Below are 55309 nucleotides of genomic sequence, written 5' to 3'. Positions count from 1 at the left end.
AATTAAATCAAACCCTAGCTATTCCATTTAATTTAGGTTATTAGTTTGCTATTATATACAATTTTCCATATATATATATATATATATATATGAATTTTATACCCAATATTTGAAGCTACCATGGATTCGCTATTCGTTAGCGCGTTAAGTTTTTGTTATGGGTCAACACATTTTAAAAGATAAAAACTCCCAAATTTTGTGCTACGAAGAATGATAGTTCCAAGTTAGCCCATTCCACATATGGGAGTAAAGTAAGGACGGCCCAATTACTAGTAATTGGGCTTTCAAGTATGGCCTCTTGATTTTCATGTTCTATTTCGTGTCCACCTTTTAACTTTTGTCTCTTAGTAATAAATAAAGACGATAAATTATATAATTAAACATATTTTACTATCATATATAGTATTATTTATACATTTAAATATGGGAAAATTGTATATATAATAGCAAACTAATAACCTAAATTAAATGGAATAGCTAGGGTTTGATTTAATTGTGCTCCATAGCAAACGTTAGCTAAAATTTTACCAGTGTCTCTCTCCCAGAAATCTCGCTCGCCACTCTCCATTCTCGCTCGCCTCTCTCGCTTTATACACAGAAGTGTATAATTTTGTTTCTGTTTTGTATAAAGCGAGAGAAAATTGTATATACACATGCAAAAATATATATCTTCGTCTTATACACTTAATTATACAATTTACAAACATTTTACTTCAAATATTGCAGAGAAAAAGGCCAACGAATAATACAATTGCGAATTATACAATTGCAGTGAAATACAATTTTCTCTAGCTTTATACAACAGAAGTGTATATATTGTGTTTCTGTTTTTGTATAAAGCGAGAAAAACATATATCTTCTTGCTATACACTTATAATTATGCAATATACATACATTTTAATTCGATTCAACTGTATGCAAAACAAATTATACAATTGCAACGAAATAGGCCAGCGAATTATACAATTTAGGCCAGCGAATTATACAATTTAGGCCAGCGAATTATACAATTGTATATGTATAGCAAATTATACAGTTTTATGTTTGCTATGGAGCGCAATTATGCAAAGTTTGCTATAACATACAAATATGAAATTTTTTGTTTGCTATATGTGAAAGTTGCCCTTTAAATATTATGAATTTTACAACTAATGAAGAGTTTTTTTTTATCACATATTGAGGAAGATACCTTGTATACATGTATTTTTGCAACTAGATACACTAAAAATATGGAGACGGATGAGCGAGATAGTCATGCATCCTAGTTACATATGAATCTTAATAAACACATACTAGATACATGTATCTAGGGTGATTTACATGTGTCGGGAATACCAGATACATATAAGAGTGGCAAGAGAGATATGAGGGAGACGAGCGACATTTGTTATGTATCTCATATACATGCAATCCACTTAGACATTGTGTATCTAGAACAAATCATATCCAATTTGACCTCGTATTTATCGTAATTCATGTATTTGAACATATTTGCACACACGAAAATCTGGTAAAATGATATCACAATGTTACAACAATAAATGTTAAGCAACTCTTTTGCGAGGCATGATTATATACATTTTCATATCATAATTGTTCCATGAGTTATGTTTTCGTGACCTCTTTTGCTAAATGATAAACGACATTGATTTTTTTAAAATTTTGTTGTTGCGTGTTCTATCTGTGATTCTCTTTATATTTTAAAAATTATTTTGGTGAGTGTTTTGCCAAATAAAAGTAGAATGACGTGAAAACACTATGCAATATTGTACTTCAATTAGCTCAACAACTTAACGTTTTAATTATTTTTCATAAAGAAAAGCTTCCTCACCCACTCTCTCCCCACAATAATAAATAAAATTATATACTTTATCGAGATAACTTAAAGACATTTTTAGAAAATAAAATCATGGTCTAAAACTTGATAATAGTCAAAAAAGTATCAGTTCAAACGTAGTGGTTATATGTCATGTTTGATAATTACGAGGGACCATATAATTAAATTTTGACCAGCAAATAAAAAATATTCAACAATTTGATGTAATGATATACTGTTTTTACAATAAGATAGGTACCTAAATATTTTAGAAAAAAAAAATACTCGTCATGTCGAAAGACCTTTAAGTGGATTAATTAATAAATCTTCGACATTATTTAGACATAATAGTGAACTTTTAATTTGATATCATAGAATTTAAAGGTGATGCAACATTAGACTAGAAAAATTGAAAAAAACAATAGATAAGATCATTATGTTGTCTATCAAACACCATATATAATAGGAATGATTGGTGTTTAATTAATTATGTGAATTATTAAATTTATATTTTAATTAATTATACTAAATATATGGAAGAAGCTTGTCTATAAAACATCTTTTGGGTTAGGTATTTGTTCACTGGTTGGAGGCAAATAATTTTGTGGTTTAAAGTGATGAAAAATATATATGGATAAAGTTACTAATTAATTTTTTTTTTAAAAAAAAACAAAAGCAAAATTGAGAAAGATGGGACATTTTATATTTTTATATAATAAACCATCACATGATATACAAGAATAAAATCTATACTCCTTATGTCTCAATTTAGTTGTCTTCTTTCTTTCTTTCTTTAATGATTTATAATTATTGATTGATTTTAATAACTAATAAGAATGATTAGTACAGTTTAAATAAGAGATGGTCTTTGGGTATATATAATAGGACCAAAGAGCAAAGGCAGCCAACTATCTTTGACTTTAATTAACACTTTTAACAGGTGATATACGATTCAATATATTTAATCTTTAATTTTTTTTTACGTAGAAAATTATATTATCATCAAACATGTAGCAGTAGTACAAATTAGCATAATGCATGAAAAATTAAGTGACGTATCACTAGATAATTGAGGTAAATTTGGAACTATTCACAAGTAAATTGATCAAAAATACATAATTAAATTAATTAAAAATCTAATGTATTTAATCAACACTCCTTAGCAACTAGTTTCACAAGTAAATTGATCAAAAATACATAATTAAATTAATTAAAAATCTAATGTATTTAATCAAGACTCCTTGGCAACTAGCAACTTAATCAAATCAGATATCACTAAACGAGAGACCAAAACGTATCAATATTACAAATATAACAAACTATTAGTACTTCATTTGAAAACTCAAAAATAACTCATGAGATTACTTTGAACTTTCCCCACAAAGTTTTGTCTAACATTTGTCATATGTTTCACTTCATGGAAAATAAAAATATCATTACTTTTGTTGAATTTAGAACGTTTAGGTATTTTGTGCCCACATCTAATACTTTATTTTACCTGATTCAATTAATAAGTACCAAAAATAAAACAAAACAATAATAAAATAAAAAAATTTAATCAAGTACCAAACAGTAGTTTTTTTCCGGGTAAATCACATAAATATGATATATTATAAAAATATTTACCATTTATGTCAATATAATTTTTCTAACTAAACATAACATTTTTTTTGGAATTAAGAAAATTGTACGATCTTCGCCTCTTTCTCAATTCTTTTTCTTCTTCTTCTTTTCATTCTTTTGCTTCTTCGATTCGTTCTTTTTTTCTTTTTACTCTTCATTTTTTGTCTCTTTCTTCTTCTTCTTTTTACTCTTTTACTTTTTGTCTCTTTTTCTGGTGTTATTTATCTTCCTCCACTTTTTTTTTTATTTCTTGTTCTTTTCTTTAAACTTTTCATATAAATAACTATATTCCTTAAATCAGTTTTTGTCCATGTCACTATTTTTATTCAAAAACAGATGAAAAGAAGAACAATAAGACCGCAAATTTGTATAAAATCACATTTTTAAGCAGAAATTTTAAAATTTTAAAATTACCTAAGCAAGAGTTCACCATTGATGGTCATTATAAAGCTTCAAATTTTGAATTCATTATTTTGAATTTTAAGAATTTATAATAAATTTTAATAGGTAATTCCTACAAATAATTAAAAATGTCGTTTGGAATCTATATATCTCAATTTTAAGAGGATTTGATTAAATTTATAATTGATTTTAATTAATCCTTTTTTCTCTCTCTCTTTAATTTGGCCCAAGTAATAAAGACAAGTAGGTCATGCATGCACAGTGTGTAAATGAAAATGGGAGCCATAGAAAAAATATATAACAAAAATAATTGATCAAAATATTTAAGGTGAAATTGAAGGAAACATTATTGTTTTTTTTTTATAATATAATCATTTTGTCTGCTTAGCGCTTCTCCTTTTATTTGCTTTAGAAACAATTTTAATAGACAAAATAGTAACTTCTTGTGTTAATCATCTATTGCTTGTAATACTGACTAATGCTCCTAGTGATAATCTCTTTTGTAATTATTGTATTAGTAAATCATAATAAAGATATTTTACACTGCATAGCAGTATAACAAAAACCAAAATAACAAAAATAGTTCTATAAATAACAAAAATTAGCTAGTATAATCAGTGTATACGTCAAGAATAATTATTGTGTATGTATATACTACAAGAGATTTAGTGGAAATAATTTTTCATAGTGGTAATATTTACTGATCGCAAAATATTTAGCGGTAATTGAGTTAATGTTATTGCTTAAAGATATTTTATCTAGAATATTGATTATAAATATTCGATCTATTATTAACGCTAATATAGCAGTAATAATATTATTACCGCCAAATAATTTGCCGCAAAATTCTTTATTTTTTATAATAATAATATATTGAGTACTCCCTCCGGTATTATTTGTCATGGTTTCTATTTTTAGAGTCAAACTATAAAAACTTTGACTAACATCTTAAGATGCATTTTTTCATCATATTAATATGCAAAAAATTGTAATTAATAATACTTTTCATATAGTTTTAGAATATCTAATTTTTTTGTTTAAAATATCGAATTAATGTAATCTAATTTATCTTTAAAAAATTAATCGAATTGACTTTCGATAAGCGCAATATGACAAACATTTTCGGACGAAGGGAGTATTAACTTATATACATGGAGTATATACTAACAATGATTAATTTAAGAATTGTGTACCTCTAAGCAAGAACATATTTGCACAAACAAAAATGTTGGTGAAAAAAAAAATGTGCATCTTTTTGAGCACTCAAATAATAGTGAGAATTTATTTTTCTCCATGCTTCATAAGTATGCAGCATGAAAATTTGTAGTAATGTGTGTTTATTTTCTACTTTCTTTTCCATTTTTTCCTATTATGAGTTGATTACATGCTGACCTCTTTATCGTTCAATTTGTATATTGAGTAATATTTGAGGACTTGCTCAAAGGTGTCAAATCATGACAATGCAATCATAATGCTTTTTATAATGGCTGGTTACACCAAAATACTCCTAGAACTTGATATTATCTAATGCACCTACCAACTATATGCTTTAAAAATTAAAAACAAAGTTGCAATCTTGGATTTTATACAATAAAAATATGTCTAATGCATGCACTTCTTCGAATTTAGGCTAACTTACATAAATCTCATTAGTTTAATAACTAATTATTTAGATATATTTTAGTTTGTAATATTACGTAATTTATCAGATTTTGATACCTTTAGATATGTCCAAATACATGTATCTCGAATACATAAAGTTAAAATTAAGTGTAATTTATTCTATATACATTGTATCCAAATATACTCACTTGTATCTGGGATACATAATAACTCTCGCTCATTACTTTTCATGTATCAAGTATTCTAGATACATGCAAATCACACTAGATAGATACAAATACATGTATCTGATGTGTATCTAGTGTGATTCACTTGTATTTGGGATACATATAAATCTCCCTCGTCTCTCATTCTAATTTTGTGTATCGAATAACAAAAATATATGTATCTAAAGATATTTATAGTAGAAAACTCTTAATTAATAATAAAATACATAATATTTTATAAGATGAGATAATAAATACAGAATATTTTAACAGTATTTTATGCGTAATATTTAATTATGTAGTTTTTCTTCAAACTTATGTTGTTTCATTTTAGTTTCTGAAACTAATTTCTTATTAATTATTTTGAACTTATATTGTTGTTTTTTTATTTCTCACCCAGTGTTAAAAGTTACGACTAAATTTGAATATGCACTGCAGGACGGTCAGCACCTATTTGGGCAAAGGCGGAGTCAGGATTTTCAATAAGGGGGTTCAAAACTTGTAGAAATAAATAGTCGAAGGGGGTTCAACATCTACTATATATACATATAAACTTATTTTAACCATATATAAATAATATAGTTTTCGGTCGAAGCGGGTTCGCATAAACCCCCTTCATTAAGGGTAGCTCCGCTCCTGCACCAACATAATTTTCTCTATATCCTGATTTCTTTTTAGTTTAAACCATTTTCTTATTAATTAGTTGGTGATCAATATTTCTCCTTAAGAAATAATGAATGAAATGATAGCTTAGTAATATCAATTTTTGAAGAAATAATAAATGTAGTGATTTGAAAAATAATTGTAGCCAATAATAAGAATAAATAATAAATGGTGATAGGTCTTTCTAAACTTATTAAATAAAAGCGGACATCGAAGAGAGAAATAAATTACATTGATAGCATCATTTTTCATACAAATCAATATATATAAATTAAAGACTCCTGCAAAATTTGGATTTCTTTATATGTTCTCTATGATTTTTCATTCGGAACACACACACATATATATAATAATAATAATAATAAAAACAAAATTTTCAACAAATAAATAAATAAGTTAACCTCACTGAGTTAAAATTCTAAGAGTCATTTGACCATTAATTAATAATTTTAACTTTTATTTTATTGGACATAGAATAATTCTAGTTTTTTCTGATCAGTTAAAAAAAGAAATCCAATTTGTGTTTACCTTCAAAATATAACTCCAATTTTTAAACTATCATTTGCAATTTATATATATATATATTTTACGATTTTTATATTCAAACGCCTATCAAACTTTTCGATCTGTTGTATGGAATTCTATTCATTATACACTTTCATTCTAACAAATTAAAAGCTAGAATAATTCCAAAGCTCTAGCTAAGGGTCTAAAATATGGAATTCAGTAATTTGTTCTAATCCAAGGTGCATTATTAATTTATGTTCCAAAAATAAAGAAGACAAATATTGCATCCCTGTAAAGTTGAAAAATCTATAATTATCATGGATTATATACTATTATTAATTTTCTTTCGTAATTTTGTCAATCTCCCATTTTGTCTCGTTTTCTTTTTGCTTATATCATTTTTAGATAAATGCCAAAAGCTGGAGAGTAGGCTTATCCTATATACATATATATTTTTAGTCAGCAGTTGTCTTTTTTTTTAAAAAAAAACTCTGGTATTTTTTGCTGTAAAAAGTTTTAGATTCCATGATTCTCCAAAAAACCAAATTTGCCAAAAAGGATAAAAGAAAATACAACCACAAGCAACAAAAAATACAATAATCCCTTGAAATCATAATTCATCCACCTTATATATATTATTACTTTGTTGGACAATGTACACAAATTCTACTAGTTTATAAGCCAATTATTTTGATACGTTCAAATATATAGAGGCAAAATTAAGCGTAATTTGCTCTAGATTACACTATATCTAAGTGAATTTCCATGTATTTAAGAAACATAGACGAATCGCGCTTTCCTCCCTCCTCATAAATCGCAACTCTCTATCTTAGTGTGTCTGATAGCAAGAATACATATATTTAAATACATAATTATTTAAAATACATAAAGACTTGCTCAGCCTTGCCCAATACCAATCTTTTCTTATAAAAAAATAAATTAAATAGTTGTCCACTCACTGTACTTAAAAATAAAAAATCAGTATAAAATGCGTATATAACCGTATATACTTAACGAATATATATTGTATGCATATCGGTAGGAAAGACATAATGAAAAGCAAATTTAAGTTCTATATACTAATATAATGTTAAATTAATTCACATACAATAATAGATACATATATACATCGTTATAAGTCATATGATCTAAGTCTCAACGATTGAATTTAGCTACCAACCCTAGTCATTAAGCTTAAAAGCTACCTATTTTCTCCTTTCTCTTATGCTTTCCGTTGATGAACAACCAATTAATTCTATAATTCTATACTTTTTCACTACTCGTACATACTAATTCTATAATTCTATACTTTTTCACTACTCGTACATGTTTAATGTTCTTTTCCTTTAATTTTCTTTCTCTCACTCTTAGTTGTTGCCCCATCCTAAGTCGTCATATACTATATAATTTAATTAATTGATTTAGACAACTGTATTTCTTTTTGAAAACTAATTTGTAAGTACATGGGTTGTCATCGCAATTTGGATCTTATGAAGACGATAGAATATTAATAATTTGTACTTAATTGTTGTGATGTTGCCAATATAGTTTGGTTTGGATTTGATTTGCCACCACATGAAAGTTTCCACAATTTATTATATGATTTAAAATACATTAGGTTAAATCTAAAGGGTCCCAGAGTTAAGTCACCTCTTACCCAATTTCACGTGATTTTGCCATTCATAAATATTTATTAACTATAGTAATTTGATGTGATTTATTTCTGGTAATTCTCCAACTCAAAAGGATAATATAGTATATAATTTGAGTTTGTTTCAAAATATTAAACACAGAGAATATTTATTTTCTTACACGTATTAAAGTGTAAATTTGAATAATGTAAAAAAGAAAAGATTTTTTTTGTTTGATTAAGATAATACTTAGAGGTCCCAAAAGGGCACCACAAAGTAATCATTCACAAAGCATTGGTAGTAAGCAAAAAAGGGACTATTTGTGTTACAAAAGAAGAGAAAGGCTATTTGAGATTGGGACAATACAAATATTTTAGTAAAAGGAACTAGTTGAGTTACCACAACAATTAGTAGTGAAATTCAACTTTTCTTATACTAAAAAGTGAGTGACAAAAAGAAGAAGAAGAAAATAGAGTGTCTTTTCCTCCCCTTTGGGATTTGGAGTTATAATATTATGCTTTATAGTAGTAACATTTGATTAGATACGAAATTTATGAATAAAAAAATATATTTTTTAATTTGAAAAAAGCTTCCACAAGTGTGTCAAGTAAATTGTGACGGAGTGCGTAAAAGATATTGGTGTAGGTGTGGGGTTGAAGCATAAGATGAGAATGATGAATATGGGGTGAGGAACAAACTCAAATGGGTTGGTGACACAACTTTGCCTTTTTAGAATCTTTACACTATTCAACTTCTCTACTTTTTTGTTTTTCCCCTTCAAAATATGTATATTTTTATTATTTGAGTAGGGTTTTTGATCTTGCCTCAAAGTTTGTAAAAGGAAACATATATCATGGGGTCCCAAAGAGATCTCATTTAGTGATCCCTCCCAATCTTATAGGATTTTTGATGAGCTAGCATTCATTCTTGTTTTCTATTTTGCTTCTTTTTGAGAGTTTAATAATCTAACAAAAGATCACCTCATAATTAAATCCATCAATTGCTAAAAACCTTTCACACTTTTCTTTTCATATTCGATATTCGTATTGAAGCCTTGATTAATGATCGAATATACATTGAAAGGAAAGCACTATTTAATATGATTTATTCACATTCAAAATTTGAATTTAAGAACTCCCTAATTAAGCATAAAGAAATCTATTCATCCCAGCGTAATCATTCTCTATCCGAAGGTTCTTATATACTTTAGTCCTTTAATTTCTTTAAAGCACATCAACTAGACCAAAAACCTGGGTAAAACTTATTCGTAATGGGTATTTACATCAAGTCAATACATTCATGTCACGTGTTTAAATTTATAATTCATTTTACTTCATTAAATCACGTAATAATAGAAATTGCATTGATTTCGTATAAACACTCGGTATGGATAAGTTTTTCGTAAAAATCTCTAATAATTTTCGTCTAAATTATTAATTTTTATTTACACACCTCATTAAAATTATTAAGATAAACTAATCATTATCGATGTGTTGAAGCTTATAAAGTTCTTCGATATTATAAAATATGACTTATATTATGATTTATTTATGTAATTTTCCAACATGCCTCATGCAAAATTAAATTCGAAATTGGGGCAACTAAACGAAGTAAATATTTCCGACATGCCTCATGAATATAGAGCAAAACAGCACATTGGACGTTTAATTTGGGCACATGAATAAAAAAGAAGATATTAATAAAAAGGCTTCTTCCTCGTCAAAGTAAAGAGAGAGTTCCATTTAGTACACTTGCTATTTTGAGTGATAATAGGTGAAATTCTTTTTTGTATATTAAATAACTTTTTACATAAATATAGAAAGGTAACTGCAACAATTAAGCTTGTGAGATACTGTATAGTTTATACTATAGCATTACTTTACGTATCATTCTTTAGGGAATTTAATTTCTCGTCCGAAAACTACGATGCATCAAGAAATATATTTGTGACTTCTGTTTGACTATAGATTTTAAAGTTGAAATTTAATTTTTTTATTATTTTTGAAGTTGTATTTGAACGTATATCTTACTTTAAAATAAATAATTTTTATTTTGTGGAAGTCTAGAAATCCAAACAAATATTTAAGATAATTTTTCAATATATACCTTTGAAATCTATGGTTAAACGCTATGGAGTTGTATTAGGAACGTGCAATACACTGACATGGATTTAACTTTACTCTCTTGTGTCTGTTTGAATTGGCCTATTATAATACTTTTAAATCAAAATAAACTTTTAATCAGTTTTGTAATATTTCGATAAAATATAAAGATACTTATAAAGTACTCCAATAGTCAAAAGTCAAAAGTCCTTTTCAATTTCATTAAATGTGGTAATCCTATATAGTTAACAAATCAGTTGACAGAGATTTTAATGGGATTTGAATATAATCTCTACCAAAATAATACGTTAAAATGGATATTTTGGATACAAAATAATGCATATTACTTTTGGATATTTGACTAGAAAATGTACTATTTTTTGGATGCAATAAACTCTCGATGGTCTTTGAACATTAGAGTCTATTTGAAGTGATGATGTGAAGCGTCATTAAGACATAGGCTTTACCAGATTGGCTATACTATAGCAAGAATATCAAATATAGCAGCACTTTTATGTTTACATAAAAAAATATAGTATTTTCGTTCATTTTTACTTGTCAATTATATTATTTTAAAATATTTAATAATAATTGTTTAATTTATAAAAAAAAATTAGTAAAAAATAATTTATTATTTTATGTCTATATTTCCCTTGCCATTAAATACTATTTGATGAAATTATTCTTATTATTTATTACTTTTTAATCTCTATATCAAATAAATAGCCTAACAACTATTATTGGACAAAGTATATAATAGTATTAGAGCAAATTTTTCATATAAATATTACTGCGACAAGAAATATTATTGCTTACTGTAGGTAATTAGCCTTTTTGCTATTTAGTGTACTCTTTACAAGTCATGCGTGAATTAATGAGGTATCGTCATAATACATGCTGCTATGTAATAAAAGAATTTTTTTTATAAAAGACATGATATTTTAGAAATTATAGTTGGTTCCATGACATTAAAGAAAATGATCATGACAGTTAATAATGAGAACATTCCACCCAATATTACATATTATCATTAATAATCACCAATTTCCCTTAGCTACCAAGCATAGTAAGAATTATTGTTAGCACTTTTACCCTTCATCACTATTTGCTATACTATTACATCACTCAAATAATTTGTACCCCCTATCAAATATATCTTACCCCATCTCCCCACCTATCGAAGGGTGGAATTATATCCAATATATATTATTTTAAAATTTAAATTCTGAATCTGATATATCGATAAAGGGACTGATAGTAGAAGTACTATTTGAAAGAGGAAAGTCAAAATTATGCTATACTACAAGCCAATGAAAGAAATGATGGTACGTAAATAATGAACTTTCATTATCAATTGATGTCGAAGTCCAAACAAATCAAGATGATAATACGGATATTATATCATGTGTGCATTTTTTGGACTTTTATATCACTATACGACATATTGATAGAAGAAACATCTTAATTAAATAAAGTTATTGGTCATTTAATTAATATAGATTCACATCATTTTAATAATATGAAATTGTAAAAGTGATTTTATATATTGTACTTAAATACGAAATTTCTAATTAGATATATGGTGAAGGAGGTGGGGTTTTTTCTTTTAGCATGGAGCGGGTCGGGTTCATTTTATGTAACTGTGAAAATGTAGAGGAAAATTAAAATAAACAATCCACATGGAAGAGATCATTGTGTGAATATATTTAATTAGAGAGATTTAAGCATTTGGGTATAATTTTTCTTCAGTGATTTAATATATTTTAATAAAAAGATTAACTTGGACCACATAGCTTTACCCTATTGATCACACGATTACATAAAATTTGTGAAGATTAAGAGACATGGAAATAGGTTAGTACTGATTAATGATGATTGTTTAAAGTAATTAAGACGCACTAATTATTTAATGCCCCGTAAAATGTAAGTAATTAACATTGCAAATTAAATCCTAGGTGCGTAGTAAATCTTAATACATCATTAGTCAGATCAACCACTGGTGGTTATTTTGGAGGGATCATTTGGTTAGGACAAGTTATCTCGAAATTAGATTTTAAACATAAAAATCAAACAAAATATAATTTTTTTATCCCATCACTATTATTTTATCTATCACTACTTGTTTTAATACCTCACTCCAAATATAAGTAGTATTACATGAAACTAATTTCAAATGAGAGAGACTTGGGTGTTCACTGTTCAGTATAAAAGAAAAATATTTTTTTTTTTGAAAAATATTTAAAACAAAAAATAAGTGATGCTTTTTTTTTTGCGCGTTTGTTTGTTATACAAGTAAAAAATATCATCGTGAAAATATATGTATATAATTAGAGGCGGAGCCAATTTTTTTGATAAGGGGATTCAAAATTGAAAGAAATGGACACATGAAGTAGCTGAAGGGGATTCAACATCTAATATATATATCTAAAAACTTATTTTAACCATATAAAATAATATAATTTTTCATCAAAGGGGTTCAAATAAACCCCCTAAATATATAGTGGCTCCGCCACTCTATATAATATAAATAAATATTACGAGAGGTATAAGTTAGAGGCGTGGAGTAAGATGAGCTGTGTTGAAAGTTGGAAAACATAAATATTTTGAAATTTGATTTTTGAATTAGGAGAATCATTTTCCTTGTAAAATTTATTTTTTAAAAACAATAATATGTTTTTCAAAATTTTTTAATCATAATTGAAAAATATTTTTCGCCGCATCAAAATTGACGATACTTGCTAATTGTTGTTATGTAGCATGAGTTATTTTCAAATGATTGAAGATCCTGTCCCACCTACCTCATATTTTGTCCTCCTCAATCATTCGTTTTCTCCTACTTAGATTTCACTTCCTTAATTACTTAAACTAATTTTACAAATTACGAATATGTTTAATTGATTAATTTTAAACATAAAGAGTAGTTTGAATTACAAATAAAATTGTTTATTTTTGTCTATGAAAAGTAAAAAGTATATCCATACATATGAGTTTTGGGTGCGTAAAAGTAATAATTTATGTATGAAGAAAACAAAAACAGTTTTGAAAAAAGTGTTTATTATAAAGTATTGCCTGGTATATTATAATGAGAAGGAAAAACAGACAACAAGCATGCTAATAAAAATCACGTTATATTAAGTTAGACAATTATTATTGGCAAAATTCAGTATGGCGTTTATTACTTATTATTTATTTAAGGGAAAATAGTCTGATTTACCCCTCAACTTTGTCATTTAGAGCTGATATACCCCTTGTTATGAAAGTGGCTCATATATACCCCTACTTGTAAACAAATGACTCACATATACCCTTTTCCTCTAACAGAAATGAAAAAAATAATAATTTTAATCTAAATTTTTATTATTTTTTTCTAAAAACTATAATCCCATATGAGTAAATTTAATCATCGTCAAACATATTTTTTTTGACTTTTTTTTTTGTTTCAATGACTAATTTATAATTATTATTTTAATAATCAAATTTATTTATGTTTCACTAATATTCTTGTAAAACTTATTGTAGATGACCAAATTTTTTCTTCGAATACGAAATTAAATTACAATACACAAAAAAAATAGTTTAATTTTTTAGTCTTTAAACTAAGGAATGAAAGAAAAAAATAAAATAAGAATAAGAAATTCAAATAATTATAATAAAAGAAGTCAGAAAATAATTTATGTATGAAAAAAATTAAAATATACCTTGAACTTTGATAGAAGAATCATATATACCCCTAAATAATATTTTTAAAAAAATTAGAAGTAATAAATATAAATTTAAAACTAATTTTTTAACTTCCGTTAAATGAAGGGTATATGTGAGCCATTTTGTAACGGCAGGGGTATATGTGAGCCGTTTGTATAACGGTAAGGGCATATATGAGCCACTTTTGTAACGAGGGGTATATCAGCTCCAAATGACAAAGTTGAGCGGTATATCAGACCCTTTTCCCTTTATTTAATAATTTTCCTTTATGGCAAAACTATTTCAATTAATAGACTGTTAATTAACTGGTAAAATATTTATTAACAGGAAATAACATAATCGTTGTCATTTTCTGCGTCTTATATTCGCGGTTCACTTTAACTTTTGGATAGTATAAATAAAAAAATTATTTGCTTATTAGAAATTAGGGGAAAGGCTTTGAAAGATATCTAAACTTTGAGCAAAATTGTTATGACGATAACAAATTTTGAAAATAACTTTTTACCTCTGCACAATTTAATAGTATATTGTAAAGGTATATGTGTGCCCACGTGGACGTATTATAATTTATAATGATTCATATTTATCATGTTCATGTGGACACATATATACCTTTAAAATATATTATGAAATACTACACAAGTAAAAGATCTTTTCCAAAATTTATTATAATTACAACAATTCCGATCAAATTTCAAATACTTCTTTTTTCCGTAGAAATTATGTTTGGACGAATTTAAAATAGCCATATATGGCTACAAGCTAGAGGAATCTTGTTTGAATTCAAAAAAAAAAATTTGCAATGACCAAAAAATGGGAAATGCCCCTAAATTTATTGAGAAAAGGTAAATTTTGGGAAGACATAATTTAATGTTGTATTTCCCCTTCCATTTTATTTGATCCCCGCATTAAAAATAAATTACTATTAGGTTTTTTTTTAGCAATTCTACTGATTTTCTTTAACCAAAAAAATAAAAAAATTCTACTGATTTTCTTTTTATAAAATAACTAAGAAAAATAGATTAAATAATAATATATAAATTAAAATTTTAAAATATTTTAATAAAATTAATTTAATAAAATTTATCGGACCAAAGTAATATAAAATGGATGGAGTATTTGACATTTTGACTACTTTGGTAACTATGAACACTCTTTTTACTGCTTCTTTTTTGTCTCCTTGTCTTTGTTAAATCCTAGGACGGTGAATCTTTGCGAGTTGAACAAATCGAGATTTTATTTTCACAAAAAAAGTTGTCGAATAAAAAAAAAACTATTATTATCCAAATGCAACTTGTTCGAGTTTACAATTTTTATTGGGACTAAATTACTTGTTGACTTTCTTTTTTGTTTTAGTCATTTCTAATCAGTTGTTTATTTTGATAAATAAAAATAAATAATTTTTTTAATTATTGTATTCTCAATTAATTATTTTGAAATATGTAAAAAAAAATTTAAATTTTAAATTTTTAATTCATTAAATTTATAATTAATAAAATTAAATGATAAAGTTACAATTGATATATCAAATCAAAAGTGGACAAGTAATCAGAGCCAAAAAAATATGTGAAATCATATCCATTTGGCTGTTGATTATATATCATTTTTTTTCCACAGCTTATTCGAGTTATGTAAATATTAATAATATTAATATAAGTTATTTTACTTTTTTTAAAAAATAATTTTATACCTAAGGAACTCATTTTCTAACGACTAACTATCAAACATTATATATTTTATATAAAAATTAATATATAAGTAATTCTGTCAAACAATTCCCTTTGTTCTTTATTCTTACTGACAAATTGTTTTTTAATTTATTTATTTTTAATATAAGGAGCAGAGCAGTCTGTAGTTCAACGTTTTCTAGTGTATTCATACATATTGTATTAGTATTAATTTTCTAAAATTAGACATGTGCAGGTTACTTTGCAACAACTCAATTAAAAAAAATTAGAAGTTAGATCCAATTTTGAAAGATAAGGGGTCACAATGCGGCTTTCACAATAGAGTTATTTATATATTTATAAAATATAATTATGTATATAATATTTATATATATTATTTATCATCTTTTATTTTATATAAATAATAGATGTTTTTTTTTATAATTAAATATGTATTTGTATCAATTATGTATGTTATAAATTACAAATTAATTATCGTATCAATTATATATATAAATAACGTTATCCCCTAATTAACCTACTACTCTAGCTAACATATATATATATATATATATATATATATAATTTATTCATAATTAATATTTGAAAATATATCTGAAATTTTGAAATTTTGAGTGAGGAGATGTAGGATAATACTTGTATAAACATAGGTCAAAGTCAAACACATGAGATTTTACTGATATCATTTGCGATAGAGTATAATGATAATTTATTTGGAAATTTTGAATACGTTTAACTAATTATCATGAGATATATATGTCGTGATTTATACTCCTAATCACATCTGACATTTTCCTTTCAAATTTATATTTATAAATGAGAAAGTGCTAAATGGAGAGAAAATATAAAAATACATTACAAAGATATTAAAAATTTGAATCGATATTCCTATCATAAATACGTTACCTAATTAAAAACTGGACCCATACAACATGAAATTTCATGCTAATAAGTAGTGGTAATTTCACCATTAATTATTGTAGCACAAAATGAATTAATAAATTCTACATCTTTATTTCAAAAATGTTACACCTTTCTATCGATTTGGTCGATTTAAATTTTATCCTTTTTTTATCACATAAAATTACTTCAACTTCATTTTTAAAAAAAAGTTATAGATACAATTTTAATAATCAATATAGTATATGTTTAATACAAGTAACTGACAAATTAACAAACATATACCGTACTTAATAAATATATGACATTTTTTGTTACTCTAATAATAATTTTTCAATTATATACACGTTTTAATTCAACCAAAATTTTAATAATTAACCATAAAACATAATACAAACTTTAAAACGAAAACACGTAATTTAATTTTAAAATTATTTACAATACATCACTTAGAGTGCAAAAAATATAAGACTTTACCACGTAATCATAAGTTCAACCATGTTTCTTTCTAGAATTTTAATAATTTAGTTTAGTTGAATATATGAACTTTTTAATTTAATTTGATAAGATTCGATTTCTTACTTTCTAATTTCCTCTTTCAGTTCACCTCCCCCTCACCCTTAAATAAATAAATAAATGTATTTCAATAACACATGATAATAATAAGTAAACATTAATATTATATAGTATAAAAATGGTTGTGTTTCCCCTTAGATAAAACCCAGATTTTTATGCATTTTTTTTTGTACTCATGGAAACTATAACAAAAGGAAAAAAACACATAATCATTCCATATTCAAAAAAATATTTGAAACAAAAAAAAAAGGACAATATATGAAAATTAAAAAAAATAAAAATTCACTATAAATGTGTCTCTAAAAAAATAAGTTACTAAATACTAACATGTCTTAGTCAGCTTTTACTACTCCCTTTTCCCAAAAAGAAAATTGCAGTCTTTCTTCTTCTTCTTTGTTCTTTCTTGATCCTCTGAAAAACCAAAAAAAATGAAATCTTCAATTTCAATAATGTTTCTTCAAATCTTGGTTACCCTTTTTCTCCCAACTTTGATTTTCTCACTTAATCAAGAAGGTCTTTATTTACATAATGTGAAGCTTGGATTTGATGACCCTGATAATGTTCTTTCAAACTGGAATGAACATGATGATACACCATGTAACTGGTTTGGTGTTTCATGTGACCAATTTACTCGCTCTGTTACTTCATTGGACCTTTCTAATGCTAATGTTGCTGGTCCTTTTCCCACTCTGCTTTGTCGGTTGAAGAAGCTGCGTTACATTTCCTTGTATAACAACTCGCTTAACAGTACTCTTCTTGAAGATTTTTCTGGGTGTGAAGCAGTAGAGCATCTTGATTTGGCGCAGAATTTCTTGGTGGGTACACTTCCGGCGAGTTTATCTGAGCTCCCAAACTTGAAATATCTTGACTTGTCGGGTAATAACTTCACCGGAGATATTCCGGTGAGTTTTGGTTCTTTTCAGCAGCTTGAAGTTCTTGGGTTAGTTGGGAACTTGCTTGACGGGAGTATACCGGCGTTTCTCGGGAACGTTACGACGTTGAAGCAGCTGAATCTGTCGTACAACCCGTTTACTACGGGTCGGATCCCGCCGGAGCTGGGAAATCTGACGAATCTTGAGGTTTTGTGGCTTTCTGACTGTAATTTGATTGGGGAAGTTCCTGACACATTGGGGAGGTTGAAGAAGATTGTGGATTTGGACCTTGCTGTTAACTACTTGGATGGGCCGATTCCGAGTTGGCTCACTGAGCTGACTAGTGCTGAACAAATTGAGCTGTATAACAACTCGTTCACCGGCGAGTTTCCGGTGAATGGGTGGTCGAAAATGACGGCGTTGAGGCGAATCGACGTTTCGATGAACCGGTTAACTGGTACGATTCCGAGGGAGTTGTGTGAGCTGCCTCTTGAATCACTCAATCTTTATGAAAACCAGATGTTTGGTGAATTGCCACAAGACATTGCAAATTCACCAAACTTGTATGAGTTGCGCCTTTTCCACAACCGTTTTAATGGGAGTTTACCTCAACATCTTGGAAAAAATTCACCTTTGTTGTGGATTGATGTGTCGGAAAACAATTTTTCTGGTGAAATTCCGGAAAATTTGTGTGGTAAAGGGTTGTTGGAGGAGCTTTTGATGATAAATAACTTACTTTCTGGTGAAATTCCGGCCAGTTTGAGTGAATGCCGGAGCTTACTGCGAGTGAGATTGGCTCACAATCAGTTATCCGGTGATGTTCCGGAGGGGTTCTGGGGTCTGCCTCACCTTTCCCTGCTTGAGCTCATGGACAATTCACTCTCCGGAGATATCGCGAAAACTATAGCTAGTGCTTCAAATTTATCAGCTTTGATTTTGTCTAAGAACAAATTTTCAGGTTCCATTCCTGAGGAGATTGGTTCTCTGGAAAATCTTCTTGATTTTGTGGGCAATGATAACCAGTTTTCTGGGCCTTTACCTGCAAGTTTGGTGATTCTTGGACAATTGGGAAGGCTGGATCTTCACAACAATGAGTTAACTGGTAAGCTTCCGAGTGGGATTCATTCTTTGAAGAAATTGAATGAATTGAACTTGGCAAACAATGATTTTTCTGGAGATATCCCCATGGAGATTGGGAGCTTGTCTGTTTTGAATTATCTTGATCTATCAGGGAACCAGTTTTCAGGGAAGATCCCACTGGAGTTGCAGAATTTGAAGCTCAATCAGCTGAACTTGTCGAATAATGACCTTTCGGGTGATATCCCCCCTGTTTATGCAAAGGAAATGTATAAGAGTAGCTTTCTGGGTAATGCTGGTCTATGTGGAGACATTGAGGGTTTGTGTGAAGGAACAGCTGAAGGTAAAACTGCTGGTTATGTTTGGTTATTGAGGTTACTGTTCACCCTTGCTGGAATGGTGTTTGTTATTGGGGTTGCTTGGTTCTACTGGAAGTACAAGAATTTTAAGGAAGCTAAAAGGGCTATTGATAAGTCTAAATGGACTTTAATGTCGTTTCATAAATTGGGTTTCAACGAGTATGAAATCTTGGATGCTCTTGATGAGGACAACTTAATTGGCAGTGGCTCTTCTGGGAAGGTTTACAAGGTTGTTCTGAGCAAGGGTGACACTGTTGCGGTGAAGAAGATTTTGAGAAGTGTGAAAATAGTAGATGATTGTAGTGATATCGAGAAAGGTAGCATTCAAGAAGATGGATTTGAAGCGGAGGTTGAGACGTTGGGGAAGATTCGACACAAGAACATTGTTAAGCTATGGTGTTGTTGTACAACTAGGGATTGCAAACTTCTGGTCTACGAGTATATGCCTAATGGAAGTTTGGGTGATTTACTACACAGCAGCAAAAGTGGCCTTCTAGACTGGCCTATGAGATATAAGATAGCCATGGATGCAGCTGAGGGACTCTCCTACTTGCATCATGACTGTGCTCCACCTATCGTTCACAGAGATGTTAAGTCAAATAACATCTTGTTGGATGGTGAGTTCGGAGCTCGTGTTGCTGACTTCGGTGTTGCAAAGGCGGTCGATGCCAATGCTAAGGCAATCAAGTCCATGTCTGTTATTGCAGGGTCTTGTGGTTACATTGCTCCAGGTTAGTACAGATTAAACAATTTCAGTTTTTCAGCTTCAGTTTCATGATTTTGTGTTGGATTTGTTCATATTGAGTTTTACTTGCTAATTGTTATGCCTGTAAGTTTCTGGATTACTGTAGCCTTTCAAAAATGAGATCTAGTATTACTGTAGTTATGTGGCATCTATTGTGTAGAAGGCTAGATCTATGTACTACAATATTTCCTAGATATTCCGCATTTGTTAAGTACTCTAACTAACTTCTGATAGAAATTAGCTCATATCTGGAGTACCCCCTAATGCAGTAACAGTGCACCATTGCTCTAGATCATAGTTTGTGAACAATTTAGTAGGCTCCACGAGTTTCCGTAACCAAGTTAAACGGTTCTGATTACATCGTTCTTGAACACAAAACACTGTATTAGGACTGTAGAAAGAGATATACTTGGCTTTCCACTTATGATGTTTGAAATCTTAACAGCTAGCTATATTGTGGGCGGCTGCTAAGTTTTATTACCAACCACCCATATGTTCCATTTCATGTGGTCATTCTTTGTAGTGTTGTTTCCTTGCAACTGCTGAGCTGACTGAATTCTTTTTTCGCATTCCAGAATATGCATACACACTGCGGGTGAACGAGAAGAGTGATATATACAGCTTCGGTGTGGTCATCCTAGAGCTTGTAACGGGGAAACGCCCTGTAGATCCCGAGTTTGGGGAAAAGGATCTGGTGAAATGGGTGTGCAGCACATTGGACCAAAAGGGTGTAGATCATGTCATTGACCCTAAACTTGATACTTGTTTCAAGGAGGAGATATGCAAGGCCCTAAACATTGGCCTACTCTGCACTAGCCCTCTCCCAATTAACCGACCCTCGATGAGACGAGTCGTTAAAATGTTGCAAGAAGTAGGTGGTGGAAACCTGCCCAAGGCTGCTTCAAAGGATGGCAAGTTGACACCTTATTACTATGAAGAAGCATCTGATCAAGGAAGTGTAGCTTAAGAATGTCTCAACAAATTTTGTCATTGAAAAGTGAGACTCATTAACTTCTTTGTTCATCTGCTAACTACTCAATTCTTTCCCCACTAGATGTTTGGGTTGTGTTTGGGTTGATTTGAAAGAAAGAATTGAAGTTAAATGAAAAAAAGTGAGAACAAAAGAATATTAGGAAAAAAAAAAGTAGAGTTGGAAGAATCTTGTTTTTCATTGTAAAAATCTCATCCAACTACCAAAAGTTATTGCAGTAAGTATTACTATCTGGCACTAAAAGATCTTAAATGTACTACCTATACTCTAGTTTTCTTTATTCTTTCTAATCAAGCAAATCTTTTAAGTTAGTTGTGTACAATTGAACTACTGTTTCTAATACTCTCCGTTTAAAAAAGAATGTCTTATGTCTTACGTTTACGTCAACTTTTTACATGCTTTGTATAAAACCAGTTACTCTGAATCAAATCAAACCAGACAATCAGATTGAAATAGAGGGAGTAGTAACTACCAAAAAAAAGAAGGAATATTTCAGCTTCCTCTAGGCTTAATATGTTACTGTAATAGTATGTTGAAATTTATTAGTGTGTAAGAGAATGTGAAACCAATTATTAGGAGTAGAATAGTTTGGTGAGTTATTTATGGCCCTGTTTCTCATTAAGTGTAATGGGGTCCCTTAGTTTGTTCTTCATTTCTACCTCAGAAAATAGGAATGGTACATCTGAAACATTTCACCAGAAATATAGCTAAGGGAAGAGGACAATCCAGTGCATATCACTAGCCATTTTTAGCCCACATCTGAGGCTTCTTGCATGTGTACTTGTTTTTTTTCTTGATTTACAATATTTGAAAAATAACTAGCAAAGGCAAAAGAGAGGGAAAAAGATTGGTTTGGTACTGATATTAGCAATGCAGACATTAGTAACGTTTGAAGAAATTTATATAGGAAATAAGTTATTCATGTGTAAAATTAATACGACATCTTGATGATAAAGTAATCTGTTTTATTATATGTAAAATTTATGTATTATTTATGAAGGATAATATATATAACTAGTACTTGTAAAATTTATGTATTATTTTATGAAGGATGATATAAAATTTATGTATTATTTTATGAAGGATTATATATTATAATGTAAAATATCTGTATTATTTACATATAATATATATTCTCCTAATTCGACACATAAAAATAATGAATCATTTACGTTCTGTTCAGATCATTGTTATTCATTATTTATAATGTATTGTACTTTAATATACTGTATTGTATGTTAGATACAATGTTTGACTAGATTGTATTGTTTGTTTGTTGTTGTTTAATAACATTTTAATTTTTTAGTTTGATTGTATCGTACTATATTGTAATTTATAAATTTACTAAAATATCTTTAATTATTCTAGGGTAGGAGGTTTGACTAGGATTAAATAATAAAAGATAAAGGGCAAAATAGTATTTTGAAATATTATATAAAGATATAATTGAAAAAGGAAATTAAGTAAAAATGAGAATACACTAAATTGGTTGCTCCATAAAATAGAGGTTTTTATGGTTACGTAACAAAGAAATTTAACAACTACACTACAATACATTTTAAGTAACAATCAAAACAAACTTTGTAAGTATAGTAACAATACAATACAATACAATACACTGAGTAACAATGATCCAAACACAATATCCTAAACCGTCTTTAAAAACTTGAATTTATTTTCTATGGGTAACTATGATCCAAATAGTTTTGTTCTTTGACAAGGGCATGGTAGTTGGAACGACAATTCCGTATATTCATATTTGTTGTACTTAATTTGTTTCCCATGTGGATTAGTAACTAATTTTCATACCTATTTCTAATTACTAATTACTATATACAACAAATTTTCTGGGTGGTCACTATTTGACACCTCACACCTTTTAAAATGGAAGCAAACAATAATATCTGAGGTAGGTAAACTTTGGACCTTCATAATAAATTGATATAAATATACTGAATCGATCTTATTTTTCATGGGACATGTATAATTTTATGTTTTTTTTATAAAAGATTTTTGTTTTTACAAATAAAAAATCTGAAAAAAGACATTTTCTTCATTTTATAAATGCGTCAAGATCTTATAAATTCCTAAATATATTTATAGGGAGAATTAGTAAAAATAATGGAGAAGAATTAAGGGTAAAATGGTGAATATGAACTTATGAAATAGTAGTTGAACTTCATCCAATAAGTTTGTCTTTGGTTAAGAGGGTAGGGTAGTTGGAAAAACAATTCTCAATTCATTACATTCAATTCAGTGTACGTGTGTTAATCTCGGGCAAAATTAGTGTTTACACCAAGCCAATACATACATGTCAAGTGATTAAACCTATAGTTTATTTTACCTCATTAAATCACGTAGTAATGCATTTTACATTGCCTTAGTGTAAACACCCGGTGCATTTAACTTTTTTCCGTTAATATCTCTTCTCATTGAAAAAGAGTAAATAGAAAAATAAAAACAAGAGAAAGAAATAGGATTTTGAGCAAAGTCGATAGTAAATTTAGTTGAGAAATAAATTCCCAATTCCTTATTATTCAATGCACTCCATTTTACTATAAGCATAAAGTTAACTCATCTATAAACACTTTATCGTGTAAAAAAGTATTTTTTTTTCTTCTTATTTTTGCCCTTATTCTCAATGGGACATAATATTCTTTTAAGAGCGCGTGACGTAACTTTGTGAGATATTATGATACAAAAATATTCAAATTTCTGCTTTTCCAATAGTAAAGATTTTGATAGGCCCATGCACGTGTGAGAACGCATAAAGGCCCAAATTACCAATCCAGTTTCTTTGTGGGCCAGTTTCTTTGTGGGCCGTTGACCCCACTCTGTACATTTGTCAGTACTTACTTGGGCTTTAATACTGATTCCGGTGGCCCATTTCTCGGTATCCTTTCATTTTCAGCTTTTATAATTTCCTCAGTATTTTTGGTGGCTATTTAATTCTTCCTCATTATTGTTTCAACACCCTAACTTTCTTTAATATCAAGTCAACACCAAAACTTTCAATGATTGTTCTTTCTTCACCTCATTACTGCTACTTTCATCACTTGTGTTATGTTAAATGGACAAAATATTCGACCCAATTCATATTTCACACGAATAAAAATGGATAATATATAAAATTGAATCGACTTGATCGATGCATACTCAGAATCGAACAGACAAGGGCATAGCTACCCTATTTCGTCAGAAAGTAATATCGTATATATAAGTAAAATGATATACAAAGTGATTAAACAACATATTTTGAACACTCTCGACAGAAAAGGTGATGAATAACGAAGAAAAATGTAAAGAAATAGTTTCTTATGATCAATTTACATAAGTTGATAATATACAATATTTTATCTATCTCCAATGGAATATCATATAACTAAAAAATAAATAATAACATGTGCAGTAGCCATAAAACTGATCACCCAAAAATTAAGAAGGAAATGCTTATTGTAATAACATGTGCTGGCTATGTCAAGTGACAGAGTAGACAGTATAAAATTAATAGCGACAGAGTAGATGCTATAAAATTAATACTGGAATTGAATCACTCGTCAAGTGATAGCTAAGGTAGAATCTCACCAACAAAGGTTGTGGAGGACGGTGATAACTACTTCATCTTTAATCAAAGGTTTTGATCAGTTCGAATCTTGGAATATGAAATTGCTTTTATTAAAAAAGGCTTCACTCTCTGCAATTCAAATTCAGTTGGACCTCAACATAAGCAAAACAAAGAAAAATCTCAAAGAATAAAGAAATATCTACGACCATGTGGAGGACTTGTAATGGCATGTTCAATCTTGTTGAGACGGCCCAAATACCCTTAGCACTTGCACGATTAAATATATCATATATGAACATGCCATTACGAGTAAAATAGACAGCATAAAGTCAAAGAGTATTTTGTAAAGAAAAAAGAGAAGCTCTCACAATCCAATCCATGATCCATCTATTAACTTCTCTTCATTCTCACTTAAGCTATCCAGTATTTGGTTGAATTAAACCTTCAATGGATTCTTCCCCGATCAATAACATGACCATAAACCTCTCTCATGTTGCCGAAGAAGAAGAAGAGGAAGAAACGAGCTCTAAATTCAAGAAGCTTATATCAACGCTTCCAAAGGTAAAAGGGTCAAATGATTTCATGGATTTGTATCAGTACCAAGGCTTTTGGTATCCGTTTGCAATGCTTCAAGCTATCATTTCAACACAAGAAAACTTTAAGTCTTCTTGGAACGATATATACGTTTGTAGTGCTCCTAAATCTGGTTGCACATGGCTCAAAGCTCTGTGTTACGCGATTGTAACCAGAGATCATTTTAATATGGAAAACAGCCCTTTGCTCACTAATCTTCCTCATGTTCTCATCCCTTCCTTGGAATTTGATTCTCCGGAAAATCATTCCAGTATGAAGGCTCAGAATATTCCTCTTATAGCCACACATATACCATTTGATGCTTTACCCAAATCTGTTCAGTCCTTGGACGGTACATAGATGATTTACTTGTGCAGGGAACCCAAGGACACTTTCATTTCTCTTTGGCATTTCATGCAAAGATTCACGTGGCTGCATCAAGGAAAGTCGGATGAAACAACAGAATTGTTAATTTCCTTTGAGGAAGGGTTCGAGTTGTTCTGTGAAGGGAAAACAATGTGGGGACCGTACTGGGATCATGTTTTGGGGTACTGGAAACAAAGTTTAGACAAGCCAGAATCACTATTGTTTCTCAAATATGAAGAATTAACAAAAGACACATTGTTCTACGTGAGAAAGTTGGCTGAGTTCATGGGAAAACCATTTTCAAGGGACGAAGAGGGAGAAGGGTTACCAGAAAGGATTGTCAAATTATGTAGTTTTGATAACTTGAGCAATTTGGAGGTGATTAAGAATGGGAAGGATCGGCCAATTTCCTCTTTGCAGATAGATAACAGCGCATATTTCAGGAAGGGTAAGCCCGGAGATTGGAAGAATCATCTAACAGAAAACATGATAGAAAGAATGGATCATATCACAAAAGAAAAGCTAAGAGGATCAAACTTTAAATTTGGTGTGTCAAACACGACAAATTCATAGGCAAATCCTATTTCTCTCAAATGAAATAAATTGTATGTTAGAGTGGTTTCATTATATTTCAGAATATTACTATCGTTATTTTCTTTTTGCATTTCACTTTGTAATCAATACTTCGTATTTCATGATTTCTATTTAAAATCACGTACATTCAAGTATTTCTCGTTTATCAAGATAGATAGAAACTTATCTATAATAATAGTGTCTCTTAACCTCATTACTTTTTTTTTTTGGTTGTCGATTCCTTGACCTAAATGAGGGACAATTAGTTTTTACGCCTCATCAGGGCCGTCTATTCTATTATAACCACTGAGTATAGGGAGAAGGGTAAACAATATCTCTGAACTACTGAAATAACAGAATTTTGTTGTCCATTTTGTTTTTGGACAAAAATTGTCCTTGCCATTAGTCAAGTGTAGCACTTAAGCCCCTCCCCACTACCGGAGATCAACCTCGGATAAAACCAGCTATAAAAATCTATATTGTTGCTTACATAGAGCACCAACTTGGACAAAGCCCTCCTCACTGATTTGTTCTCTCAGTGTCTTCTCCTTCCTTGTTAAATGGTTCGATTGTTTATTTATTTCATTATATGGTCTTGGACAATCCCCCTCATGAGCTAGCTTTGGAGTTGAGTTAGGTCCAAGGACATTTTCTTAAAACACTATCCGAGCAAGATCCACCCTATTATAGTGTATTATAATGATGGACCCTGACGGTATATTGTTCACTTCCAATTAACAGCCTAAGCATGTGGCACAATGGATTATTTCTCTAATTTTATGGTCTTGGACAATCCGCTCTGCTCATAAGCTAGCTTATAGGTTTTACTTCAAAAGAACCGGCCATTAACAACGAAAAATAGTCCCTAAAAGTTTGATTCTATTACCAAAACGTCAATATCGACCAGATTTTTTTTTTCTAATTGCTATAGGCTCCGCCCTCTAAAAGTTTGTCCAAGCATACAATTGTTTACCCTCTGCACACTATACAAACTCCTAAGATAGGGATAGTTTTACAATTTAAGTGTTCTATTCCTTGCTGCTTACATATTTGTAACACTCAAAACAATTATTGAATTGACAAAATCACAACATATAGATTGCAGATCATATTAATAAAACATCACTATAGCAAGCAAAATTAGTTTGGAAACCATAAGTTTTGAGATTTAGCTTACCTCTTGATACCAAAAAACATTGTTATGGAGAAAATTGTCTTCAAGGAAGGGGCTTTGATTACCCTGTAACTGCCGCAGCCGTTCAACAAGTTCAAAACTTTTACTCTGATTTCGTTTGATGAATAGCCCTTTTCAGATGTGAGATATGGGCCAACTGTACATACTCATTCAAAGCCCACTGAATTTTATTTTATTTTTAGTTATAACATGTCATTGCATTTTATATTCAAAAAATTGAAAAATTGGTCTGTTCTTAAACACCTATTTCGTAGAAAAGATAATCGGTTAAAATATGTCAGAACTTTTTTTTATTTATGCAAATCAACCTTATGAAAAATTTGTAAAAGACCATGTATGTTTCACTTGTTGATGATGTGTATATTTAAAAGAGTATTATGATTGTGTGATTAACTTATCTAGATAATAGACGCTTGTGAACCTATAAAGAAACTTTTCTCAAAAATATATCAAAAATATCTAATAGAAATTATTTATTATGTATTCAAATATTCAATTTAAAATATATTATACCTCAAATAGCTAACTAAATTTTACTGAAATTATAAAGAATTGTCGATGTATCTGGCTTTCTATAATGATAGTTCCAAGGATGATATCAAATCATTAAAATTCCTCATAAAGAAACAAAGGTCAAGCTTAAAAGTTCAATTGAAGGTGCGAAGTTAGTCAAGGGCTATTTTTTTTAATGAAATAGTTAAGGGTATTTTGACCATATATCTAATTATAATAGTGACTGTATATAATGTTTTTTTCTATCACTTTTACTTGTCACGTTTTGTTTTATTGAAAGTTACGAAGTAAAAATTTTAACTGACATTTTTTAAGATGTTTTTTCGTCATATTAATACGAGAAGGAGTGCAACTTTAAATATTTTTTATATAGTTTTTAAACATGTAAATTTCAGTTTTAAATTATTAAATTAATTAAATTAACTTCGATAAAAAAGTAAAAGTGGATGTAGGAATTAACTTTATTTCGTTAGTTAGATCTTGAATGTTAATTGATTTGTTTCAAATTATTATTTACTTGGAAGCTACTAAATTACATTCATTACTTGGGGTTAATTACCAGTTGCAAGTAAGCCAACCAAATAAACCCAAAGAAATGTTAAAATAATTGATCAAATTAAAATATAACTTTTTCAATTTTTCGTTTGGTATCTGAAGCTCACATTGAAACTTCGATTAAATTCAGATCGCGCTAAGAGTCTAAAGGTGACGCTCCCATATTTTCCTCATACTCAAACTCGAAATTTCCAATTAAAGATAAAAGACTCTCATTAATACACCACAATCAATGTGATGTGATGATCATATTTAAATTACAAGTAAAGTTCTTGATCTTTGGAATTAAGTACAAAAAAATTTGATTGAAATCTATGACAATATAAAATCAGTATATCCTGGCAAAAAAAAAAATGTCCATACGTTAAAGTAAAACCCTAAAAACCAAAGCTTCCTCAATAAGCTTCATATTGCGTGGCTTCTCTGATAAGTTTCAGTTTCATAATTATTTAATGACTACCATTTCAATTATTTAATGACAACGACCTACAAAATACTAATATCCAATAAACCCTTAACGTGTCGGCTGCTGCAAGTTCTTATAATGTGAAAAAAGTTAAAAGAATTTTTCTATCGTCGTTATCAAAAGAAAGGTCTATGAATCTAATTTTCGCCAAAATGATCCGTTCGACTTTGAAGTCATTCAAAATTTTCCTCCAAAAATCCAATAAAACCTTATCTTGGATTCTACCTTATTAGAAAATGGTCGAATCAAGTATACTCAGTGAATCAAAGACCATGAACAATGTGTTTAATATAGTGACTATGCATATCAATAAAACTGGTCCGATTAATTTGAATTCATTTTATGTAGAGCTCACTAAAAGGGCAAACGATTGGAAACACTAACTAAAACAAAAACTTATGGTTAAGAGCGGATGAATCACATTTATTATTCATCATAATTCATATCATTCGGTCACGCAAAGAAAAGAAAGAGTGTAAAAATACAATATAAGTTAGGTTATAATTCATCGTTTGTTACTTTCACATTTGTTGGTACGTACGTATATATATACCAAATTTTCAATTACCAATCTATCTTATATATATTATTAGTAGCTTTAAGAATACTCTAGGTTGACACTGCAGCTAATTATACCCTCTATCTCTTTCTTCTTGTTAGAGTGATGAACCTAAAAGAGGTGAAATGTCCTACACAAGAATTTTTCTTTCCCCCCCGCTACACTTTACTATACTTATTATACTCATATTTCATTTCATTAGGTCAAGTAGATAAACCCTTTATTTTAGTAAAGTAACGGTTTCAATTTTTTTCATCCGGAATTGTGTACCTGCATATAATAAAAAACTAACTAAATTTAAATTTACGTTGAGAGGTAAAGCGCTTTTTTTAGTACTTTTTCTTTTAAATAGTTATGGGTAAATCATAAATATAGATTAAGAATCATGGAATAAGAGGCGAATTTAGGATTTGAAGATTCGGAACGAATGGGAAGAAGTGAATCAGAAATGAACTTATATAAGAGCGCTTATTCCGCTTCCTTCTACTCTTGAAAGGTGACACTTTCACGACGTTAGATAAATACCATATTACTTTAGCTTAAATATGAGCTCTAAGATAAACCTGCATAATTAGAATCTGACTAAATTTAAATTCGCGTTGAGAGGTAAAATGCTCTCTATCAATACTTTTTGGTTCCTTTGGCTTGTGCCAGTAGCACTCTTATGCTCTTCATAAGTGCACTGTTAATTATATTATAATTTCTCTCAGTATTTCAAAGTTAACAGGTGCACGTGCACTCCCATATTATAGGGTGGGTCCTCCCTGCATGGAATAGTATGAAAAGCTGACTTGAAAGTTTTTTCTCCGTTTTAATTTCAACTTTTCACTTGACGTTTTTAAGATAAAAAAAAGAATTTAAAGAATATTTTGATTCATTTTGACATATCTTGTATTTAATATGATAAAATTTGAAAAATAAAATTCACTTTTTTTATTAACGTTATATCATGTCAAGTATCAAGACAAATAAATTAAAACAGAGAAAAAAAGTTATATTTATTCTGGTACATGTGTATACTATAAACACACATTAAGATAACTAAACTTGACGTCCAAGCAACTAATTTTCTTTTTTCATTTTTTCTTCTCATCTCTAAAAATTAAAAACAATATTAATTCCAAGCTTGTTCCTTTCACACAAAAATCTGACCCTTTTTCTTCCTCTTCTCTTTTTTTTCTCTCTCCCTCTCTTTTTACTTGTTTCAACACACCAGCACAAAAAACAGTTCTCAATCTTCATCAAAACAGAAGAGAATTTGAAACTACAAAAAAAAAAAAAAAAGTAAGAACTCAATTCCTTCTCATCACTTCAAAAACGTGCTTTTTAATTTAACTATTCTCCTCATCTTAATTAATTATTTATCGTCTCGAACTTTACACTTTTATCTGATAAATTTCATTGTATATGTTGTTGTTGTGATCATCGTGTTTACAGTTTTCTTCTGTTTTTTTTTTTTATAGAAATCAACCAAATTAAACTAGGGATCCATGTTAGTAGAAAAATATGGCATGGTGCAGTCAATCAACAGTTCTCCCAATAATATCATCATCTTCATCATCAGATCAGGAAAATAATGTTATTATGGTCACTTCAAAAACTAGATTCATAACTTGTCCTTCATGTGGACACAACATACAGCTTCAACATCAGGTACTAATTCTGTCTCTGAATTAGAATTTCGAGATTCAAATTTTTAAACTGTGTGACATAATATAAATTGATTAATTTTGGGCGTGTATAATGAAAAATAGAGGGGAATACTACATGATTTGCCTGGTCTACCAGCTGGAGTGAAGTTTGATCCATCAGATGGAGAGATACTTGAACATTTAGAAGCAAAAGTACTTTCAGATAATCATAAAATTCATCCCCTTATTGATGATTTTATTTTGACCATTGATGGACAAAATGGTATTTGCTACACTCATCCACAGAAATTACCAGGTAATTTTTTTTTTCATTAATATTCTTAAATCATATATATTTACATCAATATAAATCATTTTGTTAATTTAAATACGCATGTTTATTTTGATTGTTTTACATTCAATTTTGTTGTGTCGTATGCATCGTTTAAATTTAGCGTTGGGTGCATATAACGAAAAGTTTCATTTTGTGAAATGACTGATTTGATTGATCGGGTCGTTGCCTTTATTTTTACCATTATATCATTTAAATTTAGTGTTGGGTGCAATAACGAAAAGTTTCATTTTATGAAATGACTGATTTGATTGATCGGATCGTTGCCTTTATTTTTACCATTATGATTTTACTTTAATTTTCAATAATCTTGTTTTATTCATTTACATATAGTAGATTTACCTAGCCTATACACTACTTTCTTTGTGGTTTAATCTTTGTTGTCGATGTGTAACATTAATTAACGAAAAGCGATACAATCTATTCAAACATTACATTTATTAAAATAATTAAATACAATACAATACATTATAAAATAATACGTAATTACCTTACACGGGTTATTAGCCTACCACAACTATGATATATATTCTTGTGTATGTGAATATAGTAATGAAGAATGTAACAATTGAAATGGAATTCGTATTGGTTAAAACGTCCAAATCAGCTATATATTTTATATAATTTTGTCGTAGTGCTGAAATTGTAACGCTCACTTTATATAATTTTGTCGTAACGCTGAAATAATAACGCTCACTTTATATAATTTTGTCGTAGTGCTGAAACTATAACGCTCACTTTATATAATTTTGTCGTAACGCTGAAACTATAACGCTCACTTTATATAATTTTATCGTAGTGTTGAAACTATAACGCTCACTTTATGTGAGTTGAGGATCAGCAATGTAAACTAGTTTATGATAAAAAGATAATGTATCTGCATTCACAAAAACAAAAAAGAGGAGGTAGTGAAATTACTAAGAGGATTCATGATGTTTTCTTGTCCGGATTTTATTCCTTCCAGGATTTATATTCGGATTTGTTATTAGAGTGGGTCACACTTAGCAATTAGCATTATAAAATTAGAATTTTTCTAATTTTGGTAAGCAAATTTTAAAAAAAATATTTACTACTATTAATAATCTTTTCTTTTTTCTTGAATTTTTGATTTCGTGAAAAATCTTCAACCTATGGGGATAATTCTTGTATATATGTCACAATTTGTTACTGTATTATTTTATGGTTTAGGAAATTTCCCAAGTGAGACAATTTAGTAGTAAAAGTTAATAATTGCTTATAGTATTTGTATTATTCTAAATTTGTTTTATTCATTTGTTGGAAATTTCATGCCATGAAATTCTGTTAATGAGTTATTTCCTTTTTCCTCATTTTGTGGCTTTTTATTCTATAAATTGATGGCCTTTTAGTGACTTGGTTTGAGAAGTTGTTGCTAACAAAATAGCCTTTAGTGGCTACCTGTTGAAGGTGCCAACTGCCAACTGGATTGAGAATTTCATTCTTTCTTCAAATATCCAAAAGTGGAAAATACTTGGTTAAGGGACCTAAGTTACCTATTTTGCTAAAATGTAAGTATTCAAGATACAAATGTCAATGGAGTGTACCCTATGCAACATAATACTAACTATCACTATAAAAAAACTACTGTTTTTTTCCATTAAAATTTTCCACTACAAAATGTTCAATGACTATTATAGATATTTTAATTGAATTGGTGAAGAAAAAAAAAGATATCAGTATTTTTACGAGCAAAAAATTGAAAATTATTCAGTATATCAGAGGAAATCTGTTTTTCATCATGCCTTTTTTCTATGAGCTAATTTATTGAAAAATGAGTGAAAAAATCATATTATATAACACAATTTTTAACTTACTTTTTAGTAGTGTGTGTTTTGTTATATTTTTTTTTTAATGGTGGTGTCTAAAATATTGTAGTTTATAATGGTGGCATTTATTAAAAAATAGTGTATACTCACACTCCATGCTATATGTATATATACCTTTTTTAGAATGTTTTTTTTTCATATAGATTTTTGTTTATAATGATGGTTGTGTTAAGAAAAAATTTACTTTTACCTTGATTATTCAATTGACTATTTTCTACCTTTTAACATTTTAGATTTTAATTTGTATATAGTGAATAGTTCAATTATTACGTGCACCTTAACTATTCCATTCAGTACACTACTTTCTACCTCTTCAAAAAGATTGTTATAGATTTTTGTTGTAATGGTTGTGTTAATAAAATAGTTTACTTGTATCCTTGACTATTATATTGAGTATTTGCTACCTTTTGAAAAGTTTAGATTTTAATTTGTTTATAATGATGACTTTCAAAAATAATCAGTGAGTACTTATTGCCTCTTAGAAAGATTGTTATAGATTTCTGGTTATAATAATAACATTCAAAAATAATTTACTCCCACCTTGATTATTTTTTTGTTATAAATTTTGTGAAAATATCAAATTAAATGGACGGAATATCATATATTGATGCTAGTTATATGCTATACCATTTGCCGTGGATCACATAAATTCTTTCCTTGTTATTGTAACAAGAGTATATGACACACATATACACATTATTCATGTGTTACTTTACTTATTATTGAAAAGATTAAGAGGAAAAAATAAAAATTATTTTAATGTGGTGCCTATGATTGGCTCCTTTTGACTACTGAAAAGTTGTGTCATTTTCTTATAAAATAAAACATTTCATTCCTAGGGATGATCATAGGATATAGGTCATTAAATATAAATTTGAAATTCTGAACACGCTACTGCATGCAGGAGTCAACAAGGATGGTCAAGTGCGTCATTTCTTTCATCGTCCATCAAAAGCATACACGACGGGGACAAGAAAACGTCGAAAGGTACACACTGAAATTGATGGTGGTGAAACAAGATGGCACAAGACAGGTAAAACAAGGCCAGTTTACATAAGTGGAGTTGTCAAAGGTTACAAGAAAATCTTGGTACTTTATACAAATTATGGTAGACAGAGAAAGCCTGAGAAAACAAATTGGGTAATGCACCAATATCACTTAGGTGAAAATGAAGAAGAAAAAGATGGAGAATTAGTTGTTTCAAAAGTTTTCTACCAAACACAACCTAGACAATGTGGATCATTAACCATAAAAAAAACACTTGATCATAGCAACAATATTATTAACCCTGTCCTTAAAACAACGAATTTCGTCGATTATTATAATCCTAATCCTTTCATGTCATATAATGTTGAGAGCCAAAGCTCACCTCATGAGTTAATTCAGAATTTGGTTGTTCATGGTGATGGCTCATCTTTTGTTATACCTTCAGAAGCAAGCAAAGAGAAGTGAGAAAGTAGGAAGAAAATGAAAGCTATTATTATTACTATTAAGGGTTCTTTTTTTTTTAAAAAAAAAAATGTTGTTGTAGTGTGTAAAAGTCTTTAAGTTAAAAGATTTGAGGTACTAATGAGGATGGAGGAATAAAATAAATGTTTACTTTTAACTGATTAAAGATTAATAATCTACTTTCTTAGATCGATCAGTTCTTAGTTTAATTAGGTTTTTTTTTGTTTTGTTATTAATATACAGTGTTCATTATTTACTTGTTTTTTTTAAATTATTATTAAGAGATATGTAATGTATGTAAGATGTAAATGATGAACAATTATGTCTTCATAAGCTTAATTTTTAAATTTTCTTTGTATTCATATATTTATTCTCATGACTTGTGGCTAATTGATTTAATTAATTAATGGTTTGATTGAACAAACAATTTGGAACAATGTGGGATAATCTAGAAAGATTGGTTGTTTGATTTTCTTTTTATTTGATTCACTGATTAGGAGATTATTATATTAAATTACAATTTCATTATTTGGCCTACTAAGAATTTTGAGTTATAATTTGTGAGAGAACGTAGGCAACATATATTGCTATGTTGAAACTTAGACCCATTTTACGTTGTGGAGAAGGGCTAAAAAATATTACTGAATTTATTTTAAAATTATCGTTCATTCATCTATTGGCTCCTAAATTATTAGGACTGGATAGTCGTACCGGTCAAATCCAGTCTACCTTTGAATCCTCAAGGATCGAGAATCGAATGAAAATACTTGCGTGAAGATATACTTTAAATGAATCTCACTCGTACTATTTCCGTTTAGATTCAAATTAATGTTGTCACCAAATGCATTGCTACCACCAAAAACTCCAGCAGAATTAAATCGTAGAAAAGTTCTACTCAGCAAAGCTGTGAAAACCCCACTTACGAGCTATGAGTTATGACAACGAAATACAAAATTAAGAAAAACATACATATGTTATAAATAACTCCAATTTTTAGTTGACAAAATCAACAGCTTACAGGATACGAAGTTGAAAAGTGGCAAAAAAAAATAAACTACCTCAGCAGGTATTCTTACACAACATGCTTGTCCTGGGATTTACATAACGTGATCCTACCAAAGTACCAATCATTAAATATCTAAAACATGGGAAGAAGAAACGAATCAAACAAACTTAAAACCTAGAGTCAGCCCTAAAACGGGGGTTGACTACGCATACTAGTAGTCTCTCAATACACCAATTTCAACTCTTGAGTCGCTGCAGCGCACTGAACACAGCAAACAAACAACAGAATGTCTATAAACCAGAATAGAATACACCCCAGATGGGAAAACAGTCTTAAGTTACATCAATGGTTAAGTCAGCAGCATCAGCAATTATACCAGCTTCTGTCAAAAGGTAGTGTGCTAAAGATTTCCATGTAAAATCTCCTAAGATATCAGAGTCACCTGGTGAAATTTGTTGGGGAGTTACTTTAAACCTTTCTAGGAAGCAGAGCAGAAGCTACGATTTCTGGAGAACACATTTCTCATATAAAGCTAGAATCTCCTTCTTGTTGGGATTTTTCAATTGGAGCAGTTCAGCACCAAAATTATGCTTTGTGAGCTCTTGCTTCAGTTTCTGCACCGTGTATTTAGTATAATCCTCGGTATATGTTTGTTGACTACTCGTAACATCATCTCCCCTAAACTCGGAGCCCCCATCTTCTGGACAGGTGACTGCCACGGGGCTGGTCGTACTCTTTGACCTCTTATTTCCCCTGGTTACTCTATCATTTGTGCCCATATTAAGAGCAGATTCGACGCCGGCTTCATATTCTTCTATCCTGGCACGTTTTCCATGGGAAGCAGTTCTAAGTTTGCTATCTAATGCTGTTTCATTCAGCCGAACTTTAGTTAGCTGTTGCTGAAGAAGATCCAGCTTTCCTTGTGTAGTTTGCAACTGAACTGATAGTGCTTCTGCCCTGTTGTTTGCCTCAGAACGCGCAGCACGCTCAGTCTCCAACAAACTCTCAAGGACTTGCACAGTACTGGCTCTCTGTTCATTATTTGATTTCAGAAGTGATTCAATTTCCTTTTCCCTTTCTTCGACTCTGGCCTCCAAAGTTGTAACTTTTGACTGCGCATCAAACTCAGATGCACGGCACCTCTCTAATTCATCGGCCAAGTCATCTCTTTGCCTCTCCAAGTTTTGTATATTTCTCCCATTCCTCTCGATCTGAGCCGACCTTTCCATAGCTACTCGATGGATTTCACTCTTCTCTTTCTGGGCAGTAGCTGCTTCAACCCTTGCTTTATCAGCCAGCTCAGTCGCTCTTTTCGCCTCTCTTTCAGCTGATTTACATCTATCCTCGACTTCTTCAAATCTACTGAACTCAGACCGATACTTCTGCTCCAGATGAACTTTCTCTTGTTCCAGAATCCTAACTTCTCTTTCAAATGACAGTGCAGTAGCATTCATGCGCTCAAACCTTTCACCTAATTCCTTAATTTCATGCTTCAAGGCTGAGACCTCCAGATCATAATTCTGTATCTTTGACTCAGCAACCTGTGTAAGGTAAAGATCTTAGTACAACCAATAGTAGAAGTACATTTTTTTAGTACGTAGAGTATGTCATTAGTACCACACTTGTGCATATATTAGGCTAACTATATGAAGTGAGATACAAAAAAGAAGATCTAATGGACTACTCTTCTCATATTATAAGGAGCTATGTTAGGTATATGACAATCATCTTGCAAGGTATGCACCAGCATAGCGACAAACTATCTAAATCTGTCTATCCATGACCAATACACAAATGTCATGGCTACCAATAACTACAGAACTGAGAGACAACTTTTCATAAATCTAAGGAACAGATAGTGGATGATGGAGGTAATGACTTCTTCTGCAAGCATGTAATTTACAGGTCACTTTAAAGCAAGTTAAACATCTGTCTCTCCCAACCCCCAATCTTTCTCCCATACATTTTTCTCCGTCCTGTTTTAAAAAAAGAAATCATGCACAAATCAGGTGAAGATACATGTAAACTAGTTTTGTATAGAAGACGCGCACCTTCAACTCCAAATTTAAAGTTGACAAACGCTGCTCAGCCTGCTCAAGTTTAACTGCCTTCTCCTTAATCTCCTCTTCCTTCAGTTTCACAAGAACAGAAAATCTAAATTAGTATACTGAAAAGAAAAGGCAAGAATCTCAATTATCATTTCGGAACACCAGTCAAGTCGGCTGACACAGTCCATCAAGCAAAATAAAAGAGAAATCATAACTACACGGAGTTGGGCACCATTTTGAAGTTTTACTGAGGTTTTAAGGTAGAGGGATGAGAAGCAAAAGAAAATGAAGCCAATAACTAGCATCAGTCTATCAAGTAGAAATTCACCTTATTAGCCAAAGTACTCGAAAATTCATCCCGTAAGGCATCCTCTCTCAATTGTGCTTGCTTGCTAGTGCGCTCTTGGACAGCTGCTGCCTTCTCAAGAGCATTCTTTGCTTCCTTGGCAGCAATGCCGTACTTACGTTTCCACTCCTCTGCCTCCTCTTGAGCAGATTCAGCTTGCTCTTTGGCAGCATTAACCCTTGCTTCTGCAGCACTAGTTCTCGACCTAAGAATACTTATCTCTGCATTTGACTGTTCCTCCTCAGCCTTCTGTTTCGAAAGTAACTGCTCATATTTCCTTTTCCATTCCATGGACTCGATTCTAGTAGAATCTAATGTTTTTGATAAGCTGGCATATCTTTCTTCTAACAGACTATATTTACTCTGCAAATTTGCAATACGGCTTGCATAATCTTCTGCAAGCTTCTTCTTGTCACTGGTGGCATCTTCATAGCGCTTCAAGTATTCAGATTTAAACTTCTCACTAGCTTCCAGTTGTTTGTTAAGAAAGCTCATCTTATCCTCAATGGAACGACACTTCAATGCAAGTGCATTTTTCTCTGACCCAATTTGGTCCATTTGTTTGTTGATGAGATCAACAAGTGGCCCCTCCAAGCTGCAAATTCAAAAATGAATAACATATACATTCCTAAACCGAAGTGCTCCAGTAAGAACTATGGAATAACAAACCTTTGTTGTAAGAAGACTAGTAGCTTTCTCCATTTTTCAGGACCTTGACACTTAGCTTCATATTTGGATACAGAATCATCAAGAACCTACATACAACATGGATTTACAACGTAAACAACTCATTATACAAACAATTTTAGTTTATCTACCCAAATAGGTTTTAAAGTCTACTATAAAGACTTACTTTGAGCACAGTATCTACTTTTGCATCAGGAGCATGACAAGCTTTTCTCAGTCTAGTTTCCATGTCCTGTATCGCATTAGAACATTGTAGAGAAGACTCCCTAAAAGCATCCTTTCTAATGTCCTACATTAGAATCAGTGCAAATCAGCATATTTTTAGAGATATATCAAAGTAAAGTTAATATGCAAGCAAATGTAAAGACACAACTAAAATGTGACATGTCCAATCATTTTAAGGGTGAATTTAAGCCTTCTCCAACTATACACCTCTTGTGGACCTCTTTTCCTAAATATTAGGGGGAATTTAGTCGAGGAACAAGAAAGGTGGCTGGGACACTACAGTCATCAAAACAAACAAAAAAAGGGGGCAGAAATAATAATCAAAACCTCAAATGCTTTCTTTATGAAATTTTGGAGACGTTTCTCATATTTGGTTCTGATGGATCCAGCCCCTACAGCCGTAGAATTAAATGCAGACATGGACTTCTGGATAGCATCTTCATGTGCTTCTCTTAGTGAAGCCTGCAATTACAAAAATATCAGTAGATATTTTTAAATTACATTACTTGTGAAACACAGCAGTACTTACTTCCTCCGGTGGCTTAGAACGATCAAAAGAAGACATATACATTTCAGCAGCCAAGTCATATGCTCTTTGACACTCAGCTTCCTCAACGCTCTGCCGCAGGAAAATTAGTCAACAAAATTTCATATCATGTGGAAGGTACATAAAGGATAAAAAAATGGTTACTAGCATTATGCTTCATCTGAAAACTACTTTTCACAAAGTACAATTACAGATGGGAAGTCAAATAATATCCGCAAGATTTCACTGTTTTTTTACGAAGTAGTGACTAACTTTATTAATGTGGAAGAACCACTATATACAATACAAGTAGCATACCAAAAAGCATGAGAAACCTAGACCAAAACTATTCACTACTAAGCTAGTAAGTCTGCCATTTTTGTCAGTCCAATTTAATAGCAAAGGGAATAGAAACTGACTTACTAGCAAACCAAATAAGATAGTAGAGGTAGAAAGGAAATAAACAACATGCAGTTATTAGCATCTAATAAGAGATCCCTGAAAAAAAAGTCATCCATTTCTTCATACCGCAGAGAAGTGCAATTTTAGCCACAAAATGAAATATAGTCACTTATTTTGTCCATTGAAGTCTGAGACAAGCCCAAGACTAGGCCAAACAACTAACTGTTGCAGGATTGGACATCTACACATCTCAGTATGCTCCCTACTTCTAAAAGCTATCAGCAAAGTGCTTCCCAGCTCAATTTTCTCACATAATTTAGAACGTTGAGTAATTCTACAATTATCCGCTGGTCCCATCATGTATTCCAAATTCATTGTTTCTGAATTTTCGATAGTACAAATGAGTAACAAAAGAGCAAGCTGCAGGAAAACAAGAAGGGCAGCCAAGATACATAAAAATCATATGGGTCATGAGCAATCTGAAGAAACAATGTTACAATGAAGGCCCATAGAGCAAGATAAGCAAATAGTTCAACTTTAGACAATGGAATTGGTGAAACTTTTTATGCAAATCTATAAGAAGGAAGAAAGGCAACATGAGCATAAAGATGTCATATTACCATTCTTTTGTCAAAGAAAACAAACAATATTTGATTTAGATCGTAGTAGAGGAAATAAAGATGCCTCTATTAAGTGAAGGATTTAGTGGTTTCCATATGTATCAGAATTCAGTTCCTTATGACACAATATTTACCATAAGCCCGAAGAATGCATGGTCATGAAACAATATATAAAGGTCACAAGCCTCTAATACAAAATATCAATGAAGCTAGGTTACAAATCATGCACATAAAAGAATCTAAAGCAAGAATAATCGTTTTTCTCCAGTTTGTCCTCTCAGTGTCCACAACCAAATAATATATAACAACTAATACTACTGTAAATACAAAAAAGAACAACAAAAACAACAAGCAGATTGAAGAAACAAAATGTGCTAATATCTACCTGCCATGAAGATGTAATTGTGGGCACTGCCCCATTGTTAAGAGCATCAACGAAGGACTGAGTTATACGGGAAAATATTGGCCCTGTCATTACAGTAGCTCCAAACTGCTTCGGTTTAGTCCTCTCAAAAACAAATCTTGTCAAAGCATCAAGACCTGCTTTAAACTCCGGCCTTAGTTTTTCTATCTGCAGGTGACGTGAAACCACAGTAAGAACTATGAAGTATTATTCCCACAATAAAACAATTAGATAGTAATTTTAATCACAGAGAATACAAGAAATAATCATTAGCACTGACAGGTATCTGGTCAAGCCGTTGGAGCTCATTCTCATTGCTCAGTGGCCGCACAAGGGTGAAGCATTCTCTGTCAGGGAAAAGAGCACGAATGGACTCCCTAATCTGCAGTCACAAGTTTAAATTTTTTATCTACAATGGGAATTTATTTATACAAAATATGAGACAAAAATAATCACGTGCAAGTATTCTACAAGATCAGCCAGCCAGTCCTTTGGATAGAGAGATACTCTCTTTTTTAATAAGAAAGAAAGAACTACCACCAGATCAAAAAAGGCAAAACAGAACTATCATTGAAGCCCTTAGGATAGAGAAGATTACTCATAACAATTGAGCTTTTGTGGATAAGCAAAATAAAAGAACAATGATTTGATGTAAGTACCTCATTTTTAGCAGCTACATCTCTCCTACCACCTTGAACTGGTCGTAAAGCAAGCTCTAGGTAGTCTCGTGGTGTTATCTTGTGATTATCCTCAGTCAAGTCTAAATAGAAATCCTATTCAAAAGAAAATAGTAATACGTGTATGCCATTTACTTATAATTCAGAAGAGAAAACCTTAAAAGAAGCTAAACTGATATTAATAAATAAATTCCAACTTACCCTGAGCAACCAAACGAAGATTGGAGAGAACTGTCCAAGCTCAGAGGCACTGGTCCTTCCTCCAGAAGCTCTAACACGTATATGCTTAGTCATTTCAGTGACGAGAGAGAGCCGATCAAGAGCAGCTTCATCAATACCACCCATCTAATCAATAAAAATATTAGGAAACTAGTCTGAATTGGATACAAAACAAACAAGAAGTCAAAAAAAGCAGACAGTGAAAACAACACAAGTATATAAATCAAAAGGATGAGGAATGTATCTTATGAGAATGTCTTTTCTCATTAGTAAGTAGTAACTATAAGAAAAAAGGCATTCCTGCAAGACACATAACCTAAGCCCTTTGTGATTGAATGATTATCTAGCAAGAACATCTTGTCAGAAAGAGATAGGAGATCCATGCCTGAGTAGTTCAAACCTGGTTATAAACAAACATACTCGAGAGGAGGACTGCCAAGGAGAATATCTGAGTGCTGTATGTTCCCTGTTGAACAACTAAAAGATGAATAAGGAGGAAGACATAAATAGAAGGGAGGGGGGTTGCCAGAGAAAAAGTATTCCTTGAGTTCCTATTCCTTTAAAGTTTAATCAAACCCAAAATGAACAAGTTAGAAGGGAACAATTTTTTTTTTTGAAGAGTAAGAATAATACTCAGTGAGGGACAATTATGCAGAGTACTAACCCAAACAAGAAAGGAAAACAATTATTCAGAGTTGACACATAGCTGACATTTTCTTTGTCATTTAATGGAGGTGGGGGAGTAGGTAAAAATGAATGAATCTACTATAAGGAAAAAAAGCATGGTGAATCGAAGAAAGCTGCCCGTATTTTACCAGTACAGCAATGATAAAAATATTTAAGCACAAAATCTAACCGTTTGATCATAAGCATCGATTCCTTCAGTGTCGAGCAGTAGAAGGTTGTATTCTGTTCCATCAAGAGCTGTTCTTCGTAAAGGTGCACTCCACAACCAAATGCCTTTGGTACATGGGCGATGAGTTGGTGCTACTTGAAAGCCACTGCTCCTCCCAAGAAGCTACATCAAATGGAGGAAACTCTCAGTTATCTTGATTTTGATAACTAGCAAACTCTTACATTAAATATCTAACATCAGAAGGAAATGTCCAAAGAACGGAAGGGATTTGTTTTCCTGATAAATTTATCCATACGATAAATCAAACAAGTCTCCAAAAGAAAAACACTAGCTATCATTTTATCATGGCTTTGGCCATGGGGTGACGACAAGCTATACTATTTCTATCAGTAAGGCTTGACAGCAGTATAAGCAAATTGTGCTTAAATAAATTAAAGGGGAAAAAAGGAACACTCTGCACAATGGAGATAAAATTTACTTTATGAGGCATTTCATAGGTGGTAGACGTTATATTAAAAATAGAGCGGTCTAGCATTAAACGTATAAACCTATGCTGTACAAAAACCTATTCTTGAAAGATTCTATGAAATCTAGCAATGCTATTTTCGTCCTTCAGATCCTGTAGATAACACCAAAAAGCGTAAACATTTGTATTTCAGCTTCTGTGCAATATCTGTCTTCCCCTTAAAACATCTGACACTCCTCCTCCCACATGGCCTAAGAGACACATGCAGGCACCCTTCAAAACAGGAGGGTAGTTACTTAAGGCAGATCAAGCTTACTACACGAGGCAACAAATAAGGAGTTCTATACAGAAACGCACAGAAAGCCAGTCCAGTTTTTCAGAATTGAAGTGCTTGAGAACTATTAGGTCTCAACTCTCAGGTTTAAAACCAAACTTCTTCATATCAGATCAAGCCTTGATGGACAAAGCTACCCGACATATGCATCAGTAAGAGATAGAAGGTACCTAGTGGAATTAGTTGAGGTGGACCGCAAGTTGGTCCGGATACACGGTTCTAAAAGAACAATTTAGAAAAATCCAGCTTGAACGCTCTGTTGCATAGTTCCTTATTCATCTGGTCAAATTTTTTTATGAGTATTCTATTAGTGTGCTTCAGATTCTCCATCTTGTTTTTGGTCATCTACAATGAACATCCTAGTTGATACAGCTGACATGTTAAATCCTCTCATTGTTGGTCAATATCTTTCTGGAACCTTGGCAAATAATTAGACACCCAAAAAACAAACTTTTTCCATCTGCAGTCTCATAACTACAAACTCGCCCTAGCTTTAATCTCTAACATGACATTTGCAAACCACTTCCCTACACATAGTTTCCCAACTTCTGCAATTCATTATTCAGGAAAGTTCTCGTCCTAATTCACCCAAGCTATTTTTGTTGCTGCTTAGTTCCTTAGTATTTACCACCTACTCTGTTTCTCATACCAAATCATTGTGCTTTATTAAATTAGTTTATCTGAACAATTATGTTGCTATACTACGTCACAAAGTCTCAGTTCAAATTAAAAACTACAATACCGGCAAGCATTAACCCTAATAATGTACTGAAATTTAAAATTATACTCACCTGGTTTAATATAAAGCTCTTTCCTTGACGAGCGCGACCGCAAACGGAGACAACACCAACTGGCTCCTTGACAAGCTGAAGTACCGCTAGGGCTTCGGGATCGATCTGGAACTTCCCTTTCTCATCGCAATACACAAAACGTATCGGCCTCGCTGGTCCCGAAGCAACATTGACAGAGGAGCGCTTAGGAGGCGATGGAGAAGGCGAGGACGATGGAGACGGCGACGGCGACGGAGAATCTTGCTGCGGCGAGCCTCTGCCGAAAAACCTCAACATATTCTCACACACTGGCGGTGTTACTTTACGCGAAACAAAGAGAGAGCAATTCGAATGTATGTGGAGTCCTTTTTCTTTTATATGTAAAATAGAAAAGAGGGAAAAAACGGCAATTAAGAGACATGGAAGGTTTTATAGTGTATTCCAGCGTGTGGCTATTAAGAAGACTATTTTAATTTACATCTTTACCCTTGGCATTGGAAAAGGAGTGTCCGTACCGAAATGTAGTTATGGGTTTTTCTGGAATGGCAAAATAGTCTTTTCATTCTTTTTCCTGATTATCAAAGCCGGATTTGGAACTTAACGAATGTTTGAATTAATCATTTGAACATATGTGTTAATATTCACAAAAAAAATAATTTTTTTTTATTTGAAAGTGTATGGTAAAAATATTTTATTATATGTCAGAGTGGTCAATTGATACCCAATGGTTACATCACCAAACTGGTTTTGTGATTCTAATGTGTGATTTTTTAGATTGTTTATTTTTTGCATCAGTCATTCATCCACTCTCTGGAGCAGTGGCGGACCTATCTTAGAGTTAGGGTCATTCGACGAAAAATTATATTATTTATATATGATTAAAATAAAATTTTAAGTATATATAATAGATGTTGAATCCTCTTGGACTATATCGTATATCTATTTTCAGATTTTAAATCCCCTTATTAAGAAGTTTGCACCGTCATTACTGCTCTAGAGGGGTACAACTAATTATCTATTATGATTTTTTTTTGTGTGTGTGAAAAAACAATGGAATAATGTATAGAATGATGGCAAACTAATAATATAAAACAAATATAGTAGCTATCGTTTGATTTATTTGTGTTTCATAACAAATTGTTTGTCAGTCCCTCTCTCCCTTGTATTCTCGCTTGGCACTCTCCCTCTCTCGCTCGCTTCCCGTCACTCGCCTCTCTCGCTTTATACAATATAATTGTATAATTTGTGTTTTTAATTGTATAAAGCGAGAGAAAATTGTATATACATATGCAAATACATATAATTATAATTATACAATAAAAGTACTCCCATGCCCAAGTCTCTTTTGCCTTTCTCTCTTTCTCGTTTTATACAAATTCAAATCATATATAATTTCTCTCTTTCTCGTTTTATACAGTTCGATTCAATTGTATATTCCCTGCCCAAGTCTCTTTTGCCTTTCTCTCTTTTCTCATTTTATGCAAATTCAAATTGTATATAATCGTCCTATACACATATAATTATACAATTTGTTTTATACACTTTATTTTATACAATTCTCTGCCTAAGTCTCTTTCTCGTTTTATACAATTCGCTTCAATTGTATATGTATAGCGAATTATACATATATATGTTTGCTATGGAGCGCAATTATGCAAACTTTGTTATAACATACGAATATGAATTTTATGTTGGCTATATGTGAAAGTTGTCCAAAAACAATTTAATTTTCTGAATTATATTCTAATATTATTTTAAATTTTTATTGGGCTAGCCACCAGGTATGGGCCTCTGCTGTATTATTGGCCCAGTTAGTTAGTTAAGTCCAATTAGTTTTTGGCAGAAATTTTCATATTAGTAGAATGGGAAAATTTTAGAATTTTATCAATTTTGTACATCGATCAAATTTTGATATGTTATATAATATTTAGATCCATTCAATTTTTGTATTTATCCAACTTTGAATAAGGGTGGACATGGCATTATGGTATATGCCGAAATATTGTATTACATAAATTTTTTATTAATATCATGGTTTAGATATTATAGTGTTTGACGTATATATTTTAATTCTTTTTGGTATTTAGTACGGTATTTGGTATTCAAATATAATATATCAAAATACTGAATACCACACCGAAGTATATAGTTACATATACATTGTTAAAATACTAACAAATATGCAACCTAGTCTTAGTATAGACTAAATGTTTAGACGTTAAAACTTTGACTACTCTATTTTGATTGAAATGTGTTAAATTGTAATGGATTAACAAAAAGAGTATTTTGTACTTTATTTTGCATAGATGTGTTATGTGTTAGTATGATACAATTGAATTTTTTTTTAATTGTTCAATTCATAATACTCTATTATACGTGTATATATTAGTCGAAGTTGAACAAATTATAATATATACATATATTATGTCTATCTTTGGAGAAATAGTTTTTGATAGACGTAAATAAATTGGCAAATAATGATAATTAAGGAAATATATACCAAAAAATACTTTTGAATTTAATTATTTTATATGTTTTTAAGTAAAAATAGATTATAATTTTATAGTGTTTGAGTATAATAAAAAAATATTTTAAAACATTATTTTGAAACCAAAATAACAATAGGTCAAAAATCATAAAGATCTTTGCTGTTAACATTTAACTTATAAGCTAAGTTATAAACTCATTCAAACGGGCTTTAAAATAGTTTTTGAGAATTGAGGTTAAACTGATACAACTTCATCGGCAGAAAATGACCTTTAATTTATTGTCTAGAATAGTGAAGATCTAGAATTATTATTATTGTTTAATAATAACAAAACTTAATCAAAAATAATTAAAACACATGGAATTAGTGGAAACATATCCCACATATATAATAAGTACAAAGGTTAAAGTTAAATTCAAATTAATATTAATCCAAAAATTTGGATAATTGGAAATCCAGCAACATATGTGGACATGAAAGTGGACCCATAGGAATTAATCATTTGCTTGTAAGAGTAATTATATATATTGATAGCGTAAAAGGGGTATCAACATAATTTAATTTATTATAATAACGTAAATCTTATTTTTATCGAGTTAATTATAATAAATCAAAGTTATAATAAAACTTTACTTGTAATAATAACCTTATAATTATTTTAGTCGTGTAACTATTCTTTTTACACCGTTTATGCATAAAACATAAATTATTTGGAAGAAAAAAAAGTATAGTATTAAGAGAGCGCTTTGCCCACGACAATTATAGCATATGTAATTTGAAACATAAATATTTTTGTCCTCCAATTCCAAATGCTCTCAAAAATATACTTTTACAAAAGAAAAACTTAGAATGACAGAATAAAGTGTGACATGATATGTTAATTTTAATGTCAATAGAAGTGACACAATAAGAGGTAATACACTGAATATAGTGTCTAAGCTAGTTATTGGCAAGATGAAAAATATTTTTTAACTTTTCCTGTTTAATTTGGTTGATCTAAATTTTAAAATAAAAAATTTAGGAAAATTAATTCCTGTAAAACAAATTTAAAAACTTTTTTATGATAATTAGGCGTAACAATTTTTTTTAGTTACCATCCCTCGTTTTCCCTTTGCCCTACTTTTGTAGTTTATAACATTGTCTAGATTAAATCAAAATTACTTTTTTTTAAAAAAATAATAATATTTTATGTGAAAAATATTTTTTTCGTACCAAACACATTTATTTATTTACAAAAATCCATATGATCGCTTCAAATATTTATGGGTCCTCTATTTTGGTCTACTTGTTTCTTTTTAAGTCCCTACTAAGTACTAATACTTTGAATTGAAATAGATCAAGTTGTGAGAAGGGGCATGAATATAAATGAATAGGGTTTCAACATTCATGCACTTTCCAGAAAAAGCCAATTACTCAAGATTGTATATATATGTGTGTGCAACCTTCAAAATTATTTAAAAAAACATTTTTTTAAGAAAAGGATTAATTAACTTAATTATATAGTACTCATTTATGGGAAGATATCTTATACTATCGTCGATCTATATAACTTAATTTGCTGTAGCAAACTTCTTATTTTATGATATTATTTTTCAGGTGATCTGATATATATATGGGCAAATTACTGAAATCTCTTAAAATGGATACAATAATATAAGCGATGATACGTTAATTTAATGCGCGAGATACATTAAATTGATGTGCGAGATACACTAATCTGATGCGCGAGGTACATTTTATACATGATACACTAATATGATACGCAAGATATTTTAATTTGATGCACGAGATACACTAATTAACCTGAGGTGCAAGATACACTAATCTGATGTGCTAGGTACATTTTATACATGATATACTAATCTGATGCGTAAGATACACTAATTTGATATGTGAGATACATTGATATAATGCACAAAAATATGAAATTTCGGAAATTTATAAAATTCATAAGGGATAATGATAATAAGTAAATTAAAATGTGAAATTTCCATAATTAATCGCATATTTGAATGGTGGACATATGGATATCAAACTCTTTTTTAAAAGTACCATGTTGTCATACAAAAATGCCAAATATGTAATACCCCAGTAGTACAGGTGAAAATTAAGTATAGATATGGCATTTAACTAGCCATTGTAAAGTGGGGCTAGTATTGCCCTCCTTCCTAACGACATATTCTTTCGAACTTTATATCAATCAAATAATAGAATATAGAAATAGCTATTTTCCCTACCCCCAAAGATTATAGAGTACGAAATTGGACCTATAGTATATAAAATTATAAGGAAAATAAATATCGATAACTTATGTAGAACGGTATAAAATTCAGACAAGTTAATGTTTTGTAGTATACTAATGATATAAATAGTTTTTATATCATCAAGTTTAATTGAACAATTAACTTTTTATATCAAATCTGACATGGTAATCTGATAAATGAAATAATTAAAACCTAAAAGTTTCATGAATCTTGTATGTTGATCGAAGTTACAATAATATCATTGAACCCTAATTTGTCAGACTTGATCATTAAATTTCACAAATAATGGCATATTGAATTTTATCGATTATATAAAAAATATCATTTACATTATAAGAATGTTAAATGTATATACATAACTTAAATTCATTTGCTTTTATTTTTTCCTCTATGTTTTGTGTGGGGAGGGAGATGGTTTGTGGGTCTGGCCTAGATTAAATGTGTAGTTAAGATGTCATTATAGCTTATCTAAAGGATCAAAGTCATCAAAAACAAGGTTTAATCAGAGTACAAGGGTAATTAGTTAACAATTGTGTTAATTATACTAAACATTCATAATAACTCGATTTCGAATACACTTTTTTATATTTTTCTTTTTAACACTCTCTATTATGAAAATTTGACTCCTCTATTATCTCTAGTGGTAGTAGCACCTTGTCAAGTCTTTTCAATAATAATAGTCATTACTACTACGTTGTAATTGTGATAATATTATGTATAAAAAGTCAAATAAGTACTAAAGTCACTAGGAAGTTGTATGTTTCTCTTTTGTACTTCTAAAAAACTTTTGAAATCATTGAAGTTGGTCAGCAAACGTATACTTCACAAATTTATCTATGATTTTTTTAGTGTTTGTGGCAATGGTCAAACATCTACACTATGTTGTTTTATTGCTTCCATTAATTTAGACCCACTTATATATATATGTAGTTTGAGAATTTTCTATATATTGATAGATATATAGATATAGAATATTCTAAATCGATCACAATGATATATACGTAATTTTGAAATACTACAATTATTTACTTTAATTATAGTAATATAATTTGTGAATCTGTAACTTATTTGAGATTGTGATGTATGTGTGGATGTCTTTACACCTAAGGACTTTGGATCAAGAAAATTTTCATTGAGAGTTAAGACAATAAACAAAATCAAAACTTAATGAAGAATTAGAGATTTCAATTTATTAGTGTGATATGATTTTAATTTGATTAAAAAGACTTTACGTCAATATCCTATCATAAGTAGACCACACCCACGTGATGACCTCGTGTATACATGAAAACGATATATTGCCCAACTTTCTTCTAGTAAGCTCCTGTTAGTAATGAAAGTGAACTATATATGACTCCCAAATTCTTGAATATTTCATAAAACTTTCTATTCTATTATATTATTAATCAAAATGGATTTCTTGAGTTGTCAAACTCGAAAAATTCATCTAAAATGTCACAAGAAAAGACTCAACCAAGATCAGTTGAGGCTCTTGGAGATTAGCTTTAGCTCGAATTACAAGCTTGATTCCGATAGGAAATCTCAACTTGCCCAAGAACTAGGGTTGCCACCCAGGCAAGTCGCAATATGGTATCAGAACAAGCGAGCACGATGGAAAAGTCAAAGCCTTGAGGTTGACTATAAGACCTTGCAACAAAGACTAGATAATGCCCTTGAGGATAATGAGAAGTTGAAATTGGAAGTTGAGAGGCTTAGGAAAGAGCTAAACAAAAACCAAGAAGTGTTGTTGGGATTCAACACCACAACTACTAATAATTATTCATCAATTTCAAGTTCTTGTGATGAAGTTGGGAGTACTTCATGTTTGCAACTTCATGATCAATCCAAGCATAATCATCTTGATAAGGAGTTTTATGCTTGTTTAATTGGTGATGAAGGTCACTTTGGGACACATGATGGGCATAATTTCTTTGCTTCATCTTTGTCTTGATAAGCTACATATGTATATGGTAACTAATTAAGTCCAAAAAATGAAGGATGTTTATCACTTTATGTGATATGTAGTTGTGTTTTCTTCTTATATAATATTTTTAAGAGACTTTTTTCATATTTAATTTATTACCCTTTTTTCTTGTACATACAAAAAAAAAATATTTGAGTTGGACAAAACAAATGATTATGGCTAAAAGAGTTTCATATTATATATCTTGAATGTTGATGATTCTATTTCTGGATGAAATGAGCTCTATATCTATTATGGACTTGTAAACTCATATTTGACTATAAATTAATTGCTTGTTACTTCTATTTATATATGAAATAAATAATGAAGCTCCCAAAGTTACTCATACCTAGATTCATTTAATTCTTTAGGTTGTTCATCTCAAAATAGTTTTTTTCATTTAGAAAAATTCTTTTAAAATATATGTGATTTTTTAAAAAAATAAGAAATTTTATTCATTAAAAATGTGGTAAAACACTCCCTCCGTCCCTATAATTACTTAGTAGAACTCTACAAAGTAACATTGGACCATTATTTGTTAATGGGCCTAGGAACTGTTTTTCCTATTCGTTTTTTTTTTTTAAATAACCATTAATTATTCTCCGTTTAACGATTTTCTTTTGTTGAATACACTGGTTAATTATTGGATTTTAATTAGAATAATCATATGGGCATTCGAAAGAATTATGTCCATGATTATCAATGTATAAGGGGGTTAGTTGAAGGAATACTCACTTCTTAACTACTCTACTAATCATCTAATTAAGAGGAGTTTTTCATATTTTGCACCCTTAAGTGTGTTCTCTTTTGTGATTCATACTTTATCCTATTTATAAAATTTCATAATTCACATCCTAATTACCTCTTGAGTTTCTTAAAGGGATTGAAGAAACTGATCAACGTATTTGCAAAAGAATATATATTAAGGATTAATGCAAAGGGGTTAAATATTAGTAATCGTTTACAGGTGTGATGTTATATATAATTTTCCAAATACCGATAAAGAATAAAATAACTAAAATTTTCTTCTAAAAATAAATCACAAGAGATAATTTAGCTCACAAAAAAGTAAGCAAGATACATCAACAGATATATACCAACTACTAGTTTTAAGTAATATCAATTAGATTTTCAATCACAATCATGATCAGAACTCAAAATCAATTAATATCATTCATGTGATAACACATATTTCCTCTGACTCTATTTATTTTTTTATTTTTCACTTGATATATTTATTAAAAAATTAATAATTAGAATAGTAAGTTTATCGTCGTATTCATATTAATTAATAGAGTCTCAAACATATCTAGTTACTATAATTTTCAATAACTTTAATTCAATATTAATAAATTAAAGATATAAGTTAAAAAAAAAATTGTTCTTCCTTAATTTATCAAAAATAACAAATAAAAAGATAAATCAACTAAAAAGTAAATAGCGACAACGGGAGTAGTTGACTAGAGAACTTCACTGTTTAATCACAATGAGATCATCTGATAATTGATTAATGTATTTAGAATATGTTTGAATTGATTTATTTTAGATATTTTAAGTTAAATAAGTTTCAAAGTAATTACATAGTATTTGAAAAAAATTAAAATTTCTTTTAATCAAAATAATAAAAATTATAAATTGAAAATTTTAATTTATAACTTTGACTTATAAGCGACAAACTAATAGTCAATTCAAATTAAATGGACACCTAATCAACTTTAATCGTAATATTTGTGGATTGCAAGAAAAAAATTATTTGATGTCACACAATTTATGATCGCTAAACTAACTTCGAAATTTGAATTTATAATTTTTAACTTATAATAAACAATGTAATAGTCAATTCCAATTAAATGGGCATCTAGGTTGTAATATTCATGGATTGTAAGAATATAATATTTTAGTGTCATGCAATTTATGATCACTAAACTAACTTAGAAATTCTAATTTATGAACTTTTGACTTGGAATCTAGTCAATTTAGTCATGATATTTCATGAGTTATTGAATGTATATAAATTTTTCATGTTAATTAAGAAAATAATAATAAATACAAGTATAATATATTAAATTATTTTTATTATATTTTTAGGATTCGAAATTATTATAAAGAACTTTTATTAAATATTAATTAGGTAATAGTTAACAATAATATCAATTTTAGTTTTGAATTATTAAAATGAAACATTTTTTTAATGTTAAAACGATATTTAAAATGCAGCGGAGGAATATGTACACACACAATAATTTTAATATACTCCCACCATCCGGAATTATTTGTCATGTGTTTTTCAAAAGTCAATTTAACTAATTTTTGAAGTTAAATTAGATCACATTAATTCGATATTTTAAACAAAAAAATAGATATTCTAAAACTATATGAAAAATACTTTTAATTGCAATTTTTTGTATATTAATATGATGAAAAAATACATCTTAAAATGCTAGTCAAAATTTATATAGTTTAACTCTAAAGATAAAAACTATGACAAACAATACCGAACGAATAAATTAATATTTAATTTAGATAATGATCAATTAAAATCATCAAAATTAGCATTATCGCTTCACAGTTGATAATCAACTAACTACTTATAGTAATGATGATTGACGGTTGGCGTTAAAAAGCAGGAGCATTCACATTATTTGTAACGTATTTAATGACAAAATATACAAAAGAAAATACAGTAATATTGTCATTTCAATGGTGAAAATAAATAGGTTTTAAACACATATAATTGTCACTTAATTATATTTGATTAATATATATCTCACTTTATTAAATCACTTAATAGTGTTAAGTTTATTTTACATCAAATTATGAAAGCTCGCGCATAATTATCACTTAACTATACTTAAATAATGAAAGCTCGCACATAATTACTACTTAACTATACTTAATTAAGAATATAATTGAAAATAATTTTCACTTTTAGTCTTGAATTACTAAAATAACTTATTTTAGATTAATTTTCTAAAGATGAAGTGATACTTAAAATGGAACGAAGGAGTATGTACACTCGCAATATGTCACGACCCAAAAATGGGCGTGATGACACTCGTCTTATCCCACCAAGACAAGTCAGCCTAAAACTCAACCATTACAATAAAATGCGGAAATAAAATATAAGTAACTTAATAAAACCCCAAAACCTGGTAGTCACGTGTACAAGCCTCTAAAGTATTACAATTGATTCAAAAGAAAAACTCAAGTCTCAAATGAACTTGTTTCTAGGATAGAACAAGATCATAATTAAGGAGAAGAAAGTCTGCTGCGATGGAAACAGCTACCTGACAAATCTCCAAGAAACCTCGGACAAGGAGAAGGGAAATATCACAAAGTCCGGGCTAGTAACCTACAAAAAAATTTGTAGTAGCAAGGGTTGAGTACCAAACCACACGGTACCCAGCAAGTAAAACGTCTAAACACAAGCTAAGGGGATAAAATACGGGTACTCCTACCACCCCCAACCAAACCTCCACAACTACAACCTGCATTAAAATCAATCCAACCTAACAGCTCACATTTTACATAGCACGTAGCTCAACAACAATACTTCAACAAATTACATATCCGCAATAACAAGCTCAATATTGATCAATCACAAGTTCCGCAGAAAGGCAATCAAAAGATCAGCAAAATACGATATCAAGTTCACTAATGATAAGTATGTGTAATGCAATGGAATGCAATGTCAAGTATAATGATGCATGTCTGACCTAGTGATACACACCCGCTGTCTCTCAGTCCGGGACCCATGGGGGACATATCTGTCCATGCATCTGTCGCGGCGCACGACACGACCCTCGATAATAGTAACCATCGCGGCGCGCGATACGTCCCTCGAAATACAGTATCCATCGCGGCGCGCGATACGTCCCTCGAAAT

The 55309-nt window shown here is 30.2% G+C and overlaps 5 protein-coding genes and 1 long non-coding RNA gene across 6 annotated transcripts; 4 read left to right on the top strand and 2 right to left on the bottom strand.

The window, feature by feature from the left end:
• Nucleotides 1-17752: 17752 nt before the first annotated feature.
• Nucleotides 17753-21794, top strand: LOC107011470 (receptor-like protein kinase HSL1). Its single transcript, XM_015210985.2, has 2 exons — nucleotides 17753-20478; nucleotides 21068-21794. Exons 1-2 carry the CDS (start codon nucleotides 17868-17870, stop codon nucleotides 21457-21459), a joined length of 3003 nt encoding a protein of 1000 aa, XP_015066471.1. The 5' UTR covers nucleotides 17753-17867; the 3' UTR covers nucleotides 21460-21794.
• A 2957-nt stretch (nucleotides 21795-24751) lies between these two features.
• Nucleotides 24752-27939, bottom strand: LOC114076180. Its single transcript, XR_003577056.1, has 2 exons — nucleotides 27738-27939; nucleotides 24752-25177 (listed from the first exon to the last, which is right to left on the bottom strand). It is a non-coding gene; the product is annotated as an uncharacterized LOC114076180 (long non-coding RNA).
• On the top strand, nucleotides 25496-26560 carry LOC114076179 (flavonol sulfotransferase-like). Its single transcript, XM_027915089.1, is given in 1 exon segment — nucleotides 25496-26560. A coding segment is annotated over 1 exon segment (1065 nt).
• A 3041-nt stretch (nucleotides 27940-30980) lies between the features above and the next one.
• Nucleotides 30981-35490, top strand: LOC107009435 (NAC domain-containing protein 73). Its single transcript, XM_015208773.2, has 4 exons — nucleotides 30981-31132; nucleotides 31312-31501; nucleotides 31603-31795; nucleotides 34580-35490. The coding sequence occupies exons 2-4, from the start codon at nucleotides 31355-31357 to the stop codon at nucleotides 35125-35127; spliced, it is 888 nt and encodes a 295-aa protein (XP_015064259.1). The 5' UTR covers nucleotides 30981-31132; nucleotides 31312-31354; the 3' UTR covers nucleotides 35128-35490.
• A 592-nt stretch (nucleotides 35491-36082) lies between these two features.
• LOC107011422 (guanylate-binding protein 1-like) lies at nucleotides 36083-45100 on the bottom strand. Its single transcript, XM_015210926.2, has 14 exons — nucleotides 44731-45100; nucleotides 43140-43301; nucleotides 42684-42749; nucleotides 42266-42409; nucleotides 42047-42160; nucleotides 41668-41769; nucleotides 41370-41555; nucleotides 39966-40055; nucleotides 39764-39898; nucleotides 39378-39500; nucleotides 39194-39279; nucleotides 38507-39119; nucleotides 38182-38259; nucleotides 36083-37671 (listed from the first exon to the last, which is right to left on the bottom strand). Exons 1-14 carry the CDS (start codon nucleotides 45004-45006, stop codon nucleotides 36628-36630), a joined length of 3219 nt encoding a protein of 1072 aa, XP_015066412.1. The 5' UTR covers nucleotides 45007-45100; the 3' UTR covers nucleotides 36083-36627.
• Nucleotides 45101-50872: 5772 nt separating this feature from the next.
• On the top strand, nucleotides 50873-51412 carry LOC107010350 (homeobox-leucine zipper protein ATHB-52-like). The gene has a single exon (XM_015209628.2). It carries the CDS (start codon nucleotides 50873-50875, stop codon nucleotides 51410-51412), a length of 540 nt encoding a protein of 179 aa, XP_015065114.1.
• The last annotated feature ends 3897 nt before the right edge of the window (nucleotides 51413-55309 follow it).

The sequence above is a fragment of the Solanum pennellii genome, chromosome 2 (assembly GCF_001406875.1).
Source record: "Solanum pennellii chromosome 2, SPENNV200".
NCBI lineage: Eukaryota > Viridiplantae > Streptophyta > Magnoliopsida > Solanales > Solanaceae > Solanum > Solanum pennellii.
The sequence above is the reverse complement of the archived record's forward strand: the minus strand, read 5'-3'. Positions and strand labels throughout refer to the sequence as shown.

What these genes read in the sequence shown, in the direction of transcription:
- LOC107011470 (XM_015210985.2), top strand. Translation starts at nt 17,868, where the DNA reads ATGAAATCTTCAATTTCAATAATGTTTCTTCAAATCTTGGTTACCCTT. An exon ending in TTGTGGTTACATTGCTCCAG is followed by an intron (nt 20,479 to 21,067) that starts GTTAGTACAGAT and finishes TTCGCATTCCAG; the next exon opens with AATATGCATACACACTGCGG.
- LOC107009435 (XM_015208773.2), top strand. Translation starts at nt 31,355, where the DNA reads ATGGCATGGTGCAGTCAATCAACAGTTCTCCCAATAATATCATCATCT. An exon ending in ACATACAGCTTCAACATCAG is followed by an intron (nt 31,502 to 31,602) that starts GTACTAATTCTG and finishes AATGAAAAATAG; the next exon opens with AGGGGAATACTACATGATTT. An exon ending in TCATCCACAGAAATTACCAG is followed by an intron (nt 31,796 to 34,579) that starts GTAATTTTTTTT and finishes TACTGCATGCAG; the next exon opens with GAGTCAACAAGGATGGTCAA.
- LOC107011422 (XM_015210926.2), bottom strand. Translation starts at nt 45,006, where the DNA reads ATGTTGAGGTTTTTCGGCAGAGGCTCGCCGCAGCAAGATTCTCCGTCG. An exon ending in TCATAAAGAAAGCATTTGAG is followed by an intron (nt 39,501 to 39,763) that starts GTTTTGATTATT and finishes ATTCTAATGTAG; the next exon opens with GACATTAGAAAGGATGCTTT. An exon ending in AAGTAGATACTGTGCTCAAA is followed by an intron (nt 39,280 to 39,377) that starts GTAAGTCTTTAT and finishes TGTTGTATGTAG; the next exon opens with GTTCTTGATGATTCTGTATC.
- LOC107010350 (XM_015209628.2), top strand. Translation starts at nt 50,873, where the DNA reads ATGGATTTCTTGAGTTGTCAAACTCGAAAAATTCATCTAAAATGTCAC.